General features: G+C 41.7%; 1 long non-coding RNA gene across 2 annotated transcripts; it reads left to right on the forward strand.

Annotated features, from left to right (window-relative positions):
• Nucleotides 1-2,275: 2,275 nt before the first annotated feature.
• On the forward strand, nucleotides 2,276-37,882 carry LOC132866183 (uncharacterized). Of its 2 annotated transcripts, XR_009650547.1 has the most exons (5): nucleotides 2,276-2,386; nucleotides 10,300-10,448; nucleotides 10,593-10,811; nucleotides 36,347-36,540; nucleotides 37,252-37,882. It is a non-coding gene; the product is annotated as an uncharacterized LOC132866183 (long non-coding RNA). The 2 variants fall into 2 exon arrangements; XR_009650548.1 differs by lacking the exons at nucleotides 36,347-36,540; nucleotides 37,252-37,882 and adding an exon at nucleotides 16,779-21,073.
• The last annotated feature ends 34,207 nt before the right edge of the window (nucleotides 37,883-72,089 follow it).

A 72,089-nucleotide genomic window follows, 5' to 3' on the forward strand; every position in this document is an offset into this window, starting at 1 on the left:
TATCATGGTAGCATCAAGGTGGCACCAGGGGCATCAGAAACATTTTTAATGTGGGGTGGACACACTGGCGGGGGGTCCTCCCCCAGAAAATTTGTAATTAATTAGATGCCATTTCCTGCATTCTGGTGTATTTTTAACAGGTTGTTATACATCTAATTTTACCTATAAAAGTCACTTAATTCAATGACTAGAGACTCAACAATAAGTCCTCATTCAACTAGTCCATATATTCATCAGCCTGTTTTTAAACCCACTGCTCTGCCTAAGATAATGAGATGAATGTGACACAATTTATCACCAACAATGACTTTATGGGTGCGTTTTATTTTTTATTTTGTGTTTCCTTTTTTATTTAGTTTTAGATGTAACACAACATGCCACTGTGCCAAGCAATAGTGACACTCAACTGTATGTTTAAAAATAAGAATATTCTTTTTTTTTTTAAATAAGAATATTCATAATTTCACACAATGAACAGGCATGACATGGCATCATGCAAACTTCATAACACAAAATCACACTGTGTCAAGCAACGGTGATACATAAATAACTTCACACAATGAACAGGTGCAATTTTGTTAACCACCAACAGTGACTTTAGTGGGTGCATTTTACTTTTTTTCCCATTTAGTGATACTCATAACAAAAATGACATGGCATCATGCAGTCTTATAATACAATAAGGTAGGCCTACTGGGTTTGAATTAAATGATAGCTAACATTAAGCTAGCTGATATGTCTCCTAACATTGACTAGCCAGCTAACTGGACTAACATTTCCATTGGGACAAAAAAACAAAACAAAACTGTCCTGTGGGGAAATTTTGACTTACTTTCCGCTTCTTTGTAAAGAATTTCCTTATGTCCATTGTGTCTGGGGAGGGAGCAAATACTGCAAACAATTCATCATCAACCAAGAATACCCCATTAGGCTAAGCTTATTTCACTGTTTAGTTGAACATTAATTTAACGTGGCCTAGGGTTAATTTTGAGGGCATATAACAAAAGAATAAGGTTTTAGCAAAAGCTAGACATTGTGAGGTGGCAGTGGGGCTGACGTCACCTCCTCCACTTTCGAGCAGCCTGCACCTTGCACCAAAATTTCTCTGCTTGCACTGAGATTCACTTCACTTGCATGCGGTGAGGTAACGCCCAGAAAACCCGGAGTGGATTTTCAGTGGTATGTGTACAGTATTCTCTTATCGATCAAGTGGAATGAATTATTTCACGAAGCAATAGAAACGGCGCTGGGTGAACTAATATTTTATGTTAAATGTGGGGGGTTCCAAACGAAGAATTATGAAATGTGAAGGGGACACGTCCCCTTCACATTCAATGGTGGCGACGCCCATGGATGGCACATACATTACCCATCAGCCCCTGCATGTCACATGTTATTGATCATCTACACCTGTGTGTCATTGTGCCTTATGATGCACTCTATTTAAGTTTTATGTTCATGATATGTTCCTTGGTTTCGCTTCTGTTGTGTTACCCATGTTCAGGTACATTACCTGTCTCGGTTCATGTTAAAAGTCTTGTTTTGTTTGTATGTGTGTTTTACTTTGTATTAAAAATGTCAGCACTTGTATATCCCCCTTCACCTATATTTCCTGATATCTAGATGAGAGGATGTCAGCCAGGGTGGCACAATGGTGTAGTGGTTAGCGCTGTTGCCTCACAGTAAGAAGGTCTGGGTTCGAGCCCCGTGGCCAGCGAGGGCCTTTCTGTGTGGAGTTTGCATGTGCTCCCCGTGTCTGCGTGGGTTTCCTCCGGGTGCTCCGCTTTCCCCCACAGTCCAAAGACATGCAGGTTAGGTTAACTGGTGACTCTAAATTGACCGTAGGTGTGAATGTGAGTGTGAATGGTTGTCTGTGTCTATGTGTCAGCCCTGTGATGACCTGGCGACTTGTCCAGGGTGTACTCCGCCTTTCGCCCGTAGTCAGCTGGGATAGGCTCCAGTTTGCCTGCGACCCTGTAGAACAGGATAAAGCGGTTAGAGATGATGAGATGAGGATGTCGGCCATGTTGGTGGATATACAAATGCGGGGTCAAGTGACATTCCATACAAAACATAGTCACGTGTGCACAACTCTTTGTTTTTCCACTGCTTTAAGCATTCTTTTAGCTATGCTATATCTTTGTGCTGTATATGGTTGTTGTTGCGTCAAAACAAGAATAAAATGAGACTCAAAAAAATTAAAAAAATAATGCGGAACCAAAATAGCGGAACTAAAGTTTCGCTAGTTCGTTTCTACTCGGACTGCTTATGACGACGCACCGCGGCCGAGACGAAGTGATAGAAGTTTTGACAACCAAGTAAATCACTCTGCTGGCAGACGGCGGAGGAAAGATCATCAGTGCGATCCACTCTGAAGATGCAACTGGTATGAATCGTGTATGGACGGACACTGAACATTTATATAATTTAAACAAAGTTTAATTTATGCATATAATCTGAATTCCGTTCTGAATAGTCCGTTTAATTGATTAAAAATTACTGTCTAAGTTGAATGCATGTGAAATAATATTATGAAGTCTATACTGTGTTTAGGTTATCAACCTATTAAGCTGAAGTGATCAGTCATCTTGTTTCAAAATAAAGAAAGATAAACGAGAACTGGAGGCAAAGAGTTGTTCCTTTGCACCATCATGGGTGGATCAGGCTGTTTTCAAGTTTGGGCAGGAGCTGATGGTTAAAGTGCATATTCTAATCTAGACCAATTTTGTTTTTTTTTTTATATGAAAGAATGTCCTTTTACACTCTCATCCAGAAGGGTAATTTTGCACAAGGCCATCTGTCTACAGCAGAAAAAAAATAAAATAACAAAACGCATCTGGAAAAATCCCAAGGGAGTCTGGAGCCAGATTCGTGACGTTACCTGCGGAAGCGCCAGCAGGCTGCGAGAACTTTGCGCAGTTTCAGTGCACAGCCTGTGTAGACCAAGTGCTCCCATTTCTCTCTCGTTGTCCGGTCTTTTGGAAAACGATGAGCACTAATCCCATCAAGATCGGTGTTGCTACACCCTCCTACGATACATCTGTTAACCATTTTAATAATTACGTGATAACGTTGAAGAAATTTGCAGAAAACCACCAGGTCGTTTTCTCATAAACAAACCAACGCTGACATAGGATTTAGAGGGAAGTGTCCCGCAGATGACGTCACGAAAATCAATGTTTCCCGGGAAATTCAAATGCAAAGTTTTTTCAGAGGCGGACCAATTCGCCTCAAATGGCTTGATTTCAACTGAATTTTTCTGGTATTGCACAAGGTAAAAAAATTGCCGAGAATGCAGAATGTTACAGATATTTGACCAAAGTTTAATATAAAATAGGAGAATTACATTGATCTTGCTCCTGAATTTATCCATGATATGCCCTTTAAAACAGAACTCAGAAGAACTTCACAGTTGATAACCAGAGGTAACCAGCGTAACAGTTAAGACAAGAGGATTAAGGGCCTGAAGTTAGGAAAGCTGTTGTCGCAGGTATCTCAATCCTTCTTAAAATGGCAGTGAAGCTCTTGGGGAAAACAGTGAAGCAGCTGAAGCATGAAAGGACTTTGGCTAAAAGTGCTTTCACCAAGCAAGCTAACTTCCTGAGCAGAGGAGCAGCAAAAATGATTCGGAGTGAACTACAAGAGGAGTTCAAAAAGCTCACAGCTGAATCAGGAATGTCGGTGATGCAAATGAAGAATACAGGGTTGGTCTACTGGCAGACATTGAAGCTGGTACAACTGACGGTGAAGAAGTTGAACTTGATAAGCAACAGCAGGCTGACCTGGAAAAAAAAATTCACGACTGTGAGACAAGAGTGGAGGAGGTCAGAGAAATAATCCAGGCTAACCTGTGGTCTAGGTATGGACAAGATGAGCTGGAAACGGAAATTCAGGAAGGAGAGAGAGTCTGTGATGGAGCTGCAGCGACACCGGTTTCTGCTGTGAACTGGGATGGGTTTGAGCTGCAGGTGACTGTTATGAAAAATCTGACTGAGGATGCAATCACAAACCTTGCAGCATGGGAGAAGTGGGTTTCAGCAGCATAGAAGGATAATCTGGAAGGCAGAGTAAAGGACCTCAAAATACTCAACAACAAGCTTGATGTGAGTAGAGCAGAATTTCTTACAGCACAAAAACTTGCAGATGGAATTAATGCTGAGAGGCTCCAGATATCCCCAGCTGCACAGCCAATTGTGAGGATAAAGCCAATGAGTTTGCCCAAATTCAGAGGTTGTAAAAGAGAATTTCATCGATGGAAGAAAGACTGGGAGAGTCTACAAAAGCAGGGAGAACCAACTGGCTCAGTAGAGGTGAAGAAGAGTCAACTCTTGGACAGCATAGATAAGAGAATCCTGAGAGACCTTCACCTGTCTACATACAACACAGCTGATGACATGTTCAGAGTTTTGGAGAACAGATATGGAAATAAATCCACAGTTACCTTGGAGATAATTGAAGAACTAGATAAGCTTCCTACATTAAAGGCAAACCAGCCAAGGAAAGTAATCGATTTAATACAGACTGTAGAAAAAAGCCCTTGATGACCTAACAGAGCTTGGCAACACAGGAGCCATCAAAAATCCACTCGTGATCAAGTCAGTAGAGAGTAAACTTCTTGACCTTGTGAAGAGAGACTGGCTTGTCTAGATGGTTAACCCCAGCAATGGTGTTGCACCTGATAATTACTTCGACAGCCTCCTTAAGTTCCTGAAGACTCAAGAGGAGATTCTAGAAACATTAGAGGAACTTGGGGTAAGTGAGAAGCCAGAGAGAAGATATGACAAAGTATACATCTACAAAGTCTACAAGGAAAGATGGAGGATGTGTTGTTTGTGGAGATGAAAGGCATAAAGACAATCTTCTGCAAACGGTTCAAGGAATTGACACCTGGTGAAAAGATGAGTGCTGTGGAAAAGTTGGGAGCATGCAAAAAGTGCTTGGGGTGTCATGGAGAGGATAATGACTGTAAAGACACTTGTGTAAAAACAGAAACTGTAAGAAGGGGAACTCCTCAGACCACCATTTCTTTCTTTGCCTAAAGGGAGACTTCAGAAGAGGTGAGGCAGAAAAGGGAGGAAAATGCAGGATGAAAGGGCACAAACTGACAGAGGAACAAGAGAAGTTTGTGTCCGAGCTCTCACCAGACATGGCAGAAAAGTTTAAGAAAGCTTTCACCAACACCAACATCACTGCAAAAGAAAACTATGTTGAGGAGAATGAGCCTAGAGTGATGGGATCAAGTGGACTGAAAGAGCTGTCAGTTATATTGATGCTGTTGGAGGTAACCACAAATGCAGGACAGAAAATTGGAACACTAATTGACTTGGCATCAGACACCAACTACATCACCCATAGAGCTGCCAAAAGTTTGAATCTGTGGAGTGAAAAGATTACCTTAGTTGTCCACAGAGTTGGGGGGATGGCTATGAAGGTCAAAACTAGAAGATATCATAAAGTGCGAGTGAAGACATCCAGAGGGACAGAGTGCATGAACTGATCTGTTACCGGTATGGCTTAAAAGAAATAGCCAAAGTAAACCAAGCCATTCAAACTTGAGCAACTCCAGAAATTCTTTTCTGAAGCTGAACTGGAAGAGCTAAGAAGACCAGAAAGCATTGAACTGCTTATCAGTCACAGAGAAGGAAGACTCACTTCACAAAGAGTAAAAGTTGTTGGAGATCTTGTCTTGTGGGAGAGCCCTCTTGGAAAGACTGTTGGTGGAGCACATCCAGATCTCTTTGAGGAAGTCGACATGGCAGCATATAGGTCTGAGGCACACTTTGCCAGATCCATGAGAGCCAGCGTGACAAAATATGAAGAGGTAACTGAATTCCAGGAGGCCAGAGCTAAAACTGGAAGGGCGGGTGCTGGCAAAGAGTTCCTTGACTGGTGGAAATGGGACCGCATTGGAGCAGCTTGTGAACCAAAGTGTGGGGGATGCCGGTGTGGAAATTGTCAGTCGGGAGGCAAGGAGATGTCACTGAGTGAAGAGAGCTTGAAATAACAAAGAAAGGTCTGACCTATGTAAAGGCAGATGCCCACAGTGATCAGCCACACTGGGACACAAAATACCCATGGATTGAAGATCCATCTTCTCTGCCCAATAACAGGAGTGGGGTTGAGGCCACCTTTTTGAGGATGGAAAAGCAACTCAGAAAGGAACCTGAATGGCAGGCAGCATACACTGCTCAAGTTCATGAGATGGTGGAAAGGAAAGCAGCCATAAAACTCAGCAAGGAGATTGTCAGCAACTGGAAAGGACCTGTATGGTATGTAAGCCACCTGGTGGCGCCAAACCCACTCTCTGTCACAACTCCTGTACGTCTTGTATGGAACAGCAGCCAGAAATTTAAGGGCCTCAGCACGAATGACATCCTGCTCAAGGGGCCTGATGTACTTAATCCAATCCGTGCAGTTCTGCTTAGATTCTGGAAAGGTGTGCATGCAGCCCTAGGTGATACCAAGAAAATGTACAATTCTTTGTGGTTAGAAGACCTGGAGATGTACCTCCACAGATTTCTCTGGAGAGACTCTCAGGACATGGAAATCGAGGAGCATGCTATCGCCAGGGTCAACATCAATGATCGATGAGCAGGATGCATTGCACAGCTGGCCATGAGGGAGATGGCAAAGCTGCCAATGTTCACACACCTGGAGGAGGAGCATAGAATCTTAGAAGAGGATACCTACATAGATGACCTCTTAATATCCCACAATGACCTAAAAAGGCTAGATGAGATCATTAGTGGAGTTGGGGAGATCCTAACAGCTGGCGGTTTCCTCCTCAAACCATGGGTCTGGCCAGGCCAAAGTGGGAGGCAGGAGGATGTGATAGGTGAAACAGGAGTGTTGACAGAGAGAGTCCTCATTCTCCCTAATCAAATGAAGGAAGGAGACAGTAAGGCCCTGGGAGTTGGTTACTTGAAGAGGACAAACTCTATCCAATGACTTCAATCAATTTCTCAAAAAGGAAAAAGAAAGTGAGAATGGGCCAAAACCTGCTTGAAGGAGAGGTGGAAGAAAAAACTCCTAACCCCCTGACTAGAAGAGAGCTACTGAGCCAAGTAGCTAGCCTTTATGACTCAATAGGTTTTGTCACACTTGCTAAACAAAAGGGTGCCATACTGGTCAGAAAAGCATTTCAGGAGACTGAGGACAGAAGCCTGACCCAAGAAACTTGGGATAAACCCCTCTCTGACAGACTCAGGAAGGAAGCCATCCAACTGTTTCAAGAATCTATTCACCTTAGCCAGCTCACCTTCCACAGAAGCCTCACACCAGTTGACTGGATTGGAAAACCTATGGGAATAACATTTTCTGATGGAAGTGACAAGAGCTATGGAGCTGTGGTGTACCTCAGGTGGGAGACAGAGCAGGGTGTTCAAGTCAGCCTAGTTGAGTCCAAGGCAAAACTAACACCACTGGATCAGAAAGGAGGACCAGTCAAAGCTGAAATCTGTGGTGCAGTCTTTGCGGTACGGCTGAGGAGATGCATTGAAAAACACAGTCGGATGGAGATTGAACGTTGGCTCCACCTGCTGGACAGCCAAACTGTATTAGGAGCTATCCAGCGGGACAGCTATGGATACCAGACCTTCTTTGCAAACAGAGTTGGTGAAATCCAGAAAGTTGGATCTGTTGAGGACTGGTTGTGGATACCAGGGCACCTGAACATTGCAGACATCATAACAAGAGGAGCAACTCCGGAGGACCTGAATGAAAATTCCATGTGGCAGAATGGACCAGATTTTTATGAATCAACCTGTGGAAGAGTGGCCAACAAAGTCAGCCAAAGAAGTTACTGCAAACGCCAAAGAGGGCATAGATAAAATTCAGAGAAAATCTTTCTCAGCAATTACTGACCCAAGCTCAGGTGAGAAGAGGCCTATGTGATGTCCCACAAAACATCCCTTGCAATAAAGAACCCATGATTCCAGTCAAAAGGTGACCAGCAGGTTCTGCAGTTGGAAAGCTGATTGACCAGAGGAAGTTCAGCAGTTTAACCAAGCTAGTAAGAGTAACTGCCTGGGTATGGAGAGCAATTACAAAGTGGAAGATGCTGGTTGCAAAGACCTCAAACGAACCAAAGTGGGAGGAGATTTCTTCACTAGAAAACAAAGTCCAAAGCAAAGAGAGCTATTCTCACTGCTGGAGGATGTGCTCAGAGATCTCTTCCTTGCTGCTCAAGATGGCATAACCTTTCCAGATACTACTGTCAGCAGACTTGCTGTTTATAGGGAAGGGGAAAATGGACTACTGGTATGTGTAGGAAGAATCCAACTTTTGAGGAGGAAAATGCTGCAGTACCCATCCTACCATATGATGCATGGATAGCCACCCTCCTTGCTCTAGAAGCCCACAACACAAACCATGCAAGTGCACTCTTACGGATGAGAAAGAAAGCCTGGGTGGTAAAAGGATGGAAACTGGCTAAAAAGGTTGTTGACAGCTGTATAACATGCAGAAAGGCCAGACCAATAAGGTGTCAGCAAATAATGGGTGACCTTCCACCAGAGTGGACAAATCCAGCCAGACCATTCCAGTTCACAACAGTGGATCTATTTGGACCATATGAGGTAAAGGATGAAGTAAGGAAGGAAGTAAAGCTCAAAGTGTGGGGAATTGTCTTCTGCTGCATGGCATCCAGAGCTGTACATGCAGACATTGTTAGTGACCAGTCAGCTGAAGAATTCCTACTGGCTTACAAAAGATTCACAGCATTTGAGAGGACATCCAACAAAGCTATGGTCAGATGCTGGGAAGAACTTTGTGGGAGCCAGACCTGCCCTCAAGGAGCTCTACCTTTTCTTGGACCAAGTGGAGAAGTCAGGCCTTGAGAATGAGGCGGCCAAACAAGGGACTGAATGGACCTGGAAAATACATCCAGCAGACTCGCCTCACAGGAATGGAGCTGCTGAAGCAGCTGTACGAACAGTGAAAAGAGCCTTGCATAACCTAGGATAAGATGGAGGTTTTACATGGGGAGAATTTCAAACCTTCCTGTACATGGCTGCTACTCTTGCCAACAAAAGGCCCATAGATGCCCGGACTCAGAGCCGAGAGGACTGCATTGATTATATCAGCCCAAATTCTCTGCTGCTGGGAAGGACCGGCCCTAAAGGTGACCCAGGAAGCTTTGAGTTTGAAAAATACCCTTACAAAAGGTTGAGCAATCCAAACAGAAGTAAACAAATTCTGGAGGAAATGGAGTCAGTTAGCTGGACCTAATGTCTTTGTAAGGAGTAAATGGCACACAAAACAGTGAAATGTAGCTGTTGGAGATGATGTGTGGGTGGCAGACCAAAATGCCTTAAGAGGTCAATATAGACTTGCCAGAGTTGTTGGTGTCAACATGGACAAGAAAGGCATTGTGAGAGATGTGGAAGTGAGGACTTTCCGAAGCAACCCTGTCTCATCTGTACAACCTCTTGGAAAGGATAAGACAAAGAGGTCCCAAACAAAAATTCCTGCCACAAGCCTACACAGAGATGTTAGACACCTGGTTGTTTTGCTGCGTGTGGAGGAGCAAGTCAACAGTAAAACAACAGCTGGAAATCAAGCAGAACAACCAGAGGCAAATCCAACTCTGCCTAACCAACCACGAATAGAAGACTGAGGTGACCTCCTTGGGTTAACAACCAGGAGCTCAAGTGGGAGGTGTTGCGTCAAAACAAGAATAAAATGAGAATAAAAAAAAAAAAGGTGGAACCAAAATAGTGGAACTAAAGTTTCGCTAGTTCGTTTCTACTCGGGCTACTTATGACGACGCACCGTGGCCGAGGCGAAGTGATAAAAGTTTTGACAACCGAGCAAATCACTACTGGCAGACGGCGGAGAAAAGACCATCAGTGCGATCCACACTGAAGATGCAACTGGTATGAATCGCGTATGGATGGACACTTAATTAACGATCTTTTTTTTTTTTATGAACATTTATATTCACATTTATATAATTTAAACAAAGTTTAATTTATGCATATAATCTGAATTCCATTCTGAAAAGTCCATTTAATTGATTAAAAATTACTATCTAGGTTGAATGCATGTGAAATAATATTATGAAGTCTATATTGTGTTTAGGTTATCAACCTATTAAACTGAAATGATCAGTCATCTTGTTTCAAAATAAAGAAAGATAAACAAGAACTGGAGGCAAAGAGTTGTTCCTTTGCACCATCATGGGTGGATCAGGCCATTTTCAAGTTTGGGGAGGAGCTGATGGTTAAAACAAAACTCAGAAGAACTTGACAGTTGTGGTCACAACAGTACTCATGACCGTGGCACGTTCTGATTTTTTAGAATTCTGTCCATGATTCGGAAAGAGGGTGAGGAAACTCTGAGGCTTAGTATGGAGAGGAGATGAGCACAGCTGAACAACATTGGCAGGGATGATCTAATAGAGGCTAAAACCAAAACAGCTCGTGTTTGCAGTAATTATTTTATCTCAGGTGAGATTCAAAAGCTTTCTCGATAATATCGTGGAAGAATTTTATTTCATGTTGGTAGAATTTTGCTATAAAATGAGTATTCTCTTGTTGTGGTTCACTCGGTCATTGTTAATTTTAACACGTGCATTACCATTTTACTTCTAGGAATGCCAGCAAAATTATACGATAGAAACAATCCAGACTGGGCACCCACTCAGAAAATGGGCTACGTTTCGTCCAAGGTCAGACTTGATTCTTCGGCAGCTGAACGACACCAAAGAGCTCAAAGGAGGAGGAAGACAGCCGAATTTGCGGAAGCTGCATGTGGTAGCTCACCTGTGGAGTTCCAAGACACCACGGTTGAAGCTGAGAAATTAATACCAGGTCAGCTAATTTTGACTGAAACAAAGTAATATTATTTCGAAACTTACATAAATTTAAGATTTCTGAACTGATCTGGGGACTCGATGGTCAGTTAAAGCGTCTTATCCTCAGAAAAATCCGACTTTTTAAAATAATATTCGTCAAAACCACACATCTATCTTCTCTTTGTATCGAGTCTTTGCTTGACCGTTCAAATTGTGGTAATACTGAGAAAATTTAGCATTGTTTACAGACACGCTTTCAGCGGCTGCCATCCTAGTTGCTTTGTATATCCACCATGATGGCGGACGCTCATGATGTAGCACATTTTGATCACGTGGTTGCAAGTCATCTATAGGTAACCCAAAAGAAACAGGCTGGGGTGTCTTATTTCAGAGTTTATGGGTTGGTAGGCACTCCAGATACCCAAGTGTTTGTTTACAAGCGTCAAAAAAGTGAGTTTTTCATAATACGTCCCCTTTACAAAACATCTCCATGTCAGCTATGGATTTTGTGGCCACTAAAGAAGTCCCTATGTGAGTTGTTACTGTAGAAACAAACATATTTGATGGAGCATATTAATAGAAACCTTGCAGGTGGAACTAATGCCATACAAAACTAATCGATACCTTCTGACCAAGGAGAATTCATCAACACTGTGGTATTAGTTGAATTAATTGAGGATGAAGAAAATTTCCGTCTGGATTAAAAGGATATATTAGTACCTGACTAAGCTTAAGCCTTATCCAGAGAACTGTCCCTGTAGGTGTGCAATCCTCTGATCATTTGCAGTCAGTCTAGGAATAGTCTATTTCTAAAAACAGTTCAATGCTTTGTGCAAGTTTTTATCTGAAGAAAAGAAAAAAAAACCCAAGTGAATTAGTAAGTACTCAGTAAAATCAAGCAGTATTGAATGCCATCCCATATCAAAATGATCTTTTTTCATATGTCGAGTATTGCTCTGGGTTTAAATCAACAATACAATCTTTTCTACACCATTGAGAGGTGTATAAATTCTCAGAGCCTGCTGTTTATTTAGAACAAGCCACGGATCTTCTCTGTTGAGTTACAGAGATCTTATAATGGCCTTGAACTGTTTTGGTTGAGTGCGACTGTCTACTCTCAACGCTCCACTGCCAACAGCTTGAAAGATTTTACTGCAGACTGCGCATACAGACGAGAGAAAACAACTCCCATTTGATGAGACAAAAAGGGAGAGATAGAGAGGAAAGAACTTATGCCATCATGCATATGTAACAAAAAAACCCATCACTGCATCATGCATATTTCAGCTTTGGCCAGGCTTTATATCATGTACAATAACATAAATGCATTTATATTCACTAATATTTTAATATCAGCGATCTACTAATATTTGTTGATATGTCTGAAAATGCATTTCCAAAACAAATCACAACACAACTGTCAGTCCTGTGCGCTGTGGCACGTGCACCTGAAGAACTCTTAGGCGCACCCCGGGCTGCGCACGTTGAGCAGACTCTTGCACGCACGCCGTTAACGACGCACACCTGAACATAGTTAAGGAGCTATATGTGGACCTATATAAAGACTGTTTAGATGCACTATCGGTGCGAAGTATTACGCTATGTCAGTATGCATTACTGAGCCTTGTTAACGGTGTTTAATTTCCTGGTTTCCTGATTCCTGTACCTGTTCCTTGTTTCTGTTTTCTCGTTGCCTGTGATATCCTGTTTGCGCCTCGCCTGACCCTTTGCTTGTTTTACATTTTGGATTTTGCCTGCCGATTTGGACTGTTTGCCTGCGTGTGTTTTTCACTGTAAATAAACATCACTTCTGCACATACATCCGCCAAATACCGTGCACTTAACAACAAAAGTAGGCATTCCTAAAAGACAACAAAAATCCATTCCCCAAGAACCAAACCAAACAAAAAGCCATTTACAAAACAAATGAAAAAAAAGTATTCCCAAAACAAACAAAACAAGGTGCTTGTAAAACAAAAAGGCATTCCCAAAACAAAACATGGCATTTGTTAAAAAAACACACTACAAAACAAAAGGCATTCCCAAAGTAGCAACAACATAAAAGGAAACTGTCCCCCCCCCAAAAAAAACCCCAAAAAACAAAAAATGCATTCTGCCTCAAAACAAAATAAAACAAAAAGGCATTCACAAAACAACAAAAGGAGTTCTCATGTTCAAATATGTAAACAAAAGAGCAAGATAATAAACAAAACAAAGATATTCACAAACCAAGACAAAAAAAGGGGTTCTCATGACTGCAAATTTGCATAAACATGAGATGAAATAGTACAGGATAGTTTGTAACAGAATACCACATGATTGACTGTACTGTACAAAAACAATCCATGCCAGGGTGGTGTGGACCAGACCAATCCCGACATGAAGCATATTTTTCATTTATTAATGCATGACGCATAAAAAAAAACAAAACAAGAAACTTACTTACCTCAAGCATCCTTCCATAGATGTAACATACAATACAGAAACCTTTACCACACTTTGTGCACCCCGAGTGGCTGTAGGGTATTTTACCTAATCTGCATGCCTTTGGAATCTGGGAAGAAACCAATACAGACACGGGTAGAACATGCAAACTCCACACAGAAAGGCCCCTGTCGGCCATGAAGATCAAACCCAGAACCTTCTTGCTGTGAGGCAGTACTGCTAACCACTGCACTACCATACCGCCCCAGTTGTAAGCACACCCTGTCTCTGGTAAAACAATTCTGCTTCTGCCTCGGGAGCAGCATTATTTTTATGGTCTGTTGTGTTATTCCTTATTTAATATCCACCTTCACATTTGAGAATTCAGCAATGCTATATTGTATAAACAAATTTTACATACTGTACAACTACACAGTACAATACTAAGATGATGTGCCTTTATATATAAGACACATAGAAAACATAGCATACTTAAGCAGTCTATATTAAAACGGTGTCTTGCAAAAGTATTCATCCCCCTTGGTGTTTGTCCTGTTTTGTTGCATTACAAGCTGGAATTAAAATGTATTTTTGGAGGGTTAGCACCAGTTGATTTACACAACATGCCTACCACTTGAATGGTGCAAATTTTTTTTAATTGTGACACAAACAATAATTAAAATGAAAAAACAGAAATCTCTAGTATGTATAGGTATTCACTCTCCAAAGTCAATACTTTGTAGAGCCACCTTATGCTGCAATTACAGCTGCAAGTCTCTTAGGGTATGTCTCTATTAGCTTAGCACATCTATCCACTGGGATTTGTGCCCATTCCTCAAGGCAAAACTGCTCCAACTCCAAGTTAGGTGGGTTGCGTTGGTGTACAGCAATCTTCAAGTTATGCCACAGATTCTCGATTAAATTGAGGTCTGGGCTATGATTAGGCCATACCAAGACATTTAAATGTTTCCCTTTAAACCTCTCCAGTGTAGCTTTAGCAGTATATTTAGGGTCATTGTCCTGCTGGAATGTGAACCTTCATTCCAGTTTCAAACCTCTGGCTGATTCAAACAGGTTTTCCTCCAGAATTGCCCTGTATTTAGTGCCATCCATCTTTCCTTCAGTCCTGACCAGCTTTCTTGTCCCTGCAGATGAAAAATATCCCCACAGCATGATGCTGCCACCACCATGCTTCACTGTAGGAATGGTGTTCTCAGGGTGTTGGGTTTGCGCCATACATGGCATTTCCCATGAAGGCCAAAAAGATCTCTTTTAGTCTCATTTGACCAGAGAATCTTCTTCCATGTGTTTGGGGAGTCTTCCACATGCTGTTGGGCAAACTCCAAATGTGTTTTTTTTTTTTTTTTTTTGTTCTTTAAGCAGTGACTTTTTTTTTTCTGGCACTCTTCCATAAAGCCCTGCTCTGTGGAGTGTATGGCTTAAAATAGTCCTATGGAGAGATACTCCCATCTCTGCTGTGGATCTTTGCAGCTCCTTCAGTGTTATCATTGGTGTCTTTGTTGCATCTCTGATTAATGCCCTCCTTGCCCGATCTGTGAGTTTTGGTGGGCGGCCTTCTCTTGTCAGGTTTGTCGTGGTGCCATATTCTTTTCATTTTGCTATAATGGATTTAATGGTGCTCCCTGGGATATTCAAAGTTTGGGATTTTTTTTTTTTTTTTATAACCCAACCCTGATCCATACTTCTCCACAACTTTGTCTCTGATCTGTTTGGAGTGCTGCTTGGTTTTCATGTTGCTTGGTTAGTAGTGTTGCAAAGTCAGGGTCCTTCTAGAACAGGTTGATTTATACAGAGATCATGTGACATTTTGATTGCACACAGGTGGATCTTAATCAACTAATTATGTAACTCAAGTGAATTGGTTGGACCAGCTCTTTTTAGGGGTTTCATATTAAAGGGGGTGAATACCTATGCACACTCCAGATTTCTGTTTTTTCCCCCTTCTTAATTATTTTTTGTGTTACAATTTAAAAACAAAATCACCTTTAAAGTGGGAGGCATGGTGTATAAATCAAATCGGGCTAACTCCCCAAAAATCCATTTTAATTCCAGCTTGTAATGTGACAAAACAGGACAAACACCAAGGGGAATGAATACTTTTGCAAGACATTGTATAATATAAATATATAAATCCTAAATGGGATGCACATCATGAATAAGAAGTGATAAATTATGCACGGTAACTCTTCCACTATCATCCACAATTAGGAATAATGTGTTTGCATGCATGCATTAACAACACCACTAACACAATTAATCACGATAATCATCTCTGTATTACTCAATGGTAATTGGATTATAAATTTGTAACAGCACTATGCCAATACTACAACATACCTGGAGTATGAAAATAAACTTTACCTACATTTCAACATACAAATTACACAAGGAATTGGAAACTGTGTAACCTAAACCCACTCAATAACTCTCTAGTTACATGTGTGATTGGGTTAATGCCAGTGATAAATAGTAAAAATAACACATTAATTATGTGCCTGTGGGGCGGCACAGTGGTGTAGTGGTTAGCACTGTCACCTCACAGCAAGAAGGTCCTGGGTTCGAGCCCAGCGGCCAATGAGGGCCTTTCTGTGTGGAGTTGGCATGCTCTCTGTGTCTGTGTGGGTTTCCACTGGGTGTTCCGGTTTCCCCCACAGTCCAAAGACATGCAGGTTAGGCTAATTGGTGGCTCTAAATTGACCGTAGGTGTGAGTGTGAATGGTTGTTTGTCTCTGTGTCAGCCCTGTGATGATCTGGTGACTTGTCCAGGCTGTACTCCGCCTCTTGCCCGTAGTCAGCTGGGATAGGCTCCAGCTTGCCTGAGACCTTGTAGAACAGGATAAGCGGCTACAGATAATGGATGGATGGATGGATATGTGCCTATGACGCAGCAGAGGAAATGTTTCAGGCTTGGTGAACTAATTCAAGCTATTCTTATCCTGTACAATTTAATTAGGAGGATTTTTAAAAAAATATTCTTGTTTGTGTATCCAGTTGGTACTTGTGTTATTTTATTTTTTAGCCATAGCAGAGGTTGTATTTTCAGTACATGTTAACTAAACTGAAATAAATCCATCCTTGGCAGTATAAACCCAAAACTCTGCCTCGCTTCGTTATCTGTTAACAGGCTTCCAACACCTTCAGAGCTTCTAAAAGGCATGTTCGATTGGTCAGAACATGGCACTTTGGAAAGGTCACTCTCCAAATCCAGAGATTTGTGTCACACATTGTCGTATGTTTTACTGGGTAATTTCTGATAGTATTTCTTTGGTAGCAAAAAAAAAACAAAAAAAACGTTTCCAATGCCAGAGACAGTATCGGTCTTTAAAATCACAGAGGTGTCTGGACAGGGGGGAAAAAAAAATTGCTTGTGCTGATTGGTAATGTTTTGCTGCTAACATCTACATCACATCATAAAAGTATGCATATACACCACATGGTCAAAAGTCTGTGAAAATCTGGCCATCACATGCCTATATGAGCCTTCTACAGACTCCACAAGTTCAAAGCACATTGTCTTTTCTTTTTTTCTGCATTACAGTTTCCCTTCACTGGCACTACGGGACCCAAACTTGTTCCAGCATAACAATACCCCAAGTGAGCGTCACAAAGCTATGGTTTGCCAAGGTTGGAGTAGAAGAACTCAAGTGTACTGCACAGAGCTGTGACCTCACCCCACTGAACACCTTTGAGATGAACTGGAACTCTGACTGCACCCCAGATCTCCTTGCCCAACATCAGTGTCTGACCTCACTAATACACTTGTAGCTGAATGAGCACAAATCCCCACAGCTATGCTACAAAACCTAATGGAAAGCCTTCCCAGAAGAAAGGAGGACATTATAACTGCAAAGTTGGATTAAATCTGGAATGGGATGTTGAAAAAGCACATATGGATGTGATGGTTAGGTGTCCACAAACATTTGGCCAAATAGTGCAATTCATTTTCTATTCATCAAAATGAGTGTATGGACTATGGCTTCTCTGAAGTGTTTTCCTTTTTGTCATGTTCACAACCTCACATAAGGTAGTTATTAGCAGGTCAAACTTGATTTTTCAGTGGGCCAAACTATGACTTTCCAGTAGGTGAGTTACTATAATTGTGGTGGCAGTGATTAATTAACCAACAAAATACAAGATGCTGTATTGACAAGAGTCTGAATTAATGGTAGCATCCTAAAAGTGGACAGGCTACCTTTCTATCAGGTTAAGAAATGAACAGCTATGCCTAAAGCCAACATTTGGCCACACTTATTGTTCCTTATTTTCATGTAAACCACAGGAGTGAAACAGATGTAAATGCAGGAAGAGAGTTTATTAAAAGCAGGCAGGCAAATGATTCCAAAAATGTGAGGCACAGAAGATAAACTAGACCAGGCAGGGGTCAGGCAATGAGCAAGCAGAGTAAATGTGGGAAGGCTATGGACGTAGTCAGAAAACAGAAACAAAGTCAAAACCGTAGGAACAATGCAAAATTCCAACAGCTTGATAATGACAGGTCTGTGACACTGAGGGTATACCTTGCCAAGTGTGTATGTGTTCAAGGCCCTTATATGTGCGAAGTGATTGTGCTCTGATCTGGAACAGGTGCTCGACATCAATTAGTTTTAATGAGCTTGAGCACAGCACAATGCTGTATGCCAGTTTGAGGTGAGCTGCTACACGCTCTGATCGAATGCACACAGATGTGACACTTATACCAAAAAGGTTCATACTTCGTAATATTTTATTGGTTGAATGAAGGTTTACTTTTATACTTATCAGTATGTCAGATTTGATGGTAAATAAAAAATGATAAATACCTAACTTGCATCTTTCAAATTTGAAATATTTTATATTGTGCAGAAGGACGGCATGGCAGTGTAGTGGTTAGCACTGTTGCCTCATTGCAAGAAGGTCCTGGGTTCGAGCCTAGTGGCTGGCGAGGGCCTTTTTGTGTGGAGTTTGCATGTTCTCCCCGTGTCTGCGTGGGTTTCCTCTGCATGCTCCGGTTTCCCCCAAAGTCATGCAGGTTAGATTAATTGGTGGCTCTCAGTTGACCGTAAGTGTGAGTGGTTGTTTCTCTGTGTCAGCCCTGCGATGATCTGGCGACTTGTCCAGGGTGTACCCCGTCTCTCACCCATAGTCAGCTGGGATAGGCTCCAGCTTGCCTGAGACCCTGTAGAACAGGATAAGCGGCAACAGATAATGGATGGATGGGTTGTTTCTGCATCGTTGTGCAAACTAGTCATCAGCAAAAACGTGACAATGACAATGAGAACACATTCTCCTTAATTGCACTCTTAGTAATCCAAGTTATTTCAGTAAATTATACCAGAATTTCATTTTCTACTAAAATGAAACAACAATGAATACAATTATTGGAATGAGTTCCACTAGATGGTACTGTAGCACCCACAACAGCTTACTTCCCATCTAGTAGACAAGGTTAGTTTAAATTATACATGTTTCATGCAGATGATTTAAATGAACACGTTTTAGTCACAGGTGGCTTGTCATACCTTCCAGTCTTTCAGCATATTTCCAAAATGACCCAACAGACCCAGAGGAATGGGTTAAGAGAGTTTCTAATTGGATGTAAAGCAGGTGAAATTTGATTTGTGTGGTGTACATTTAAGTGTATTTCAAAGAGGAAAAGACGATATGTATAAATATCCAGTGTGATAAACCTGAAAATCAGCCAGATATCCTGGTTTTCCCCCCTTATCCTCTGTGAGATACAAGGACCTTATTTGCTTCACTCAAATGAAATTCCCTCATATCCAAGCAACTGTGAAATTACCAGTAAAAGGACCTCGATAAAAAGAGTATTGGAGTGAGTTGTAGAATTTCAAAGAGGCATGCATAAGACCAGTGAATGAAGAAGCTTGGCTCAGCAAAACTGCTCGAGGGTCAAACATGGCTTGGGTTTTTCATGGATGTTGTTTGACCTAAAAAGATATCTGATAGTTCAGAAAGTTATTGTATGTATACAGTATTGTGCAAAAATCTTAGCACCCTATTTTTTCATACAAACTTGGTTATAGATTTCTATTTTATGGCTTCTACATTATCGAGTCAGTACAAAAACATTTTAGAGTTCCAAATGTTCATTTTCCAGCACAAAATTAAATGCTACAGGAAAAAAATGTTTCTATCTGAGCAGCATATGACATAAAAGAGAGCACTTTTCAGATTAAAAAAGAAAACATAATGAAGGCTACTGGGTTTTGCTGCAAAATGAAGAAGTGAGTGTGACAAAGTGTCCAGAAGAACTGTGGCTGGTTCTGTCAGATGCTCAGTAAAACCTACAGCTCATTTCCTTATCAAACTGCACTCACTGTACCCGAGGTTTTTTTTAACAAAAGGTCGTCTCACATCAAATATTGACTTTGTTTCATTTATTATGGCTTACTGCTGTTTATAGTATTTTTATTAATTTTGAAACATTTAAATTCATTATTTTTTTTGGCCATTTTTGGTCGACAGCATTTCTTTACATGTGCCCAAGACTTTGCACAGCAGTGTGTGTGTGTGTGTGTGTGTGTGTGTGTATATATATATAAAATAAATACATTTTTTATATATGTGTGTGTTTCCACACCCCTGCTAAAATGAAACCAAGATAAACCCTGTCTGGAAGTTATTCCATCTTCACTGCAAAATTGCAATCCACACAAAGAAGGTGAAAACAAATCAGAAACACTTTAGGTAAAAAAAAAAAAAAAAATGAAAGTACAAACCATACAAAAACCTGCCTGCATAATTGTGCACACCCTTAAAAAGTTACAGCTTTATGTCTGTCTGTTACAAAGCACTGTGAGGTTTTCTTGTTCAGAACTACATTTTGTCTCAAGTCATGACTGGAAATAGTCTGTGCAGTCAAATTTAAAACATATAGGGTACAGGTACAAATTTAACGCAGAGAATTCCAATCTTTGCACCAAGTTGATAAATATTGTCATTTTTCAAACACAGATGATCAGACCACAATGAATAAAATATGTGAGAAGTAACATCCACTGCAATTGTATAATAAAGGCAGAGACATCATAGAGATTCGGTTCTTAGACCATAACGTTCTGTTGCCATGGCATTTTATGAAACCTATTAATAATGAACCTGTCCTGTTGGGTGCTATTTGTTTTTGAAGTTTGTTCAGTGACTGTAGGCTTGTATGTATGGTGCACATTTGCATACATTAATAGGGCGGCAGTTAGAGCAGCAATGTTATTATTGTTATTATTATTATAATACATTTTTTTTAACATACAGTTGTGGTCAGAAGTTTACATACGGTGACATGAATGTCATCTTGGATATGAATGTCATGACAATATTTGGGCTTTCAGTAATTTCGTTGAACTGTTCTTTTTCTGTGGCTGAATGTACAACATACATCTTGAATAAAAAAAAACACTAGAATTTGGTGCACAAATTTTAATTAGGGCCCGAGCACCGTTCGGTGCAAGACCCTATTGTTTTTCGAAGGATTATTATTATTATTATGCCATGTTTGGCCTTATTTGAGGTATTTCCCATGCACGAAAACTCATGAAATAACACACATCAGTCATTGTCCTTGCTACTCAGCCACAGACTTTTGGCCCCGGGCATGGCCCAGGAACTTCATAGCGCCCCTTTTTCCATTTCCCATTGAAATGAATGGGTAGAACTTTGGAATGATGATGACATAAGGCCATGTGGAGTGAAATTACACATGGTCATTTTTAACGTACTCCTCCTAGACGGTTCATCAAATTCATGTCAAACTTGGCAAACATGATGCCAAGATATTGCTGAAGTTGAATTGCTAAGGGATATTTAATATCTCATCTCATCTCATTATCTCTAGCCGCTTTATCCTTCTACAGGGTCACAGGCAAGCTGGAGCCTATCCCAGCTGACTACGGGCGAAAGGCAGGGTACACCCTGGACAAGTCGCCAGGTCATCACAGGGCTGACACATAGACACAGACAACCATTCACACCTACGGTCAATTTAGAGTCACCAGTTAGCCTAACCTGCATGTCTTTGGGGGAAACCAGAGCACCCAGAGGCAACCCACGCGGACACGGGGAGAACATACAAACTCCACACAGAAGGGCCCTCGCCGGCCCCGGGGCTCGAACCCAGGACCTTCTTGCTGTGAGGCGACAGCGCTAACCACTACACCACCGTGCCGCCCGATATTTAATATGTTGAAATAATATATAATATGCCAAGATATTGCTGAATGTTGAACTTGATATCTTGTAATATGATTCTGATTCTGATGCATTGGTTCGTTTGCATGTGTGAACACGGACCACATGCAGTCTGTATGCTACAATGTAACAATTTTACTGCCTGGTGCGGACCAAATAATCGAACACACACACACATACACACACACAATAATAGTGACCTTCTATCATTGTGCATTTTGTTGCAGACAAAATGCACAATGATTTTTGATATATGGTAATATGTTGAAATATTATAACATAGAATATGCCAAGATATTACTGAATGTTGAATTTGATATCTGTAGGATATTGCTGAATGTTAAACTCGATATCGTGTACAACCCCGATTCCAAAAAAGTTGGGACAAAGTACAAATTCTACATAAAAACGGAATGCAATGATGTGGAAGTTTCAAAATTCCATATTTTATTCAGAATAGAACATAGATGACATATCAAATGTTTAAACTGAGAAAATTTATCATTTAAAGAGAAAAATTAGGTGATTTTAAATTTCATGACGACAACACATCTCAAAAAAGTTGGGACAAGGCCATGTTTACCACTGTGAGACATCCCCTTTTCTCTTTACAACAGTCTGTAAACGTCTGGGGACTGAGGAGACAAGTTGCTCAAGTTTAGGGAAAGGAATGTTAACCCATTCTTGTCTAATGTAGGATTCTAGTTGCTCAACTGTCTTAGGTATTTTTTGTCGTATCTTCCATTTTATGATGCACCAAATGTTTTCTATGGGTGAAAGATCTGGACTGCAGGCTGACCAGTTCAGTACCTGGACCCAGCGCTCGAAACTAACGGTGTCCCGATGTCCCGGGGACCATAAAAAATGTCATCGGGACACAAAATTATCATATCTGGGACAATCCCGGGACAATGGAAAAAAATAGATCTAGAGACGACAATTCCCCCGGGGGAAATCGTGAGAGTGATGCAGTGCGCGTAGCAGTCACAGTTGCCGGAGCTGAGCTGGACTGTATTTTTGTCTCTCTCTGCTCAGCGTGCGGGTGGGGGAGGGGCACACAAAAAGGGCAGCTTTCCGTCAGAGCGCTCCCTCCAAACAACGGGGGTTTACACGAAAACGGAAGGAGATATTCACAAACTTATTTCACATTGAGTGCCACAAGGGTCTCCTGAACACACTGATGTACTTTTTTTGTCTGTAGTGTAAAAATTGAGGACACTAGAGCGAGTTAAAAACGAGTGGCTTTTCTGATTTAACAGTCAAAGCGCAGCCACGTTTATAATGTGAGTCTATGGGGCTGCGCGGCTGCCTTCTCCTGACTTTCAGGCTTCTCATTCAAAAACTGCAAGTCCTATCGTGTAGGTAGACACATTGTGTGAATCAGGACAAGTGTGACTACTACTTTTGAGAAAATTGTGTGTGTAGAGTGAAAATTGGGGCTGAAAACACAGTTTAAATGAGAAAGTTTGAGCTATTTTTCCAAGCTCTCTACACTCTAACTTAACGAGCTCCACTGGTGTGTAACGCAATAGACACCCATTATAAAGCCGGAATTTCTCCAGGAACCCACATGGTGTTTGAGCTGGGACTGATCCAAAAGTATAGAACCTAGCAAAAAGTTGAATGCCAGATCCACAGAGGAGAAGTTTCTCTACGTTTTAAAGTTTGAATCATGTCTCTAGGTGAAAGCATGCCAGAGCAGCGGATGTTTGAAAATGTGTGTAGTTTTTCAAATAATTCCATAGAAATGAATGGGAAATTTATCTAGGTCAAAGAAAATGAAATTAAGCACTGTAAATAATGTAAATGATTTCTATGACTAAAGGTTACAATAAAAAAACCTTGGATTACATTGCTTTGTTTGCACTTATATGATATGACACTTTTATCCAAAGTGACTTTACGGTTTTTTACAGTGTTACAGTCCCTGTAGCAATGTTGGGGTAGATGCCTTGCTCAAGGGCATTGCATCTATTGATGGTATGGCTGATGGCTTTCAAAACATCTCTGAATGGGGCAACAGGTATATTACATAAAAATGGATAACGGTAATGGTGAAAATGATAAGTTGGGCTTATAAATGCCAACAGATATTCAAGGTATAAGTAGATGAAATGAACATAATAGGGGTCTTATTTTCAACTAAAGTGTACTGCAGATGTAGGGAGTTGAAACATTTTCTGAATGAGCTAGTTGGCCCCTTTAAATAAATGGGTATCTATTCATACAGTGAGATCGCCAAAGTTTAATAAACTGAAAATGCAATAACTGTAATTTTGAAGTAGATGATGCATAGGACATGTGTCACTTGTGTTTTGTGACTTATTGTAAAAATGATATAAAGGGTTCAAAATCGCATAGTTACAAATATAATAGTAACTTCATATGATAATATTAACCACTGGTTATTTCAGAGAGGAAAAAAATGGGGACACTATTGCTTCCATTCGGGACAATACAACACAGAATTCGGGACCACTGGGGGACACAAAGAAAAAAAGTTAATTTCGAGCCCTGCCTGGACCCTTCTTCTACGCAGCCATGATGCTGTAACTGATGCAGTATGTGGTTTGGCATTGTCATGTTGGAAAATGCAAAGTCTTCCCTGAAAGAGACGCCATCTGGATGGGAGCATATGTTGCTCTAGAACCTGGATATACCTTTCAGCATTGATGGTGTCTTTCCAGATGTGTAAGCTGCCCATGCCGCACGCACTAATGCAACCCCATACCATCAGAGATGCAGGCTTCTGAACTGAGCGCTGATAACAACTTGGGTTGTCCTTCCCCTCTTTAGTCTGAATGACACGGCGTCCCTGATTTCCATAAAGAACTTCAAATTTTGATTCGTCTGACCACAGAACAGTTTTCCACTTTGCCACAGTCCATTTTAAATGAGCCTTGGCCCAGAGAAGACGTCTGCGCTTCTGGATCATGTTTAGATACGGCTTCTTCTTTGAACTATAGAGTTTTAGCTGGCAACGGCGGATGGCATGGTGAATTGTGTTCACAGATAATGTTCTCTGGAAATATTCCTGAGCCCATTTTGTGATTTCCAATACAGAAGCATGCCTGTATGTGATGCAGTGCCTTCTAAGGGCCCGAAGATCAGGGGCACCCAGTATGGTTTTCCGGCCTTGACCCTTACGCACAGAGATTCTTCCAGATTCTCTGAATCTTTTGATGATATTATGCACTGTAGATGATGATATGTTCAAACTCTTTGCAATTTTACACTGTCGAACTCCTTTCTGATATTGCTCCACTATTTGTTGGCGCAGAATTAGGGGGATTGGTGATCCTCTTCCCATCTTTACTTCTGAGAGCCGCTGCCACTCCAAGATGCTCTTTTTATACCCAGTCATGTTAATGACCTATTGCCAATTGACCTAATGAGTTGCAATTTGGTCCTCCAGCTGTTCCTTTTTTGTACCTTTAACTTTTCCAGCCTCTTATTGCCCCTGTCCCAACTTTTTTGAGATGTGTTGCTGTCATGAAATTTCAAATGAGCCAATATTTGGCATGAAATTTCAAAATGTCTCACTTTTGACATTTGATATGTTGTCTATGTTCTATTGTGAATACAATATCAGTTTTTGAGATTTGTAAATTATTGCATTCCGTTTTAATTTACAATTTGTACTTTGTCCCAACTTTTTTGGAATCGGGGTTGTAATCTGACTCTGATTCTGATACTCTTTAGCCGTTATGGGATACTCTTTAGCCGTTATGGGCCTGTCTGACGAACATTTGATGAATATATGACATGTGACTGTTTTGTTGGGTGGCGGGGATGTCCTGGGTTGCGGAACCACACGTGCGAGGGCCCGTCAAGGCCGCTAGTGGCTTTAATTCCTCTTCTTCTTATTATTATTCTGCTGCGTTTGGCCTTATTTGAGGCATTTCCCATGCACGAAAACTCATGAAATTTGATACACACATCAGTCATTGTCATCACTACTCAGCCACAGACTTTTGGCCCCGGGCATGGCCCAGGGACTTCATAGCGCCCCTTTTTCCATTTCCCATTGAAATGAATGGGTAGAACTTTGGAATGATGATGTCATAAGGCCATTTGGAGTGAAATTACACATGGTCATTTTTAACGTGCTCCTCCTGGACGGTTCATCAAATTCATGTCAAACTTGGCAAACATGATGCCAAGATATTGCTGAAGTTGAATTGCTAAGGGATTTTTGATATGTTGTAATATGTTGAAATATTATAACATATAATATGCCAAGATATTGCTGAATGTTGAACTTGATATCTTGTAATATGATTCTGATTCTGATACTCTTTAGCCGTTATGGGCCTGTCTGGTATAGCACCACCAACTGGACAAGGAAAGAATAGGGTTTTTAATATGTGTGTTTTGACACATGATGAATTTTAACATGCTCCTCCTAGACGGTTCATGAGATTCATGTGAAATTTGTCATACGTGATGCCAAGATGTCGCTGATATTAAATTGCGAAGGGATTTTTGATATCTTGTAATATGTTGAAATGGCCTTATGATTTTAATATCTTGCCATATAAACAGGAAATGTGTCAGAAACCCACAGTGCATTGACTGTATGGTCGGACACTTCTTACTTCAATAGATATTATGATTATTATGATAGCCTGACGCCCAATGGGCCTGCCTGTTATAGCACCACCACCTGGCCAAGCAGGAAATGTGCCAGAAATTTGCAATGCCTTAAGTGATTGATCTGACGCTTTACAAAATATTGTGTATTATGATTGTGATAATATTCACGTGTAATTCAGATGCCTAGCACAGCGCCACCATCTAGCCAAGCAGGAAATGGGGAAAAATGTTCAATTCATTGATGGATTGATCTGAAACTTTACAAAATATTGGATATCATGAGTCTAATGACATATACAATTCTGTGCACACTCATACACACACAGTCATATATACATATTTATGCATACACACATACACTCTCTCACAAGTATGCACTCACATGCACACGCAACATCTATGAGCACACTCTCTTTCACACACACACTTTCTCTCTCTCTCCCTCTGACAAACAGACACACACACACGCACACACAATAATAACGGAGCTCCAGCGGAGCACCATACCTAAGAAAAAATGGTAAACCCATCGAGTCGATTTTTTGTGGTTTGTCTGTGTACGTGTACCACCAGTCATACACACCGCCTAGTGGTCAGTGTTAGTAATTACCAGTCATACACACCGCCTAGTGGCCAGTGTTAGTAATTACCAGTCATACACACTGCTTAGTGGCCAGTGTTAGTAATTACCAGTCATGCACACCGCCTAGGGCTGGCACGGTGGTGTAGTGGTTAGCGCTGTCGCCTCACAGCAAGAAGGTCCAGGTTCGAGCCCCGTGGCCGGCAAGGGCCTTTCTGTGTGGAGTTTGCATGTTCTCCCCATGTCCACGTGGGTTTCCTCCGGGTGCTCCGGTTTCCCCCACAGTCCAAAGACATGCAGGTTAAGTTAACTGGTGACTCTAAATTGACCGTAGGTGTGAATGTGAGTGTGAATGTTGTCTGTGTCTATGTGTCAGCCCTGTGATGACCTGGCGACTTGTCCAGGGTGTACCCCGCCTTTCGCCCGTAGTCAGCTGGGATAGGCTCCAGCTTGCCTGCGACCCTGTAGAACAGGATAAAGCGGCTACAGATAATGAGATGAGATGAGATGAGACATGGCGGCACGGTGGTGTAGTGGTTAGCGCTGTCGCCTCACAGCAAGAAGGTCTGGGTTCGAGCCCCGAGGCCGGCGAGGGCCTTTCTGTGCGGAGTTTGCATGTTCTCCCCGTGTCCGCGTGGGTTTCCTCCGGGTGCTCTGGTTTCCCCCACAGTCCAAAGACATGCAGGTTAGGTTAACTGGTGACTCTAAATTGACCATAGGTGTGAATGTCAGTGTGAATGGTTGTCTGTGTCTATGGCAGCTGGGCCATAGAAGGTTCACGCTGCACGCTGCATGCTGCACGCTGCACGCTACACGCTACACGCGTGTAAAGAAAAGTGGACAAACGTAGCATGACTTGCTCTGGGCCATAGAACAGCGTTCACGTTGCACGCTGCACGCTGCACACTTCACGCGTGAAGCGAGAAATGAACATGCACACTTTTTTCTAGGCGTGAAGATGGAAATTCCAGTCAATGCATGCGGTCACCGCCGCGCCAGCCAATCAGAACGGGTCTAGGGAGATAACGCTATGCTTTCAGGGGAAAACTTCAGAAAAAATATAATTGAATGGTATAATTGAAAAATAGTTCTTCATCGGGATTGTCAAGCAGATTATAGAATGTTCGGTGAAATTCACCACGGGTTTCTCTCAGAAGGAAGTGTTCTCGGCTCCAAATTCTGTTCCTTTTTCTCTTCCTCTGTCTCAGTAAAAGCAGAATGAGGCAATCGTCGTCATCCGAAGAGTCCATATTGTTGGTTACTCGGTCAAAGTAGAACAGACGCAACACGTGAACATCCAAGCATGAAGTTTAATGGCCCAGGGTCCGGTTCTTCACGTGAACGTGTAGCGTGTAGCGTGCAGCATGCAGCGTGCAGCGTGAACCTTCTATGGCCCAGCTGCCTATGTGTCAGCCCTGTGATGACCTGGCGACTTGTCCAGGGTGTACCCCGCCTTTCGCCCATAGTCAGCTGGGATAGGCTCCAGCTTGCCTGCGACCCTGTAGAAGGATAAAGCGGCTAGAGATAATGAGATGAGATGAGATAATGAGATGAATGAGATGAGATGAGACACACCGCCTAGTGGCCAGTGCTAGTAATTACCAGTCATACACACCGCCTAGTGGCCAGTGTTAGTAATTACCAGTCATACACACCACCTAGTGGCCAGTGTTAGTAATTAGTTTTTTTTTCTTTTTTATCAGACATCTAGTTTTTAGGTTTGTTTACCTATAGTTAGTTTAAAAAAACTAACTATATTTAATATAAGACATAATGAACGTAATCGAAAGAGTGTTAGTAATTACCAGTCATACACACCACCTATTGGCCAGTGCTAGTAATTACCAGTCATACACACTGCCTAGTGGCCAGTGTTGGTAATTACCAGTCATACACACCGCCTAGTGGCCAGTGTTGGTAATTACCAGTCATACACACCACCTAGTGGCCAGTGTTGGTAATTACCAGTCATACACACCGCCTAGTGGCCAGTGTTGGTAATTACCAGTCATACACACCGCCTAGTGGTCAGTGCTAGTAATTACCAGTCATACACACCGCCTAGTGGCCAGTGCTAGCCAGTAAAGAAATAAAACAAAAGAGACTGGCTAGGATATAAGAAAATTCTACAATCCAGAAACAGATGGGAGCTCCACTTTTAGGCAGTGCCTAAATCTATATATTAGTGACCTGCCATCATTGTGCATTTTGTTGCAGACATATGAAAACTCTGCATATACACACACACACACACACACACACACTGCAGACACAGGAAAGCTAAGATGATTTAAGATTACAGCGTGAGATAGAGATAAGGAGGAGACACATGTATAGTTTTGTACATATATAAATGTACATTTTCACACCACAGAAACACACACACACAGTCTTTGTCTGTCTGTCTCTCATCCGTCAAGCAGTCATGTCATTTGCAACATGCACATCACCTTTGAACATTTGATGAATATATGACATGTGACTGTTTTGTTGGGTGGCGGGATGTCCTGGGTTGCAGAACCACACGTGCAAGGGCCCGTCAAGGCTGCTAGCGGCTTTAATTTTCTTTGGGTTTTCTGATATATATATATATATATATATATTTAATTTATATTTATATATATATATATATATATATATATATATATATATATATTTAATTTATATTTATATATATATATATATATATATATATATATATATATATTTAATTTATATTTATATAATATAAATATAATATATTTTTGACCTTGTATGTATACAGGGTCAAAAATATACAGACAGCACACCTAATATTTGTGTAAAACGTCTCTTTGCAAAATTCACCTTGACCAAACATTTTTGTTTACCATGAACAAGCTTCTGGCAGAATTCTGGTTGGATATTTCACAACTCTTCATGGTAGAATTGGTAGAGTTCAATTAACCCCTTCAATGCCCTTGGACGAGTCACGTACGTCATAAAATCTTTTACCGCTGTGCCTTATGACGTACGCTACTCATCATAAACACCTCCTTTTATGTACCTTACATGGAACATTACTTTTACTTCACAGCAGCACATTATTGCGAGTTTGCCTAATGGTTAGCGTGTTCGCCTCTCAATCAGGAGATTGAGAGTTCTAGTCATGGTTGGGTCATGCCAAAGACCATCATAAAAAATGATACCCAGTTACTTGGAGTACATGGACCCTTGGTGTACATTGTGTTTTCAAGTATGAGTAATTCATGTTTATGGACAGGTTCTCATTGACGACCCGTTGTCTTGCTTTTTTTTTTTTGGATGTTTTTGAAGTTGTTTTTGATTATTACTAAAGTTATTTTTACTTGACAACAGTGTTTTCTGTGATTTTTCTATACAAATATTAAAAATATAAAGTTCTGAACAAGTTAGAGAAACATTATCAAAATATCCCAATTTTGACCTATTTTTGTCCTATATGCCTGGCACATTGCAATTAATTATGGGTGGCAGCCAAGGGATTAAATTTTTTTTTTTCCTTGGCATGAACTCCACTTATAAGCACGGTCCATGTATTTTCAATAGGGTTGAAGTTGACTTGTTTTAAGCTTAATGTTAGCCTGCTTTATCCTCCACAACCAGCTTTGATGTGTGTTTGGGTTCATTGTCCTGTTGTAAGTCCCAAGTCGTGCTCAAGTTTCTGATGGTTTATGCTGAAGAATTCTGAGGTAGTCCTCCTTCATTATTCCATCCACTTTGTGCAATGAACCAGTTCCACTGGCAGCAAAACAGCCCCAGAGCATGATGATCCTACCACCACCACCAGCTGGTACAGTGTTGCTCTGTACATGGTGGTCATTGTGGCCAAACAACTCAATCTTTGTCTCGTCTGACCATACAGATATCCTCCAGAACACTTTTTTTCTTTGTCTGCATGGTCAGCTTCAAACTTTAGTTAAGCTTGAAGGTGTCAATTTTGGAGCAGGGAGTTATTTCTTGGATAGCAGCCTCTTAGTCCATGGTGATCTGAACTGCAGACAGTGATCCATTAGCTTCCAGTTCATGGCAGGGTTATGCCATGGTGGTTCCCAGGTTGTTCCTGACCATCCAAACCAAGTTCCTTTCAGCTGAGGGTGACAGTTTGGGTTTTCTTGAAGCAAAGTGGCTTGGTAAAGTGACTGCACATCACAATAACTTGAATACAATTGTTTGAACTGATCTTAGAATTTTCAGTTGTTTACAAATAGCTCCAAGAGACATTCCGGAGTTGTATATATGTGTGATCCTTTTTCTCAGATTTGCACTGAGCTCCTTGGACTTTCCCATTTTACTGTGTGTTGGTCAATCCAGTGAGTGCTGTAAACAAACCCTTTTTATGAAGGCACAGAGAAGCTACCAGCTGTAGTCAATCATGATCACTAACAGGAAGTTAAGAGACCTCGGCCTTGGCAAGATACGAGATGTTTTGGAAGTTTCAGCAGCTCTGAATTAATAATCTAAGTGAGTGTATGTAAATTTTTGACCCTGTATGTATAATTTTGACCCTGTGTTGATTTCAGAAAACCCAAAGAAAATTAAAACTTGTGCACCAAATTCTAGTGTTTTTTTGTAAATTAAAGATGTATGCTGTACAATCATTCTGCCAAAGAAAAAGAACAGTTGAAAGAAATTACTGAAAGCCCAAATATTGCCATGTGTAATGTGGCTGTAACAAACCAGATGCTTGCGGATTGTGAATGAACTCAAAGTTTTAATGAGCATAATGGAAAAAAAACAATGTACAAAAGCCAGGCCAGGTCAATACCAAGAGATCCAAAACAGTTATGAGGGTGAGACAAATCATGGTCAGGAAACAGGCAAGAATCCAAGAACCAGGAATCAGTAAACATGGGCAATCTAAACACAAGGGCTGGGTAAATCGTAATTGGGAAACAGGCGAGGATCAAAAAACTGGGAAGCAAGAGAAACAGGCAAACAAACACAAGGGCTAGGCGGAACGGGGAAAAACTGGAAGGCAAAAAGGGTCATACACAGGTAATCAATCAGAATAATAATGCTCAGTAGGCTCATGAAATGTAGAGGCAATACTGTGTGACGAACAAAACAAAGGGATATAAATACAAATGGAAACAAAAGGTACAGGTGATGGTGATTAGAACTTGGGGGAACCACTCCTAGGAAGTGGTTCCGGGTTGGCTGACTGATGCCCCTTTTCCACCAAAGCAGTTCCAGGGCTGGTTCGGGGCCAGTGCTTAGTTTGGAACCGGGTTTTCTGTTTCCACTGACAAAGAACTGGCTCTGGGGCCAGAAAAACCGGTTCCAGGCTAGCACCAACTCTCTGCTGGGCCAGAGGAAAGAACCGCTTACATCAGCGGGGGGGCGGAGTTGTTAAGACCAACAACAATAACAAGACCGCGAAAGATCGCCATTTTTAAGCGACGAGAAGCAGCAGCTGTACAAAGGCGAAGTCATCCATTATTATTATTGTTGTTGTTGCTGCTGCTGCTTCTTCCGTGTTGTTTTTGCTTCGATATTCGCGCCAAGGTTTTTGCAAACGTAGCGACATAACTGACGTATATAGCGACGTAATGACGTATACAACGACGTAACTGACGCATACAGTGATGTAATGACGTGGCTTCTCTTAGCACCGTGAGCTATGGAAAAGCAAACTGGTTCTCAGCTGGCTCGCAAGTTGAATGAGTTGTGAACCAGCACCAGCACTGGCCCCGAACCAGCCCTGGAACTGATTTGGTGGAAAAGGGGTAAGAGTGCACGTGGTAGTGACTGGTGTGTGAGGGGGACTGTGGGAAGTGGAGTCCTGAGTGTTGGATAAGCCCGGGAGCGTGACACCATGACATTCATATCCAAGATGACATTCATGTCACTGTATGTAAACTTCTGACCACAACTGTACATACAGCTACTGGTACTTTAATATCTAGCCTAGACTTTCATCCTTCAGACTACCAGAGGGCACCCTCCCCAGAATTCTAACACACTTCTTCGTTTGCTCTCACTACGTGCTCTTAAACCACTATAAAAAAAGGACATGAACTTGAACCACATTGTGAAGTCTTACAGTTTTCCTTGAAAACCCACATGAGTTCTCAGCCGTGTGTTTTTGGATAGCTTCAAGGGTGGCACCAGAGATTGATTATTTATTTATTTATTTATTGCTGGTGCTTTTGGTTTGCTTGACTTTTCAGTGAAGGTGCTCTGAAATATAGGATTTCCCAATGATGTGCCTGTTGCCACAGTTTAATTACCTCCACTAAGGAGATTATGCTTTCGGTTTGTTTGTTTGTTTGTTTGCCTGATTGTAAGCAGGATTATGAAGAAACTACCAGCCTAATTTTCATGAAATTTGGTGAAATTGTGGACCACAGGCTCAGGAAGAAGCCATTCAAGCTGACTTAAAGGATTGAATTTAGTTTCACTTTTGCTAAAGTTGTGGCATTTGGCCTTGGCAGAGGTCTGCAATCAACAAGTGCCCTTCTAATTTCTACTGCAACACATACACAGTCCTTGCTCCATGAAAATTGCAATGCCTTTCTGTGTTAAACACAGAGTGAGATACTCAGATCACAGGATATAGATGTAAGGCTCACAAGCCAGCCTACACAAACACACCTCTGAATATAAAATTTCACAAATTATGCCATGGCCATGGCTTGCACACAAGCATCAAGCACCAGACACAGAGGTTTGTGCAAATTTCAGGCTCAGATTCTGAGATCACAAACTCATGCTGTCAGTAACTAACGCCTCGACTAATGAATCAACAGTATTCTTTTCTTTAGACCTCATGTTATATGAATGAGCATTATATCGAGAGATCTATGAGGAGTCAGAATTTGTACGCCAACCTTCAAAATGCATTAAATTTATAATTGGCAACAGAGGGAAAATAATCATGCACTCCACTGAATATTTTCATAACAAAACAATGCGTCTGTTTATTGGTTCTCCACACGTGAACATTTATTAAGTTAAAAAAAAAAGATTCATTGTGATATTGCGATTGCCAAGTTACAAAAAAATGCAGTCTGCAGGAAGTGAAAGGTCAAAAGTTCAATGCGTGATGCACTCATTGGCTGAATCTGATCATCTGTCCCCAGCAAATTCTCTGATACAGCCCCTGCCTGATTTCACTCTGATAAATCCCATGCACATGATTTCTTATTCTGTGTGTCTGAACCCTTCATTGCAGGTATAAACATACAAATAGATAAACATGATACAATGATAAGAACATAACAAAATGTAAAAAAAAATCATGACACCTCATATATGAATGCATTAACCTCGCCAAACTGCTTGTTTCCACTTCACCTCATGTAAAATTCTCTAGATCCAGTTCAGCTGCTGAACGAGATGGAGTGTATGCACATGTGTGTTTGAACTCTGAAAAACGGGAACAAATGTGTGTCACATTCATGAAACATTCATCCAATTTCTTGAGAGGCTTTTGCATTTCTTGCCTTTCATTGTTTCTCAGACAGTGCAGACGTGGAAACAGGAATAGTCCCCCCCCCCATCTTCTTCTTTCTGCACCTTTCCTGGGATAAATGGGAAGCCAGAGTTTCTGAGTCTTTATTCAATATAAAAGATATAGCATTCAATCTAATGCCTGTTTTTCTATCGTGCTATACAGGAATAAAAATTGCACAATTTAGAAGTTGGGTTACATTGAACAGTTGAGTCTGCTGTATTCAGCTATAAATTTAGCAATAAGAAGTGCATTAACCTTAGACTTGTATTGGTACAGCCAAGCATTAAATAGAGTGCAGTCTGGTAGTAATTACATTGTATTTTGTCTCTGTACTACAGCCCATTTTTAGGTCCTGGAACTGAAATGAGGCATTAAAAACAGTCACACTTACAATACTATTCCTTATACCATAGTCTCATCTCATCTCATCTCATTATCTCTAGCCTCTTTATCCTTCTACAGGGTCGCAGGCAAGCTGGAGCCTATCCCAGCTGACTACGGGCGAAAGGCGGGGTACACCCTCACAAGTTGCCAGGTCATCACAGGGCTGACACATAGACACAGACAACCATTCACACTCACATTCACACCTGCAGTCAATTTAGAGTCACCAGTTAGCCTAACCTGCATGTCTTTGGACTGTGGGGGAAACCAGAACACCCGGAGGAAACCCACGTGGACATGGGGAGAACATGCAAACTCCACACAGAAAGGCCCTTGCCGGCCACGGGGCTCGAACCCGGACCTTCTTGCTGTGAGGTGACAGCGCTAACCACTACACCACCATGCTGCCCTTATACCATAGTGCCATTGAATTTTCAAAGGTCTTTGTTCATTTTCTAGAACAGCAGCTCTGACGCTAGTGATGACTGAAAGGCAAAGCAAAAGTTACTATTAATGCGCTGGTTATTAGGCATGTAACGATTCACCAATTCATGATTCGATTCAATTCACGATATTGGGATCACGATTCAGTTTTCTGACAATATAAAAAAAAAAATAATAATAATAAATGAGGAACATTTTATTACCATAAAAATGCAACCTTTATTTTCCAACTTTACCAACTTCAATATTTCTTTCGTTAAAAAAAAAACCCTGTTGTTTCATTTTCTTAATAACCAACAATAATTACTTACTGACATTTGTAAAGGTTGGATTAAAATATAATAGCCCATTAACTAAAGTAGTCCTTTTATTAAAAATCCATTATCCATAATTGCTTATCCTGTGCAGGGTTGCGGGCAAGCTGAAGCCTATCCCAGCTTACTATGGGCGAGAGGTGGGGTACACTCTGGACAAGTCGCCAGGTCATCACAGGGCTGACACGTACCGTAGAGACAACCAACCATTCACACTCACAGTCAATTTCGAGCCACCAATTAGCCTAACTTGCATGTCTTTGGACTGTAGGGGAAAGCATAGCACCCAGAGGAAACCCACACAGATATGGAGAGAACATACAAACTCCATCCAGAAAAGCCCCCATTGGCCACTGGGCTCAAACCCAGAACCTTCTTGCTGTGAGGCAACAGTGCTAACCACTACACCACCGTGCCACCCCTTTTTTTTAAATGAAAAAGTTAATAACAAATAGGCCTTTTCTTATTAAACTTTTCTGAACATTTTACTACCTTCATTTGCTTCTCTTTTCTTTAGGTTTTGGCAGTCTGTACAAAGATATCTCTGATTTCTTGTTGAATCTATTTGTACGGTCAATCACACAATAGCTCTTTTCCATTTTAGGTCTGTTTTTTTGTGGCATTAGAGCTTTACATAGGTACATTGAAATTTCTGTTAATAAATACATCCTCATATGGGTTCACTGAGACACGGAGTAAGAGTACTATGAGTCTAAAAACCCTGTTGGGGAGGTAGCAAAGCATGAAAGACAAAGCAAGACACAGCAACTAAAGACATACTTCATTAAGAAGCAGGTTTTTAGTCATAGTTTGAAGACACACAGTGACTCAGCTGTTCAGACATTTAGGGAAGTTCATTCCACCACACCGGCACCAGAACAGAGAACATCCTTGATGCATGCCTTCCTTGTACCCTGAGAGACGGGTGGGCCAACTGAGCAGTACTTTAGAGTTAGACAGAGTGTGGTGCAGTACAAGGTGTCATGTGCTTTAAGCAAATGTGTGCTGCTCCATTTCTGGCTTGGTAAGTGTGGCAGCGGGGGCGTGGTCAAGCATCGGTCTGTGACCGGAGGGCAGAGTCAGGGAAGGTAAGTGGCAGAATCACTGCACCTGATGTTGGTTAATCTGTGTTTGTGTGTCTTTCCCAGGGACCGCGCCCTATATAAGGAGAGAGAGAGCAGAGGAAGAGAGCTCTCTCCCCTACCAGGCAACTGATGTGTGTGTGCGTGTCTGTGTGACTGGGAGTATTATTGGAAGCTGAAAAGCTGAATAAAGAGCTTTTGCAAAATCAGTTCTGGCCTGCTGTACTTCTGTGCTCCACCCACCCGCTCAACATACTACAGTAAGCAAGCATCAGTTCTTTCAATCTGATGCAGACAGGTACAGGAAACCAGTGGAGGGAGTGTAGCAATGGGTAGTGTATGAGAACTTGGGAAGGTTGTAAATAAGTGCTTGTTGAACATCTCATTCAGTATTTATTCCCCTTTTGCGATTATAATAACCTCCACTCTTTTGGGAAGTCATTCCAATCAATTTTGCAGCATAGCTGTGGGGATTTGTCCATTTAGCCACAAGAACATTAGTGAGGTCAGACACTGATGTTGGGCGAGAAGGACGAGCACACAGTCCAGTGTTCTAATTCATCCCAAAAGTGATCACTGGGCATGAGGTGTGCAGATCTCTCAAGTTCTTCCACTCCAGTCTTGGCAAACCATGGCTTTATGTCCCTTATTTTGTACACAAGGGTATTGTCATGCTAGAACAGGTTTGGGTCCCGTAGTTCCAGTGAAGGGAAATTTTAATGCTACAGTATACAAAAAGATCCTATGCAATTCTGTGCTTCCTTTGAGGCAACAGTTTATGAAAGGCCCACATATGGGTATGAAGGTCAGGTATCCACTTTTGGCCATAAAGATTAGCTGTTATATTTTTCTTAAAGTCAAGTCAAGTTTATTTGTATAGCGCTTTTAACAATAGACATTGTTGTAAAGCAGCATTACAGAAAATTAAAGGCTTTAAACATGAGTTAATTTTATCCCTAATTTATCCCCAGTGAGCAAGCCTGTGACGATGGTGGCAAAAAACCTCCCTCAGACGATATGAGAAAGAAACCTCGTGAGGAACCAGACTCAAAAGGGAACCCATCCTCATTTGGGTGATAACAGATAGTGTGATTATAAGTAACTTGCTTCTATAACTGTCCTATAGAGTCACAAAGTACAATGTGAAAACAGGAAAATCATTATAGTTTTAACATGAAGTCTGTTTTGTTAAAGTTATAAACTGTTCATTGATGGAAACTTGAGTGCAAAACTGTTCATGACAACTGCAGTCCAAAAGTTAGCAAGTCAACTGTAGTCCTCAGCCATAAATATATTACTGTAAGCATCCAGAGCCATCTTCCAAGTGCGACTTTCGACTGTCCATATGGGGCCGTCCTCCACAGGAACAATGTGATGAGACTCCAGCCAGACACAGGGCATCAGGATGGATCAGGCAGGTCTGAGGAGCAGAAGAGGTCAGCATCTTACTGGTGTTTCAGGAGCAACACTGGGGGGACACAGGTTGTTAGGTATGCCCAATGTCACCTAATGAGAATCAACTATAACAGCTCATCCTGTTGTTGTTTTTTTTCTTTCTTACATAACACTGGAAAAACAGGATATGAATAAAACATAATAGGAATGAACGAACAGTTCCCTATACTGCTCAATTACTCAGAAAGTATGGCTGGTGTTCATTATGAACTAAGCAATAATTACTGAGTCTAATATTTGTTTGGCAGTACTACGTATTTTATAATAACTACTGATTAATTCACAAATTTTGAGTCATACATTCCTCCTGGACATCTACTGGTTGACTTATTCAACTGATTTTTTCAACCAATTTAGCAGGCATCAAATTCAGAGGCAATTATCTGCCCATGTTTCTGACTAATTTATTCTGACTGATCCCAATTCCCTTTATTGCCTCTATATCGACTTTACTGACACTCATATTCAGTTCTTGTACTGAAAGACAACAGCAATAGCATCTGGTGCTTTTACTGTAATTTGTGAAGTGCAGTAGCAGATTCACAAATTATTCCTTCAAATACCTAAAAATTAAACCACAAAAAATGAATAAAAATGAAAACCTATAGCATCACAACACAATTATAATTGCTAAATGATAATTGTGCTGTGATGGGGCAGCATGGTGGTGTACTGGTTAGCACTGTCATCTTATAGCAAGAAGGTTCTGGGTTCGAGCCTGGTGGCTGACGGGGGCCTTTCTGTGTGGAGTTTGCATATTGTCCCCGTGTCTGTGTGGTTTTCCTCCGGGTGCTCTGGGTTTCCCCCACAGTCCAAAGACATGCAGGTTAGGTTAACATGAGGCAGCCATGGCCTGAAGGTTGGGCTGAAGTGCCCTTGAGCAAGGCACCTAACCCCCAACTGCGCTGGAGCATAACTGCCCACTGCTCTGGGTATGTGTGTGCTCATTGCTCACTTGTGTGTGCATGTGTGTGTGTTCACTGCTTCAGATGGGTTAAATGCAGAGGAGGAATTTCACTGTGCTAAATAAAGGCTTCTTGTTGTTTGCTCTTGTAAATGAGCATTACATAGAAAAATCTCTCAATCAGTTAATATCTTTAGGATGTTTTTGGGAAACTAAGCCCAATTCATTATAATGAACATATGTAGTACTGTTTGTGGAAAGTTTTATATTCTTGAAAGCAAACACTGCGCCAGCTTATTTACAGTGCCCATGCTTTTAACGTCATGCTTGAGTTTACATAATGTTGTCAGTGTGATTTTGGCACTTGTATCAAGTCAAGCAAAAGCATAACCATATTCATGTTTTGACAGACTGGATAAAAGCTGCACTAGCCTGGACTTCTCAAAAGCAGTTACAAAAACAAAAAGTTCCTTGTCCAAATGCCATTTAGTGGTTGTAAGCAAAATGTTTGCACCATATTTGTGATCATCTTTCAAATTAAATTCAATCCATAAAGGTTATCCATAAACACTTGCAACTTTGAAAAGAAGAAGAAGTTTTTCAACTGAGATTGGATTAGATTTGATTGGCAGTAAAACCATGGATTATTCTATACCTTAAACTTTCTTGGATATAAATTTCCAAACTGGAAGTACAAAATTCGAAGTTAGAATAACACATACTCTAAATTTACTTGATATGTGCAAGATCATGTTCCATTAGCCCATGTTTGGTTGGTGACTCCTACTTTCTCTCCCACTTAGGTCGGCCTCATTTAATTCTTCATGCCCTATAATGACAGTGTAATTACATTATAATTTAAGATCCAGCCACTCATGGGACCCAACAATTACTGGGTACTATGCATAGTCATTACAGCCACTTTGTTGCCATTAACTGGACCCAGTGAACTTATAATCGCAGCGGCCACATAGACAAAAAAAAAAAAAAAGGTCACAGAATAATTGCATTATTAAATAACAGCAGCATATTACTGATTATCTGGATGAAAGAGCAAACAGGGACTTGTTCAGTCGCATGGTAATCACTTTTTTACTTAACTTTCACAGCATAAGAAAGCTTTCATGAATCTGATTCATGGGTAATGTGGTATATTTCCATTCTGTAGAAATTACTACTTGCATAGTCCGTTATATTTATTCCATCCATTATCCGTAACCGCTTATCCGTTTATGCAGGGTCATGGGCAAGCTGGAGCCTATCCCAGCTGACTATGGGTGAGAGGCGGGGTACACCCTGGACAAGTCACCAAATCATCGCAGGGCTGACACATAGGCTACGTTTACATTACGTCGAATCAGCGGATCATCAGATTAACGTTCTTAAAACGATTCGCGTTTACACTAAAACCGTTAGCCGTGCACACAGCAACACCAATACACGGATACGCTCGGCTCCGCAGGCATCCTGCGCTCCAAATCACTCCGCCCTGAACAGCGAGTGCCCTCTGGAGGGTGCGCACTCCGGCCCTGCGCAGCTCACACAGCGCGCGAGTGAAGTGCACAAGCCACGATTCGGGACTGAGCCGCTGTGTGTGTGATCCCAGCGCAGATCACTCACCACTTGCAAGTGGAAGGATGGCAAGCCTAAAGACAATCATAACTACACAATGGGCAGTATTTGCATCAGTATTTGCAGTATTTTCATACTTTTATACTCTTTAATGAAAGGTGATACAAGGCGGAAGTCCGTGCCGTTTTTCAGCAGTCGCGTCACATGACCAACGCCAGCGAATCAGGAAGGTGGATGTCACAGTGACATTGTCCAATGAGGACGCCAGCTAGAGCTCAGCAGAGCGTATTCGCGTATCTCAATGTTTACACAGCACCGGACCAGATACGATCTAGATTGAATACGTGGACACTGGCGGATTCCCGTTTCCCGGCTTTTCCAGGTGGTTTAATGTAAACGGACAGTGCATCCGCGAAGAAAACGAGACAGATACGGTCTAATGTAAACGTAGCCATAGAGACAAACAACCATTCACACTCACATTCACACCTACGGTCAATTTAGAGCCACCAATTAGCCTAACCTGCATGTCTTTGGACTGTGGGGTAAACCAGAGCACCCGGAGGGAACTCACACAGACACAGGGAGAACATGCAAACTCCACACATAAAGGCCCTCGTCAGCTTGAACCCAGGACCTTCTTGCTGTGAGGCGGCAGGGCTAACCACTACACCACTGTGCCACCTGTTATATTTATTGAAAATTAATATTCACATGACTTGCATGAAACAACTTGTACATACAGTTCGGGTTAAGCTGTTCAGGCTTCCATCTTATGAAATCCAATGAAATAATATTTCTATGACTTGAATTCCTATGAGGTTTAAATAATAAACTCAGTAGCTACAGCTTGACAGTTTTCCAATAGTTGTGTCTTTTAAGGTATGAATTTAAAATATCAATAGTTTATCAAGCTGGCATGGTGGTGTAGTGGGTAAGGCTGTTGCCTCGCAGCTCCAGGATCCCTTAATCAATATATACATATAATCAACAAAATGGACTAAATGTAATCAGGTATAATGAATATTATGAATACCGCAGTTAATAAAAGTTCACACAACTTAAATTATGAATGATAAAGCTTTGGATAAGCAGTGGGGTTACAGTCATAGTCGTAGCTTTGTCTGTCCTATAACTGTAATAAAAAGAAATCCTTTTGATTATATGATTTTAATTATGAGATTCCTGTGAATTGTGTATTAAAGGTGGGTGGAGTATAGTACTATTCAGAGGAGATAAGGTTTCCAGACATGCAGTTGTGGGCGGTACGGTGGTGTAGTGGTTAGCACTGTCGCCTCACAGCAAGAAGGTCCTGGGTTCGAGGCCAGCGGCCGATGAGGGCCTTTCAGTGCGGAGTTTGCATGTTCTCCCCATGTCTGTGTGGGTTTCCTCCGGGTGCTCCAGTTTCCCCCACAGTCCAAAGACATGCAGGTTAGGCTAATTGATGGCTCTAAATTGACCGTAGGTGTGAATGTGAGTGTGAATGGTTGTTTGTCTCTGTATGTCAGCCCTGCGATAACTTGGCGACTTCTCCAGGGTATACCCTGCCTCTCGCCCATAGTCAGCTGGGATAGGCTCCAGCTTGCCTGCGACCCGGTACAGGATAAGTGGCAATGGATAATGGATGGCTGGATGGACATGCAGTTGCAGTCAGAAGTTTACATACACTCATTATAGCCATGACTGTCATGGCAATATTGGGTTTTTCATGATTTCTTTGAACTGTTCTTTTTCTGGGAAAGAATGATTCTGTAAGGCCACACCAATTTAATTAGTTGGTTCTCGGATTTTTTCAGGAAAAATATGAAGCGAGCAGGCGAAATAAAAATAAAATAAAAAAAAATGCTCTGATGGTAAAATTAGCAGTGGAAATAGACCAAACAATACAGGCAAACCAATAAACAGAATTTCAACACACCTGTCAAAGATTTTACGCTTCTGTTCGCTGAATATCCTAACAATCACAAACACAGGCTTTGCAGGACTCCCCTCCACAGGCATGTTTCTTCCACAAGTCTTTATCGAAAGTGAAAGGGGTGATTTGATTGGTTTTCGACGTCACGTGACCTCACGTCACGTGACCTTTTCTGTTGGCGGGAGTTTGATTTCAATTTTTTTTTCATTTTGTATTTTCTTCAAGCAGCGATTCCGAGAACCAACTAATTGAATTGGTGTGGCCTAACATACACATTGAATAATAATAAAAATAATTTGGTGCACAAGTTCTAATTTATTTTGGGTTTTCTAAAATCAACACAGGGTCAAAATTATACCTACAGGATCAAAACCTTACATACACCACTTACAATTGTTACAATTGCTGTTACAAAAAACATCGCTTGACGAATCAGAATCAAAAATCCAACAGCATAACTTAATCTGTTCATTAAATATCTTTAAATGTACTTGACATAAATCACACTTAAGTACAAGAGTTTTTCTTTCACCTGATACACCACTTAGATGATTAATTCAGTCATGCTGAAAGTTCCAAAATGTGTTTTAACTTGCCAAAATCAAGGAGTCTTAACTTCCTGTTAATGATCTTGATTGACTAGAGCTGGTAGCTTGTCGGTGCCAATGTACAAAAGGGTCTCTTTGACAAGTATTGGGAGGTGTAGGCACCACGGGCGATTGCTCTAAGACAACGAGGGAGGCTCAGCCTCCTCTAAAAATGCCCTTATAACTTTAATGTGTGCGTGAGTTTCTCCCCCTCGTGACAGCGCGATGCAGCGCAGCCTCAGTGGGCTTCAATGGCATTTGGGAGCTCTGCGCTTTTCAATCTCAAAATGCAAGACGATTATTGGACAAATACTGCGAAAATGCCTGCCTACGGACTCCCACGGACTCCCAGCCTCAGTGGACTTCAACGGCATTTGGGAGCTCTGCGCTTTTCAATCTCAAAATGCAAGACGATTATTGGACAAATACTGCGAAAATGCCCGCCTACGGACTCCCAGCCTCACATGGGAGGGACATGGCAGTTTCCGCGAGGAGACTGGTGATTGGTGAAAGCGGCCTGATATTTTCTTTGATTGACAGCTCGTTTCAACTATAGACAGGCAGCGGTGAATTTCAGTTCAGTCCCATGCAGATTCGCAAGTGCTGTGGTGTATTGTAAGAGATCAGCTTACATTTTGATTTCGTTCATTACATACGGTTTCTACCAGCTTTTTTAGTTTGTATATATTTTCATTGTAAATAAAGTGTAAATATAGTGTTGTCAAGTTTGCTATCTTAGTTCCAGAAATTTCGTTTATTTGAGTGACTGAACTTGAACTTGAGGGGGCTAGTCAGCTAGCAAGAAAGCTGCGCACGGATGCCAAGCATTGCTGATTTAATTTTGGCGAAGCCATTTGCCAGTCTTCCTTTCAAGGAAAAAATTAAAGAGGAGGGTAGACCAACGCCTCAAATTGACTTGGTGAAAAAGATAGGGAATAATACTCGTTCCTTTTAGCTCTCCTGGTACGAGAAAGTGAATTGGCTAACAGCAAGTGACCCACATATCTCATCTCATCTCATCTCATCTCATCTCATCTCATCTCATCTCATCTCATTATCTCTAGCCGCTTTATCCTTCTACAGGGTCGCAGGCAAGCTGGAGCCTATCCCAGCTGACTATGGGCGAAAGGCGGGGTACACCCTGGACAAGTCGCCAGGTCATCACAGGGCTGACACATATGCCGCTTTTCCACTACAAACGCGGCTGAGTCGGGCTGAGCCGTGCCGTGCTGAGTCGGGCTGACTCGAGCTGAGCGGGGCTGTTGGAGTTGCATTTCGACTACAACCGCGCTGAACCGTGCTGGCTGGAAGTGGGTGGACACACTGGGTGGAGTTAGCGAAAGTGGGTGGACGTCAGGTGATGTCGTTAAGCAGCGCAAACAGTGACATCAGTGATCTTTTAAGCGGTAGTCTCACAACCCGAATAGTAAACAATAAACATGGAGGACATGGAGTCGTTAGTGTTGCTGGTCTTGGTGCTGTGGCTTGTTGTCACCGACAACGCCAACAGATACTGGCAAGAGCGTATAGATGAGGCGAGGCGGCGCATAAGGCTTCAGAAATTCTCGTAATTCGTAATTCTTCTTCTTCCGGGTTTGCGGTGTTTACAGATCCCAGCGCGCTCGCGGGGCGTGTGTGGACACTCCTCCTCACCAATCAGTGCACAGGGGAGTGTCTGCTCACGCCCCCAGCCTCAGTCGGCTCGCTTTGGCTCGCTTCAGCCCCACTCCAAAACGGTGCGAGTTTTAGGGGCTAAGCAGGGCTGAAGCGAGCTGAGTCGTGCTGGTTTTTGGTAGTTGAAACGCGAGCCGTGTCGGGCTGAAGTGAGCTGAAAAAGGGTAGTGGAAAAGGACCAATAGACACAGACAACCATTCACGGTCAATTTAGAGTCACCAGTTAACCTAACCTGCATGTCTTTGGACTGTGGGGGAAACCGGAGCACCCAGAGGAAACCCACGCGGACAACATGCAAACTCCGTATAGAAAGGCCCTCGCCGGCCACGGGGCTCGAACCCAGGACCTTCTTGCTGTGAGGCGACAGCGCTAACCACTACACCACCGTGCCGCCGTGATCCACATCAACAACAGTAAATAGGCTACTTTAGTAATATGTCATGGATGGACCAAAAATATAGAATCTATTTAAAATGTTTATGCTGAGTATATTATATTGGAATATATATTTTTCTGGATATGAATTAAACACAGCTACAATTTGGAAAACATTTTTAAACAAAAACACAGCCGAAAACATTTCACACTACAGACCTGGATTAAAAGTGAAGGGTTATCAAAATTGTCAATAAAACATTTCTCAGTCAAAATAAGTAAAATATAGGGAAAGTGTCATTGAATGAAATGTGTGGCACCCAGCTCTACTGCTGAGGTTCCTGACAAAGAGCTGCTTTCAATAATGATCAATTTTTAAACATGCCACAATTTTAAAATATAAAATGTTAAAATATACCCCCCCAACACCACCATCATGTATATTAGACAGTAGGCTAATGGGCCAAAAGAACCTGTTATTTCACAGTTTGTGACCCTGCCAACAATCAGCCAGATCAGAGGCAAGAGTATGGGCAAAATTGATGTTTTTTCTTTTAAAATCTGGAAATATCGTAACTGATCAGCCTCCCCTGTTTGAAAGACTACCAGCCGCCACTGGTAGGCACTTTACTAAGGTTTGGACGAAGACTCAACCTGTCACCCTCAGCTGATTGGAATTCAATTCATATGGTCAGGAGCAACCCAAGAACCACCAAGCCACAGACCTGCCATGAAGTGGAAGCTTCTCAAACATGCGTCACTGTCTACAGTCAAGTGAGTTTTACATCTTCATGGACTGAGAGGCTGCTGTCCAAGAAAGAAAACCCTGCTCCAAAATTGACACTTTCAAGCTTGACTAAAGTTTGCAGCTCACCACATGGATGAAGAAAATGCCTAGTGGAGGAAAGTTTTATGGTCAGACATGGTCCCCTTCACAATTATTGGCACCCCTTGTAAAGATTAGTCAAAATGGCTAGAAAAAAAAATCCACTTTTGGTGAAGTAGCTTCATCTCACACTGAAAAAATGAGAAAAAATTATTCAGAGAAAAACAAATCTGTCAGTAAGGGCGAAGTATTCTGTCAGTAAGTGAGTTGAGTTGAGTAGAGTCAGATGTAAGTGCAGAAGAGTTTATTATAAAAGCAATGATCAGGCATATAGTTCAATACAGCAAACAGAAATTATAATCAGTAAATGGGCAATGGATCAAGTGAGGAACAAACAGACTATCCAAGGCACAGACAAAAGCAGAATCCAAAAAACAAGGAACAAGAATCAGGAAACCAGGAAAATAATAAGGCTTGGTAATGTGTCACTTTGCAAAGTGAATGAGTCTTCAGCGTCCTTATATGAGCATGCTGATTGCGCCTTAATCCGAGGCAGGTGTGCGTCATTAGCGGGGCGCACTGTTCAGAGCACGCGTCAGAGTCAGTTCATTGCATGCACTGTCCAGAGCACGTGTGAGAGAAAGTCTGTGACAAAATGACTCATCAGGAAATAATTATTTTCAACAAAAACATATGTGCAGCAATTATTAATTATTTAAGTACTTCAAGAGGTGCCAAGAATTGTGGAGGGCACTCTAAGACAAAGATTGAGTTGTTTGGCCACAACAGCCAGAGGCATGTTTGGAGGAGTGAAGGTGAGGCATTCAAGCCCAAGAACACTGTACCAAATGTTAAGCACCTGTTAAGCATGGTTAAACAAAGGGAATTAAATTATGAAAAAGGAGGACTATATCAGAATTCTTCAGCAAAATCTCAAACCATCAGCTGGATGGTTGAAACTGAAGACACAACTGGATGTCACAACAGGACAATGACCCCCTACTCATCAAAGTTGGTTGCGGAATGGATAAAGCAGGTTAACATAAAGCCTTTGGATTGACCTTTCCAAAGTGCTGACTTTAACCCTATCAAAAATACGTGGACTGTGCTTAAAAGTCAGGCCCATGCCAGGAAAACAACAAATTTAATTGAACTCTGCTACTTTTGCCAAGAAGAGTGGTGAAATATACAACCCAAATTCTGCCAGAATTTTGAATTTTAGCTATTATTAAAAGCACTTGATGTAAGGTTTGCGACTGTGCAAGTTGCACTTGATCATTAGTCAAGTCAAGTCAAATTTATTGATAAAGCACATTTAAAACACATTTTCAAACAGTGCTGTACAAAAGGTATAAAATGAGCATGATACCAACAATGGTGCAAAAACAAAATATTACTATATATAAAACTTCTATTACCACCACCCTTCACACAATTACACACAATAAAAATGAGGTCATTATTAGGTCACATGACCAAAACATGCATCTAGGATATACCTGTTCTAGGAAAACAATAACTTAAAGTCTCCAGAAAAGTTGCTTCTCTGACAAGTCCAGAATTTTTTCATCAACATCTTAATTTAGTTCATTTATGGCATTGTTGTACCAGATTTGTGTATGTATAGTGCGTAAAAAGTACTGACATGATGGATTCAGATGAAAATCCCAGAGATACTACAGATCTAATTACATTCCCACATCTCCCCATGTAAAACAATACGAATATCAAAACAATAGTCCAATACAAAGAGGACTTATTGATGGTCTGATGACAGCATTATTTAGGAATACTAAAGCTTTAGCGGGTGTGCCTGTTAAGGATGCACACTTAGTGTTCTCAATCAGAAAGGGTTCAATATTCAAAGAATTGAACAATAAACAAGAACCCATTTTAAATGTGTGTACAAGTGCCAACATCATACTAAGCGTGAGTTTAAAACTAAGCTAACATGATCAGAGCAAAACTGGGCTCAGATTTGTTATCAGCTTTCCTCGGAGTAACTGTTTTCCGCCATAGTGAGTTGAGTTCAGGCATACGTATGATGAGATGTTGCTCCCATGTATAATTCAATAATATTTCAACCTCTGTCTTTCATATTCAGACCTAAGAGCCAGGCAGGCTTTAAGCACAGTGGCAGATGAGACACTCAGATTTGCTGGAGGCAAGAAGGAAGCGGTGATTAAAGACTGCGGAGTCCCTTTAAACTGTAATCACAGTGAAAAAGGTTATCAGAAGCAGAACACCCCATTGACATGTACTCACTTCGATGTAAAGTACAACCACATGCACAAATCTTTGATCTCTGCAATATTTTGATCTAAATCAAAAACGTGACAGGGATTATGAATTATTTCTCCATAACATGCTGCTTGAATACCATTTTGTCTTTCTCCTGTTTGCCATATTAAGCCACTATTAAGCCATGATCTAACATCGTTCAAAATGGAGGATGTGAATATCATAAGCAGTATCCAAGCCACACAATTCAATAACCACACTTCCTTATCACTAAAAACTGTGACATTAACTGAATAACTTTAAACAAAAGTGATATCATTTCCAAATTAATAAAAAGCATGTTATTGTGGGCTCTGCGATGACCTGGCGACTTGTCCAGGATGTACCCTGCCTCTCGCCCATAGTCAGCTGGGATAGGCTCCAGCTTGTCTGCGACCCTGCACAGGATAAGCAGCTACAGATAATAGATGGATGGATGGATGGATGTTATCGTGGATAATGACACGGGAAGTGACTAGTGTTACACGCTCAGAAAATAAAGTACATTTTTGTACCTTTAGGGATACTGTACAACAGCTTGTCACTGGGGCAGTACCCTCTAAAGTACTTATTTGTACCCTTTAAATACTACTCGGGAACATATACTGTATGTATCCTTTTGGGCCGAAAAAGATATAGTTACCTTGAGGTCCAATAATGAGCCCTAGGGGGTACATTAGTGTAGATACCTTGGGGGACAGAAATGGACTCCTACTGTACCCTTATTTCTGAGAGTGTACTGTAAAGGTTAAAGGTATATTCAATGGGGAAAATTACACTGTGGCATGAAATTTAAACAAGAGCAAGACAGATTTGAAGTGATGCATGGTCAAAATTGTCATGTGAATGATTTCATTGACTCACAGTGGATAAGCAAAGCAGTGATATCAGGGCGCTCTATTTGCATCCTTCCTGCCTATGCGGGATCAGGAGTAATTATTCTAATCTGGGATCTCTAATGTTGATTATCTTTGTAATATACTATTTAAGCTTTAAGACATCAAAACTATGAAATAACATGGAATTATGTGGGAAACAAAAAGAGTTTAAAAAAAAACACTGTTTCATATTTTAGATTCTTCAAAGTAGCCAGCGTTTACCTTCATGACGCTTTGTACAGTATTGGCATTATCATAACCAGCTTCATGAGGTAGTCACCTGGAATGTTTTTCAGTTAACAGGTATGCCTTGTCAGAAGTTAATTAGTGCAATTTCTTGCCTTCTTAATGCATTTTAGATCAAACAATAATTTTTTATAATAATAATAATACAGCAAATAGCCCTATTCCACAACTGTAGTAATCTAGATTATGTCAAGAACCGCTCAACTAAGTAAAGAGAAACAACATCCATCGTTAGTTTACGACATGAAGTGTCTTTTAGTTAATAAAAATAAAGAAAAAGCATTGAATTAGAAGGTGTGTCCAAACTTTTGACTGGTACTGTATGTGAATAAGCGGCACGGTGGTGTAGTGGTTAGCACTGTTGCCTCACAGTAAGAAGGTCCTGGGTTCGAGCCCAGCGGCCAGTGAGGTCCTTTCTGTGTGGAGTTTGCATGTTCTCCCTGTGCCTGCGTGGGTTTCCTCCGGGTGCTCCAGTTTCCCCCACAGTCCAAAGACATGTAGGTTAGGCTAATTGGTGGCTCTCAATTGACTGTAGGTGTGAATGTGAGTGTGAATGGTTGTTTGTCTCTGTGTCAGCCCTGCGATAACCTGGTGACTTGTTCAGGGTGTACCCTGCCTCTCGCCCACAGTCAGCTGGGATAGGCTCCAGCTTGCCTGCGACCCTGTAGAGCAGGATTAGCAGCTACAGATAATGGATGGATGTGAATAGCTGGTGAACACTTATAGGAGAGCTCTACCAACCCCAGATCATATCCATAAGCTAGCATTCACCTACGGTATTATGAGATAGGAACGCCATGGACTCATGGACATCCAGTTATGACTGACTAAAAATAAGGAACAAACACTTAGACTTTTAAGCCAGATCCCCCTGTGAGTACTAAGAAAGTTTCTCTTAAGTTTATACACTGAAAATATTCTCAATGCTGCAGTTTTCTGAAATCTGCTATGTCGTAATCTTTAAAAATAAAAACCAATGTCTCCACAGTGTGATAGTGACAACCCGTATTTTTAAACTATTTTGTTATTAGTATTTCTGCTCCAGAAATTGCTTAATGCACCCTGGCATGCATACAAGCCTGGGGAAAAAAAAAAAAGTGTTATTATGTGCTGATTATACAAAGTGGGATTTGGCAGCCTTTGTGCTGACGTAGGCAGAACAACAGATATAAGAGCACTTCTGTCTCAATGGGAAGCTCAGCTGACTCTCAGCATGCAGCTCCCACTGGCCCACTGCAGTAAAGACTTGGACAAAGTGAAAAACACCTTGAACGTCGGGTTCAGAGACTGCACTTGAGTCAAACATTAATTGGTCTCTTTGCAGAGTGCACCTAGTAAAGGATATGCTTACACTAGGCTTTTTGAGGGGTTAATCAACTCTGTGTATGAGTGAATCCAGCTGCAGGAGAATCTACATAGCTTACTGGTAATAATAGAAAATAGACAGATTTGCAAAAGGAGTGCAAAAGTCCTGAGTGTAGGACAACGTGACTACAGACTGTGTGGACTTGTTATAGTACTCCTGTACATGATTCACTGTAGCAGTACTTTTTCAGTATAATTAAATTATAATATTTTTACTTGAGGTTTTTTTTCATCATCTCATCTCATTATCTCTAGCTGCTTTATCCTGTTCTACAGGGTCGCAGGCAAGCTGGAGCCTATCCCAGCTGACTACGGGCGAAAGGCAGGGTTCACCCTGGACAAGTCGGCAGGTCATCACAGGGCTGACACATAGACACAGACAACCATTCACTCTCACATTCACACCTACGGTCAATTTAGGCCAAGTTTACATTAGACCGTATCTGTCTCGTTTTCTTCGCGGATGCACTGTCCGTTTACATTAAACCGCCTGGAAACGCCGGGAAACGGGAATCCGCCAGGGTCCACGTATTCAATCCAGATCGTGTCAGCTCCGGTGCTGTGTAAACATTGAGAATACGCGGATACGCTGTGCTGAGCTCTAGCTGGCGTCGTCATTGGACAACGTCACTGTGACATCCACCTTCCTGATTCGCTGGCGTTGGTCATGTGACGCGACTGCTGAAAAACGGCGCGGACTTCCGCCTTGTATCACCTTTCATTAAAGAGTATAAAAGTATGAAAATACTGCAAATACTGATGCAAATACTGCCCATTGTGTAGTTATGATTGTCTTTAAGCTTGCCATCCTTCCACTTGCAAGTGGTAAGTGATATGCGCTGGGATCACACACACAGCGGCTCAGTCCCGAATTACTGCTTGTTCACTTCACTCGCGCGCTCTGTGAGCTGCGCAGGGCCGGAGTGCGCACCCTCCAGAGGGCACTCGCTGTTCAGGGCGGAGTGATTTGGAGCGCAGGATGCCTGCGGAGCCGAGCGTATCCGTGTATTGGTGTTGCTGTGTGCACGCAAATCGTGTATTGGTGTTGCTGTGCACACGCTAATCGTTTTAAAAACGTTAATCTGATGATCCGCTGATACGGTCTAATGTAAACCCCACCTTAGAGTCACCAGTTAACCTAACCTGCATGTCTTTGGACTGTGGGGGAAACCGGAGCACTCGGAGGAAACCCACGCGGACACGGGGAGAACATGCAAACTCCACACAGAAAGGCCCTCGCCGGCCCCGGGGCTCGAACCCAGGACCTTCTTGCTGTGAGGCGACAGCGCTAACCACTACACCACCATGCCGCCCTGAGGTGTTTTTTTTTTTTTATCACATCACACATCACATTATCTCTAGCCGCTTTATCCTTCTACAGGGTCGCAGGCAAGCTGGAGCCTATCCCAGCTGACTACGGGCGAAAGGCGGGGTACACCCTGGACAAGTCGCCAGGTCATCACAGGGCTGACACATAGACACAGACAACCATTCACACTCACACTCACACCTACGGTCAATTTAGAGTCACCAGTTAACCTAACCTGCATGTCTTTGGACTGTGGGGGAAACCGGAGCACCCGGAGGAAACCCACGCGGACACGGGGAGAACATGCAAACTCCGCACAGAAAGGCCCTCGCCGGCCCCGGGGCTCGAACCCAGGACCTTCTTGCTGTGAGGCGACAGCGCTAACCACTGCACCACCGTGCCGCCTTTTTTTTTATAAAATATTCAATTTTGTTACATTTATTTTTTTATTTTTGAAAATAACCAAGTAAAAAATTATAATTAATTTAAATCTAGAACACTGTCAGCCAGTAGTGAAACATTACTATTAGAGCTGGGACTTAAGCTCAGCCAAAACTTACCCACACACCAAAAAAGCAACAGGGCAAAGGATTTTGCAAGGCATTAGTGGAAGATGCCAGGTAGCTCTGTTGTGTGTAGTTGTCGATGTTGATTTTAAAAGCAACTAAGTTAATTACATAAGAAAATTAATACTTAAGTCTGAGAGAAAAATACTGTGGCGAGCGAGCGTGCGTGGAAGAAGAGTCTGGAGACAGAATTAGTTTTTCGGTCGTTAGTCTGTGCTACTTGCTCTTGATAGCACTGGCTTGACTGCTTAATTAGCATTCGCTAACACTACTGATGAACGCTACACCGGCTGTAAGGTGACTTCACTGCTGCGCTTATGGTGCTGACTCGTGGTTAAGCTAGCGTTGGCCTTCAAGAAGGCTGAGGGCGATAAATTTTTGGTCCCTCCCACGATAAATCAAAATCTGATTGGTTAATTGATTGGTTAATTGATCTGTCATATAAACATACACTGCCATGGCCTTCTGTCCCGGCAATGAAGTCCTAACCAATGAGTGAGCCAGCTCTAAACTCTTCACAGCCTAGAGACAACAAACACAAAAATCTCATCGGGTAACTCTATTTTAATGTTTTCACGAAAGTAACCCTTTTATTTCTGAAGCAAATTTGATAGAAAATGAGGTCAAATTAGAATTAGAAGAGAATAATTCTAATGAAATTATGAAAGCAATTAAAGAATGAAAGAAATTAAATATAACATTTGAAATGCTGATATGTTTGGGCCTTCTCTGAAGATGTACAAGGCCCTGATAGTTCCCCTCTGCTGTCAGCCAATTAAAACAGTATGTGCAGATTTTACATAATGCAATTTCGATGCCCAATCAATATGAAGCATTTTCCTGCTAAAAGTCTATTTCTCAAATGCCAAAAGCTTAGTCAGCAGCAACATCTGAGACAGTGGAGACAGATGAGCATCGCTGTCCCAATTTATCAGGTATCTTCAGGTTTAAGGGCCTCAAAGGAAAAGTGAGATAATGATCTGCAAATTATATGAGCCAAAACCGGTACCGATAGTCATGTCTAAGAGTGAGCTAAACTCGCTAACCAAATCTGTTGATGTTTTACGGTATGAAAACTTTGTATTAACCATTTAATTTTAATGTTTTGTAGTGATTACCTGCTTTGTTAAGTACACCGTATAGCCAAAAGTTTGTGGACACCGAACCATTTCTTTATATGCTTTTTAAACATTTCATTCCGGGTTTAATCTCCCTCTTTTACTGTTATAATAACCTCCACTGGGCGGCACGGTGGTGTAGTGGTTAGCGCTGTCGCCTCACAGCAAGAAGGTCCTGGGTTCGAGCCCCGGGGCCGGCGAGGGCCTTTCTGTGTGGAGTTTGCATGTTCTCCCCGTGTCCGCGTGGGTTTCCTCCGGGTGCTCCGGTTTCCCCCACAGTCCAAAGACATGCAGGTTAGGTTAACTGGTGACTCTAAATTGAGCGTAGGTGTGAATGTGAGTGTGAATGGTTGTCTGTGTCTATGTGTCAGCCCTGTGATGACCTGGCGACTTGTCCAGGGTGTACCCTGCCTTTCGCCCGTAGTCAGCTGGGATAGGCTCCAGCTTGCCTGCGACCCTGTAGAAGGATAAAGCGGCTAGAGATAATGAGATGAGATGAGATAACCTCCACTCTTCCAGGAAGACTTCTCACTAGATTTTGGGGTGTGGCTGTGAGGGTTTGTCCATTCAGCCATAAGAGCATTAGTGAGGTCAGGCACTGATGTTAGGTGAGGAGACCTTGGGTGCAATCAGCGTTCCAGTTCATCCCAAAGGTGTTCAGTGGAATTGAGGTCAGGACTCTGAGCAGGAGACTCGAGTTCTTCCACTCCAACCTTGGCAATCCATGTCTTCATGGACCTTGTTTTGTGAACTGTCATGCTGGAACAGGTTTAAGCTCCAGTGAAGGCAAATTATAATGCTGTAGCAGACAAAGACATCCTATATATTTGTGTACTTCCACCTTTATGGCAACAGTTTGGAGAAGGGTGTGTTGGTCAGGTGTCCACATACTTTTGGCTACATAGTGTATATCAAACTGCTGCTACAGCCTAATGATGACATTCATGATAATGTGTAAGGGGACTCTTTGCTAGATAGCTAAATGTGTCCTAGAAACATGTGTGAAGAAGCATGAGGTACGTAGATAGCTGATAATGAACTCAGCAAGCTAATGAAACCCGAACAGCAAAAAAAAAGTAATTTGTAAAATAATTACTCAATGAGGCGGCACGGTGGTGTAGAGGCACGCTGTCGCCTCACAGCAAGAAGGTCCGGGTTCGAGCCCCGTGGCCGGCGAGGGCCTTTCTGTGCAGAGTTTGTGTGTTCTACACGTGTCCGCGTCGGTTTCCTCCGGGTGCTCTGGTTTCCCCCACAGTTCAAAGACATGCAGGTTAGGTTAACTGGTGACTCTAAATTGAGCGTAGGTGTGAATGTGAGTGTGAATGGTTGTCTGTGTCTATGTGTCAGCCCTGTGATGACCTGGCGACTTATCCAGGGTGTACCCTGCCTTTCGCCCGTAGTCAGCTGGGATAGGCTCCAGCTTGCCTGCGACCCTGTAGAACAGGATGAAGCGGCTAGAGATAATGAGATGAGAATTACTCAGTGACATCTGTTAAATAACAGGTAAGTTATTGACTCTTATCTGAATAATTTTCTTGATCGCTACATTTACTTTAATGACTACAGTAGCACTACTCAAGTCAGTGTGTTTTGCTCTTTCCACCTCATTAAACCACGGGTATAATCGGGTCTCATTATAGGCATAAATATCTTACATATCAGAGCACATTTTTTGAAAGACAGACAGACAATACTTTTTGTGATTGGCATTTTTTTAAACTTCAGCTGTTTGTAGTCTGCAGTGATGCAATGTGTCTTACAAATAGCGAGCACACACAGTAAACAGAAAAGCCATTCGTCAGCTCTTTTGTTCAAACCAGACTTGAAAACTTATGGCTCTGCTGTTTGTCGCTTTGTGTAATTTGTACATTGATTTGCCAATGTTTGCCAAATTATATTGATTTCTCTTTAACCTCAAAAGACATTTTTAAAAATATCAGTGGTTGAAAAAGTACCGACTTCATTCATGTTTATGATACCACCATTGTGTTTCACCTTCTTAATCAATCACTACTAATGCCTTCGTGGACATATCAGTGAAGTAGTCTTAAATAAATTAGAGCTAGTGCATACAAATTTCACTTGATAGAACTATCACTGATAGACAAGAATCTACAGTCTGGGCAAGAAAGAAATCAGCCCCAGCCTCTGATTGATTGATTGATTGATTGATTGATTGATTGAGTTTTAACTTATAACCATTGGTGGTCCTATTGCTCTTACTTCCACAAATGTAAAAAAAAACCCACCTCAAATTCCTTTCTCATATATATACAGTATTGTGTAAAAGTCTTAGTCCCCCTATTTTTTTCATACAAACTTTGTTATAGATTTCTATTTTATGACATCTACATTATCAAGTCAGTACAAAAACATTTTAGAGTCCAAACGTTTGTTTTCCAGCACAAAATTAAATGCTACAGAAAAAAAAAATGTTTGTATCTGAGCAGCATATTACATAAGGGAGCACTTTTCAGATTAAAAAAGAAAACATAATGAAGGCTGCTGGGTTTTGGTGCAAATTTAAGAAGCAAGTGTGACAGCCAAAGTGTCCAGAAGAAGAACTGTGGCGGGTTCTGCAAGATGCTCAGTAAAACCTACAGCTCATTTCCTTATAAAACTGCACTCATTGTTCCTGAGACTTTTTTTTTTTTGAAGCAAAGGGTTGTCTCACACCAAATATTGACTTTGTTTCATTTATTATGGCTTACTGCTGTTTTATAGTTTTTTTTTTTGTTTTTTTAATGTTGAAACATTTCATTTCATTATTTTTTAAGCCATTTTTGGTCTACAGCATTTCTTTACACGTGCCTAACACACACACACACACACACACACACACATTAATTTTACTTTGAAAAGCCTGTCCAAAAAAATTAACAAAAAATGTCAGTGTATGTGTAACATACCAGTATGGACCCTTTTCACGTGACGTCACGACAAACGCGGCCACCATTTTGGACATGTACTACCAGTAGTTTACCACAGCCAGCATTGAGGAACGGCAGCAAAGAAAGTGTTTATTTTCAGCAAGACTTCCATCATGCCACTATATTGTTGTGCACCTGGATGTAGTAACCATCAACAAACAAGGCAAGGTTTATCATTTTATCGGATCCCGACGGAGAAGACGGATAGCGGCCATAAACAGGAAAGATTGGCAGCCCTCGGCATACCAGCGCTTGTGTAGTGGCCACTTTGTTGGAGGTAAGACGAATAAAATTAGCCAGAAAAGGCATTACATTGCTGTTAACATTCTGTGGCGGCGAGTGTGTAACCAAATAGGCTAAAATAACCCATTGTAACCTCTTTGTTCTTCTGTAGTAGCTATTCGCTAACGACATTAGCTAGCGTTGTGTTCCTTTGCTGTTGGTAGACTGTAGGACAGATCAGAGGCAGTGTCCTACAAACAGCGCTTAATTTGAGGGGGAGCAAGCCGGAGCGCGCGCCGGAACCTCGGGCGTTGGCTCCGGCAGTTATTTACACTGGATCCGGTGATCCGACACCTCTTTTGACTATGTAACAAAAAACAAACAAATAATTAAATAAATAAATGCAAGTTTATTTAGTGTTAATATCTGATATTTTTATCTGTCTTGTTGGTGATTTCTCTCATGAAACGACATCCACAAAATATCTGCAGATGAACTTAATTTGCAGTGTTATTACAAAACATGCCCAGAAGCGCAGCGCCGCGCCCCCCTCCCCCCTCTTTTTTTCCCCCGCACCGGAGCCGCTCATCCTCTGCGCTCCGGGACCTCCCACTTTACAAATTAAGCACTGCCTACAAATAAGTGTTCAAAACAAGAGGAGCATGTATTTGTCTCTTAAATCCAGGCCGTTCCCTGTAATCTGTAACAACGGTTGGAGAAAGTAATGGCAAATAGTGAGTGCACAAACCATAGAAGGTAAACTGTACACAGCGCCAGGGCAGTGTGATGGTATGTCTACTTTTAGATTGTGTTATCTCAATGAACACACTCGTCACTCGACGAGTTTCACGTCTTTACGACGGATACTTAAATGTGTGTTAGGTATTATTGTTGCAGTCTAAGCAGTCATTGTAGCAGCTAGATGAGCGAGAACCGAAAGGGTCTGTGCCATAAACCGTTATTTCTGTACGGCGTTACTGTTGTTATTTCTCCCTCTGCTCGCCCTGTAAATGCCCTACGTCGCTGGATAGCGAAGGTGTTTTCTGTATCTCGCTCCTTTTTCTTGTATGTTCTCCATTTGTCGCCTTCCTCGCATTCAAACCAATTCAAGCCGAAGTCCGCTACATGTCCAAAATGGTGGTCGCGTTTACGAAGGTCATGTGACTGAAAAGGGTCTATACACAGGACGTTTCTCCTCCAGACTACCAGAGGGTGCCCTCCCCCAAACTCTTCTACTACTGTCTTGCTCTTTTCCTGTTTGCAATACACATAAAGCATATGGGACCATCATCACAAGTCATTACAATTTTTCTTCATTCTTGTGCATTCTGAGCTGCCTTGAGTTTAGTTAGAACCTTGGCTTGACCTTGGCCAGGGCTCTCAAGTTTTGAAGTTTGCTCGGAGTGAGACTTTTTTTTGTTTGTTTTTTGGTGGGGTGGGGGGGTCCCTCCTAGTGTCCCATCAACCCTCTCTCCCTCCCAGTGTCCCATCAACCCAGCTACTTAAAAAAAGAACAAATTCGATTAGATCAATTACACTGTTTGTTTATTCTATAACAAATAATAATACAGTAAAATATGTTTTGTTCTTTATTGTGCATAAACATTTGCATTTTAAATTAAATAAAGGCAAAAACCACAAATATAGCCCCAAAGGGCCCCACTGAACAGTGGTGGATATTGTGTGTGTGTGTGTGTCTGTGTGTGTGTTTATGAGTGATGCTGTGTGTTGTAAGTGTTTGTGGCAGATTTAGATGCCTTAATTACTGACACTGGGGGCTCCCATTTAAAGCAATGAGGCTCAATGCCAGCCATTTTCACTGTCATGATTGCTGAGAGGGTTCCGTCCAGGGCCAAGGCGTTTCTTGTTTTGGTCTTGTTCAAGCCCACCATGGAAAAAAACCCTCTCAGCATCTGCATTGGAGTGGGGGAGAATTAAAACTAATTTGGCAATTGCAGACAGCCTGGGAAATCTGCTCACTCCAGTCACCTTTGGGGGGAAAAAAACAAGGAAGCCTAATTACACCCCTACATATTTTACACTTATTAAATTGCTCATGTCAATGTGTGTGCGCTGGATATTTATTACCCTATTCTTAAGTGAACTCATGCCTTCCCAGAAAGCCTCAACGTCAAATTCTGTTTGGTGTTCGGGCATTGGGACCTCCATTAACTGGTAGTCCTGAAACTCCTCTGCAAGTTGGTCTTGGTCTTGGTGTTCATGATATGGAAGCAGTTTGGTGAATCTAAAGAATACAATGTGTACTTAATCAGGAGAAACAAAGGGCTAGTTTTTCAGCAAATGTGATCAAACTTTGCAATAGATTTGAAATGTTAAACCCTTACCGATCCACAAAGTATGCAGCATCATTGACTTCACAGTCTGCCCTCTGCTGCACATCCACAAACCTGGCGTGTTTCAGGAGACTCTCTTTAAGGGGCAGTTTTGCCATGGCATATTCAACTGCCCCTGTCAAAAATGCCAAGACAGCCTGGTGGAATCTCTCCACCTGCTGTGGAGTGACATCTCCAGCCTCTAGGAGCCGGTTGAGGGTTGCCCTGGTTGTAAAACCCACATTCAGCTTTTGTCCTATTAGAGTTATGAACAGAATAGAATAGGGTAGAATAGAATAGGATAGAATAGAAAGCCTTTATTGACATTATACAGAGTATAAAAACGTTTAAAGCTACTCCATAAAGTGCACACATAAATATACTGTTCAATAAAACTACTAATTACTGTACATAGACTGCAAACATATACAGTAAACATCAGACACTTAAACCACAAAGGCAAACACCTCCCACAGTTTTAACAGAATCTTCACAGACAAAGTACGTATCATAAAGTATCTCTGCTTTCACATTGGTGACATCCTCACTGTCAAAACTGAATAAGTCATTTGTGGTCAGTAAACAGAGAGTTTATGTATTTGCATATAGGGAGAAACTTGGGGAGCATTACCAGACAGTTGGTTGGATGGATCTGTGTAATTGATGTCCTCCACCGCTCTGCTCTGCAGTGCCTGAACTTGCAGGAATCTTCCGCACAACTTGCGAATGAACTTGGTCATCTACAAAGTTGCAATTCATTACATTACATTGAAGAGACGGTTTTATCCCAAGCGAGTACACAAGCATAACAAGGCTAGTGAAGATGAGTAGGGTTAGTAGTTATGAAGGAAAAATTCACTGAAGATGTTAGTGACAGCAGATGAAAACCCAATGGCATAAACAGAGCTGAACTCTCATATATTTTACCTCTTCATAGAGAAGGAAGACAGATGATTTCTCTCTCTGAAGGAGGAGGTTAAGGGAGGAGAAGGCTGGCAACGTTGCCTGATAGAAAAGCAGGTAGACTTCTGTTATTGGGTTGGAGAAGGCATGCGCAAGCCGTGTGGTTGTTTCTCATCTGAAAAGGAAAGAAAACACAATTCACATGGCAATCTCTTAAAGAACCTCAAATTCATGTTAGTAAAATATGCAACTTACTTGCTGACTTGAAATAGCTGGAGAGTGGCTTGTATTGCTGCAGAATCCGATTCAAGCAGCGTTCCAGGCTCAGCCAACGGATGGAGATATGTGAAAGTATCTCCATATACTCCGACTCGTGCAAGTCACAGAATTCTGCAATGTGAATATTACATTTCAGTGTCATGAAAGTTTTTGCATTGCATTCACACACTATAGTACTGCTGAAAATCACAAACCTGTTAGGTAACCTTTACGGTTCATACTGCCTCTGAACCAGTGCCCAACATCTACTGCCAGATCTTCGGGGTCAAATCCAGTCACCTACAAATTAGATTATGTTACAATTTGGTCACAAATTCATTACACCACAGCACAACAAGCTATCTAAAGGTTACTGAAAGAATACAAACTTACTTCCAAAAAACCCTGCCCAGCATGTTTTGCTGTGTTATGCAGAATATGGCATGGGCACCCATGGACGTACACGCTGGGATTCTCTGCCAGTATCCTAGAGGCAATCGAGTTTCTTGCCCCCGTATTGACTGGGGCATTGTCAATAGACAAAGCAACACAGTTACTCCAAGGTATGTTGTGTTTTTCGAGGACATCATTGATCTTCTGGAAAATGGCTTTGGCAGTGCCACAGCATTGCCCGCTTGTTGTGCACATGTCCAGAAATCGGTGAACAACCTTGCCGTCAAACACCCCGACAGTTAGGGGGTTCATTTTCTCACGTCCTGCAAGGTAAAGGTTTAAGCATCACATTAGAAACATTACACACATAGCCTAAACCACTGACATGGGTAAAAAATGTGTACTGGAAAATGAGGATGTCTTAATTGGTTGTCAGTACAACACCTGTATCATTTGAGCCATCTGTTATGAGAGTGAAGGGACTGGTCTTCATTTTGGTGACCAGCTCCTCTCTGAAATGCGGTGCCACAGCTTCATTTATTATGCAAGTTGTTTTTGTGCTTGCACACTTATATTGCTGTGCTGTGGGGGAGTCGCTAAAGCAATTCCTTAACAAAGGACTAAAATGTTCTGCCATGGCAAATGGCATATTGTGCTGCACCATGGCCACAGCCACTTTCACCTCAGCTCTCCTTGTCTTAAACAGAAAAGAATGATAACCATGTTATCAGCAGAAAGGACATTCAAGACAAATTTATTTGTAGAGGTAATTTTTGGTAAACACAGACACAACTCAATCAGCTACCGGGTAATTGTTCATAATTATTTAAAATATATGGTATTTTTTTTTTTATATTCGGAAATGATGAAAAACAAGATTTCATGCAAGAATCTGAGCTTCATGTAGTCCTTTTGACCAGGACAATACCTTGGATTCTTGTGCAGTCATGCCACCAACAGTCACTGGGGGATAAAACTGTCCAATCCTACTTGTGGACTGAAGTGCCTGCTCTTTAGACTGGTGTGCTTTACTCTTAATGTGTCGCTGCACATCTGCGACACCTTGATGGCCACAGGTATTTTCCTGCCTACATACTGAGCACCAGTAGTAGGAGTTGGTGGTGCCTACAGTTATAAATAGCCATTTTGCAGTCCATTCACTTTTGAATGTGGATCGGTAGGTGGCAGGTCCAGTTAAGGCCTTTTTTTTTCACCACTACCCTGACCTCTGCACTGTCTTCCTCGGTCACCCTGCCTTCTTCCGTCACCCTGTCCTCTTCTGGCACTCCACCTTCTACATTCACCTCCATTCTTTCTTCGTCTTCCACTGTCTCTTTGTCCACCTCACCTGTCTCCTCTTCTGTCACTTCCTGCACATTCACTATCTCACCTGATGTCATAGTCTCCCTCTCAGTCTCTGGCGTATCAACTGACCTCCCTGCCTTTGTTTTCTGAGCCTTGGCTTCCCAGAAGGAAAGGAGGCTCTTCTGTTTCTTCCCTGACATGCTAAAATAAATGACACAAACGATTAAAAAAATGAAAAACGCCTCTCTGTTCATGACAGCTCCTAGGCGACTTAACCAAAGTTATTCATTCTATAATCCCCAGAAAAACAGTCTTTGACTAAACGAACATTTAAATCGTCGTCAACACAGTATGCTATTTTAGCTGGTTTACATCTAGCTTGCTAGTTAGACAGTTATCTACGATAGCTTGAAATGGACAGGTTTTCGATACTGAACAAGGTGTAGACCAGAAATATTGGTCTATAGAGTAAAACTACAAAGTAACTAAGTAAATATTGATATAAATTAAGTTATTACCTGATGGTCCTGAGTCCCGACAGTTCTCCAGTTCTTTCAATTCTCTCGTTTGCTCCAGGTCGTTCTCTAGTTCACTCACAATTTTGCAAGTGCAGCGTGCGCTTGTAGCTGAAACTCACATCTCTCCGACAACAGAACAATCTATTTTCTGATTGGCTGATGCTGCTCCGAGCACAGGGGCGAGTTCAAGACACATGAAACTTTTCAACACGGTTGCAGAATGGTGCACGTTTCGGCCAATCAATAAGGAACAATTAGAAAAATGTAGCAAACCGTTGCAGCAGTTGAACTCGCCCCAGGAGCGCTGTGACCTATGGCTGTGGTGTTTGTAGATAGCTTGAAGGAATTTCTGTGCGATTATTGGAGAAGTGGGCTGCACGGTGGTGTAGTAGTTAGCGCTGTCGCCTTACAGCAAGAAGGTCCGGGTTCGAGCCCCGTGGCCAGCGAGGGCCTTTCTGTGTGGAGTTTGCATGTTCTCCCCGTGTCCGCGTGGGTTTCCTCCGGGTGCTCCGGTTTCCCCCACAGCCCAAAGACATGCAGGTTAGGTTAACTGGTGACTCTAAGGCCATGTACACACGTAGCCGGGTATTTTTAAAACCGAACATTTTCCCCCCCTCCGTTTATAAAAATGTTTTATCCACACCATCTCGTCTTCGAAAAAGATCCCTTCCACACATAACCGAACATCTGCGTTTTCAATCAAATTCATAAGCATTCTAAACCTGTAGATGGCATTATTTCCCCAAATCCTACCCCCTAATCACATCAGAATAGCCCTCTGTTGGCGTCACTTCTGCCTAAACATAAAACATGGCACCAAGCTCGTTCGTCTGGACAGACTCGGAGACAGAATTGTTTCTAAACACAATTTTGGAGTATAGACTTCAAAAGACGCAAGAAAACGTTGATTGGGAATCTTATCAGTAGTTGGGCTTCTAAAATTAAATATGTAAATAGCACCTGCACAATAATTAACGCTTTCAAGGCACTACTCCGATCCATTACTCTTTGTCCATGCTTAATCTGGCTTCTGCAGTAAACAAAGGTCGCATGTTTGACGTCAGGGCAGATTTGTTGTCATTTTTTTGGCGCAGATTGTGACGTTCTAAAATGCAAAACTCCGGTTATCTCTGTCTACACAAAAAGGCATACACGGAGTTTTCAAAAATCTTCACTTTGCCCGGAGTTTTTTAAAATATTCGCTTTTGATGTGTTTTCATGTGGATGACAGGCCAAAACGTAGAAAAATATCTTCGATTTAGCAGATACCTGGCTATGTGTGGACGGGGTCTAACTTGACCGTAGGTGTGAATGTGAGTGTGAATGGTTGTCTGTGTCTATGTGTCAGCCCTGTGATGACCTGGCGACTTGTCCAGGGTGTACCCCGCCTTTCGCCCGTAGTCAGCTGGGATAGGCTCTAGCTTGCCTGCGACCCTGTAGAACAGGATAAAGCGGCTAGAGATAATGAGATGAGATGAGATTGGAGAAGCTCAGAGTGAGAAATGCCATGTGTGGCGTGTGAGCTCGTTGAAATGCGTGTGTCTCACTCTCAATGCGTGAGGCTTGAGAGCCTCAAGGTCCTTGGCTAATCTAGCCCTTTGGATTTGTTCGTACTTCAGTATTTTTATCCTCCCTTGACTCTTGACTGTGTTTTAGATTGTGTATTGGACATGTTAGATATCTGAGGAATTTCTGTATTTGACCCTGACCTTTTTGATGCTGATTTATCTGCCAACAAGCTTTTGTATATGAATGCATAGATGCCGCCAATATCCCTTGTGTTAGGCTGCTGGGCCATAGAAGGTTCACGCTGCACGCTGCATGCTGCACGCTACACGCTACACGTTCACGTGAAGAACCGGACCCTGGGCCATTAAACTTCATGCTTGGATGTTCACGTGTTGCGTCTGTTCTACTTTGACCGAGTAATACAACAATAACCAACAATATGGACTCTTCGGATGACGACGATTGCCTCATTCTGCTTTTACTGAGACAGAGGAAGAGAAAAAGGAACAGAATTTGGAGCCGAGAACACTTCCTTCTGAGAGAAACCCGTGGTGAATTTCACCGAACATTCTATAATCTGCTTGACAATCCCGATGAAGAACTATTTTTCAATTATACCATTCAATTATATTTTTTCTGAAGTTTTCCCCTGAAAGCATAGAGTTATCTCCCTAGACCCGTTCTGATTGGCTGGCGCGGCGGTGACCGCATGCATTGACTGGAATTTCCATCTTCACGCCTAGAAAAAAGTGTGCATGTTCATTTCATGCTTCACGCGTGAAGTGTGCAGCGTGCAGCGTGCAACGTGAACGCCGTTCTATGGCCCAGAGCAAGTCATGCTACGTTTGTCCACTTTTCTTTACACGCGTGTAGCGTGTAGTGTGCAGCATGCAGCGTGCAGCGTGAACCTTCTATGGCCCAGCAGCCTTAGACTATGTTAAGATACTAATAATGAAAATATTTAAAAACCACTCTTTCCATTTATAACTGCCTCCAAGCTTTTTTGTATTCTTTGAACAACTTTTGGATGCAATATAAATGTTTGTCCAGATATCCTGCTGACTGATGCTCTTGGGTATGTTCATCATCATAATTCTGTTCCATCTTATATGCAGTTGTACATAGGGCCTTTTCTGAACTCTAAGCAAATTACTAGGGGCTTCCACCTATTTTATTTACAAGTATTTTATTACAAGTATTTTATATACAAGGATGAGTAGAATTAATTATTCACTATCTTGGATGAGGGTAAACCATTAAACAATAAAACAACTGAACAAGATTTATATACACAAGTCATAAGTTGACTTTGGTTTTAAAATGTTTCTGCACCATTTGTACAAGTTTATAGAAGTTGGACACATCAGTTGCATCTAACACTGACAGCAACCCACAATATTTCCATATCAAAGCTTTGCACCATTACGTGACCCCCTAGCAACAGTAACTATGCCGCCATGACAGGAGGCACTCTTGTAGTGCTTCATTCAGATGAGTTAGTTGATATTGATTGGTATGATAAGGTTTTGCTGCATTTTTGGATGTCAAGTTAAGTTTATTTGTATAGCTCTTTTAACAATAAACATTGTTGCAAAGCAGCTTTACAGAATTTGAATGATGTGCAAATCATTCTGAATGAAACAAAGACATCAGATTTTTTTAATTTACCAAAAGGAATTCATCATCCAGCAGAAAAAAATAGTGAGATTTCGAAATGTAGAAGGGTAAAATGGCTCGCAAACATTTGGCAGGACTCTGGAGAGGTCAAAAACCCTATGGTATGCTCACTTTCTTTCCATGAAGGTAAGATTAAAAAAAAAATCAGAACTGCAGCAAGGTGCTAATTCTTATACAGTGTAGTGAACATGAGCCTCAACACAGTGGCTTAGCACAGCCTAACCTTCACCAAGACTTTAAAGTGCATTTACATTCGAGGATCCTTCAGTGTGCATGTGCTTGAGACCCAGTCATTATGGGAAACACCTGATGCTGATTTGAGCACAATCAGCAGACGCATATAAGCACACTGTTTTCACAGAGACTTTGTGAAGTATTCTGTCAGATATGTGGTGGTAGATGGATCTAAGTGCATGAAGAGTGTTTAATAATTAGCAGGAGGTGTGATATCTACAAAAACAAAACACAAACAAAAATGAAAGCAGAGTCATAAACATGGCTAGAAACAAAAGTGACAGTGATAATGATAATACTTTGCAAAGCCTCTGTGTCCTTACATGCACATGCTGATTGCTCTCAAATCAATATCAGGTGTTTCCTATAATGACTGGGTCCTTTGAGTGAGCGTGGCTGCTCAAGCGCACAAAGGTGTGACAGTCAAGTGTTCGCCTGCTGTGTGCCCACAACTTTTAGCTCGCCTGTATATCGCCATGCATCGTCACCAAAACACCTCATTATCATTCATAACCCATCGCAAAGCATTGCAAAATGTAATGTGGCCAGAACTTTATGTTCAGGTTTGCTTTACTGTATAAGAATGAGCACCTTGCTGCCCTGTATGTTTGTGAGCCATTTCCCCCTTCTACATTTAGAAATCTCTCTATTTTCTTCCCCCGATGATGACTTACTTTTGGTAAATTTAAAAAAATCTGATGTCTGTTTCCTACAGAACAATTTGCACATCCAAAAACACAGCAAAACCTTCCCATACTGATCAACATCAACTAACTCATGTGAATGAAGCACTACAAGTGTGCCCCCATTATGGCGGCGTAGTTACCGTTCCTATTGGGGGTCACATGATGGTGCAAAGCCTCTATAGCACCTGAAATATAATCATTAGACCATTAGGTTTCTTAGCATGATGAAAGGTTACATTAGAAATGAAGTTGCTCAAGCTCTGAGGAGAGGAAAAAAACCCTGTATGTGATTGACATTTTGTCCACCTGAGCAGTGATGATCTTTAAAGTCAGCAGGCTACTGTTGTTATAGCTCATAGTAACAAGCTAGCAACTTAAAATGTAACAAGCTAGCAACTTAAAATGTTTGCCTAACGCATTATCCTCTAGGTGGGTGGCATGGTGGTGTAGTGGTTAACACTGTCACCTCACAGCAAGAAGGTTCTGGGTTCAAGCCCAGTGGCCAATGGGGGCTTTTCTTTGTGGAGTTTGCATGTTCTCCCCGTGTCTGCGTGGGTTTGCTCCGGTTTGCCCCACAGTCCAAAAACATGCAGGTTAGGCTAATTGGTGGCTCTACAGTAAATTGACCGTGAGTGTGAATGGCTATTTGTCTCTATGTGTCAGCCCTGCGATGACCTGGTGACTTGTCCATCCTACTTCTCACCCATAGTCAGCTGGGATAGGCTCCAGGTTGCCCGCGACCCTGCACAGAATAAGCGGTTATGGATAATGGATGAATGGACTTTCCTCTAGGTGCTAATTAGCTCCTACCTTTTTCCATTTCAGTTACATCAACAAGAAAGTGGACATCCCAACTAATTAATCCCTACTTAATCATATCTATTTTTGAATGCCTAACTAATTAGCATTCATTTCTTAACATGTTTTGGGTCTATTTCTCCTTTTCTGCTTTTTTCATCATTGTTTCATCTTTCTGTCCCTTGCCATTTCTTTGTGATGATCTGCCATTCATTATGTTAGTTTACAAATTTACTTACATAAACTGCAGTTTCTATTCTTTTCACACAATCAGCTCCTCATCCTGCAACGGCCTGATACATAAGCCTTTTTGCAAATTATAGTTAAATGTATTTATTTGATCCTGTTTATAGCAAGATATTGCACTGGCTTTACAGGTTCATGTATATACAAATATGTCCCTGCTTTTATGGATGAATACACTCTATTTTTATTGACTCTTTATGAACTCTTATTGCATTGTGTTCACACAGTTGCTGGTGTAGCTTACTGTTTAGATGATTACAGTCAATATGCCATGCAATTTTCTCCTGAGGGATAAGTATTTGATTTTTTTTTTTCACATCTACTCAGCATGGTGGTGTATGAAACACAGTGCTGGGTTTGCAACTTGCCTTCCAACTTTGATCCTATGAATGGTGTCATGAATGGGACTTGTAAGAATTTCCATGAAGCAATTTGCACGAAAGGCTACAGATAGTTAAGGTTAAAGGGTGATGCTAGCAGTCAGTTTTTAACATGACTTTATTTGTACAAAACATCAATTTGTAACAATCTCAGAGGACACCGCAAAGCCAGGGTAAGATCACATGCAAATTTTATTTATTGATAATTGTGCCACTTGGCATAGTCAGTGGACAGTAATGTTAAATTTAAACAAGCAAAAGTGAAGCTTTCTAGTTTGCTTGCTGCTTATCCTTTGCTCAGCTCACCACACACATGCTTACTTTGTTTTATCACCATGTTTTACTATGTTTTATTGCTCGCTGCTCAGAGCGATAAAACATAAACAGGGCATCAAATGTAAAGTATAAATATGCCACATCAACTATCATGCTCCTCCTAAATCACGCCCATACCTGCTTTTAAATGAAATCATTCTTGCTTATTATTTGAATAGATGTTTTAATTAGTGATTTGTTTCACCTCCATTCATGAAACTTCAAATCTTTGCACAGATGTGGACAACAGAACAATAAGCTTTTTGCTTATTTCGCATATGTATAGAAGACAAAGCTCCTTCTCTCGTGTGTCCTTTCCACATTAGCTTTTGTGTTTCGGTTATCTTGAGCGAAAACATTAGATGCATGTATATGTGTATGTCAGGGAATGGATGTGATTTTGCTTTTGTAATAAGACAACAATTATCAATTCTCCTTGCTGTTTATTGTTGCTGGGATCATTTGCACTTTGCTATCTGATGAAATCCTATTTAAGGATCGTTGGAGCAAAAAAACATGACCCCGTCTCGGATAATAGACTGTTACCGAATGTGATTACACTCTGAATGATAAGCTTGAGCTGTAATAGAAATTTCAGCTGTGTAGAGAACACCAGAATATTCAGGGAGGGTCTTGTGTCATCCTTAACAAGCTTATTTAATTACTTTATTTTTCTGTGGCCTGTAAAGCTGTTCAGAGAGGTTACTATCAGTGCTCTTTCATAAAGCTCCAACACAGTCATCTTCCACTTTAGGAGTATTTGTTTGTGATTTGTCAGAGTGTTTTAAAGCTGTTTATTCACACTATCTGCCTTAGTTGCTGAGCTGTATCACAAGCATTAAAAGTGTTGCTACCATTAAAAAAATGTAGATGGCTAATAAATTGGGCAAATAAATGAAGTCAAAGTTCATGGGATGTCTAATCCTTAATCCTGTTGTAAATGCTGTGTGTTGCTGTGGGTATATTTAAAGGGCATGTAGCAGAGCATGTTGCTTTATTTTTCCTCCATCTTAAAACTTGCTGTACAAGCTTTATGCATCAGCACTCATGAATAAAGAACTATACATCAGCAGAAATATCACTTGTCATTTGGGGTAAATAAATGTGATTTTTTTTCCACCCAGTCTTAAATTTGATAAGTTGCCGCCTGCCATTTTGTCATAGTATCGAATACTAGTGTACTATTCACCTGGGGGCAGCCATGGCTTGAAGGTTAGAGAAGCAGCCTTGGGCCCAAAGGGTCACTGGTTTGATTCCTGAGGCTACGTTTACATTACGTCGAATCAGCGGATCATCAGATTAACGTTCTTAAAACGATTCGCGTTTACACTAAAACTGTTAGCCGTGCACACAGCAACGCCAATACGCGGATACGCTAATCACATGACTTTAGACGGCGCGTAACTTGATCCCAGTGCATTTCAGACGGCGCGTAACATGATCCCAGTGCATTTAGGGCATGCGCAAGGCTCACCACTTGCAAGTAGAAGGATGGCAAGCCGCGCAAGGCTCACCACTTGCAAGTAGAAGGATGGCAAGCCTAATACATGGATACGCTCGGCTCCGCAGGCATCCTGCGCTCCAAATCACTCCGCCCTGAACAGCGAGTGCCCTCTGGAGGGTGCGCACTCCGGCCCTGCGCAGCTCACACAGCGCGCGAGTGAAGTGAACAAGCCACGATTCGGGACTGAGCCGCTGTGTGTGTGATCCCAGCGCATATCACTTACTACTTGCAAGTGGAAGGATGGCAAGCCTAAAGACAATCATAACTACACAATGGGCAGTATTTGCATCATTATTTGCAGTATTTTCATACTTTTATACTCTTTAATGAAAGGTGATACAAGGCGGAAGTCCACGCCGTTTTTCAGCAGTCGCGTCACATGACCAACGCCAGCGAATCAGGAAGGTGGATGTCACAGTGACGTTGTCCAATGAGACGCCAGCTAGAGCTCAGCACAGCGTATTCGCGTATTCTGAATGTTTACACAGCACCGGAGCTGACACGATCTGGATTGAATACGTGGACGCTGGCGGATTCCCGTTTCCTGGCGTTTCCAGGGGGTTTAATGTAAACGGACAGTGCATCCGTGAAGAAAACGAGACAGATACGGTCTAATGTAAACATAGCCTGAGACTGGCAGGAAAAACATGAGGGGATATAAGCAGTACTTTCTCTTCCCTCTGTATCATGGCTGAAGTGTCGTTGAGCAAGGCACCTAACCCCAAACTGCTCCCCAAATGTGTGTGTTCACTGCCCCAGATGGGTTAAATGCAGAAGAGGACTATCACTGTGCTTGAGTGTACATGTGATCAATTCTGTATGTACTTTGTTTATATAATTAAGATATTTAATAACTGAAGAGAAAAAGCTGAAGTATTTTCAACTTGTATCCTTTTAATGCCACATTTGCATTAATAAGCAACAAAATCACAGACAGCTATTTCCTATATTTTTATATCCATTTGCAATCCTGGCAGTGACAGGGTAACATGCAACATTTGAATTTTTAATTGAATACCCAATCGTGATAACTTTAATTTCTAGCTGTGTCTGAACTTTAGTTCCCATTCAACCATGTTTGAGGAAGTTAAAGCCAGTTATTATTATTATTATTATTATTATTATTATCTCATTATCTCTAGCCGCTTTATCCTGTTCTACAGGGTCGCAGGCAAGCTGGAGCCTATCCCAGCTGACTACAGGCGAAAGGACAAGTCACCAGGTCATCACAGGGCTGACACATAGACACAGACAACCATTCACACTCACATTCACACCTACGGTCAATTTAGAGTCACCAGTTACCCTAACCTGCATGTCTTTGGACTGTGGGGGAAACCGGAGCACCCGGAGGAAACCCACACGGACACGGGGAGAACATGCAAATTCCGCACTGAAAGGCCCTCGTTGGCCACGGGGCTCGAACCCGGACCTTCTTGCTGTGAGGCGACAGCGCTAACCACTACACCACCGTGCCGCTTATTATTATTATTAATTTTTTCAATCACTGTATTGATGCCTTGTCCACACAAGCACACTATCCCTTTCAGTCCTTTTCCTATTCACATTGAAACTATAAAAATGGCATGCTCAGTAGGTTATACGTACTGAGTGTCTGAGTCACAGGCTTTGCATCATTTTGGCCATTTTTATTTGTCTGAACGACATGAACATTAAAAAAAACAAAACAAACAAACAAACAAACAAAAAAAACCCTTTCTTGCACGCCCAGTGTCACTCATCTATATAATAAGCGGCAAAGTTTGTTTGTTTGTCTTGAGCTAACGTCACCATTCATTTCTTGACAGATTTTCACCGAATTTGGCAAGTAGGTCCGGGGATGACCCGGAATTTTGAAGATATAAGCAAAATTCATGTACAGGCCCCAGGGAGGTCCCTGGGGGGCACAACATCCACCCATCCCTTCCCTCAATGCCTTTCACATTACATTTATCAACACAAACTCTCGACAGAGCTTCACTAAACTTGACACGTAGGTACAGGAAACACCTGACTCTAATTTCATCTTCAAATTAGCTGCTAATCCTAAAGGTTCACAGACTTTTGCTACTCACAGATATGTAATATTGGATCATTTTCCTCAATAAATAAATGACCAAGTATAATATTTTTGTCTCATTTGTTGAACTTGGTTCTGTTTATCTACTTTTAGGACTTGTGTGAAAATCTGATGATGTTTTAGGTCATATTGATGTAGAAATATAGAAAATTCTAAAGGGTTTGCAAACTTTCAAGCACCACTGTAAATATGATACTGTTTATTAATACACAGGATATTGACTCCAGCTTCCTTCATGACCCTGATGGATATGTGGTATGGATGGATGGATGGATTAATTCCAATTAATATAAATATAGTGGGCGGCACGGTGGTGTAGTGGTTAGCGCTGTCGCCTCATAGCAAGAAGGTCCTGGGTTCGAGCCCCGGGGCTGGCGAGGGCCTTTCTGTGCGGAGTTTGCATGTTCTCCCCGTGTCCGCGTGGGTTTCCTCCGGGTGCTCCGGTTT

The sequence above is a fragment of the Neoarius graeffei genome, chromosome 18, assembly GCF_027579695.1.
Source record: "Neoarius graeffei isolate fNeoGra1 chromosome 18, fNeoGra1.pri, whole genome shotgun sequence".
In the NCBI taxonomy this organism is placed as follows: Eukaryota; Metazoa; Chordata; class Actinopteri; order Siluriformes; family Ariidae; genus Neoarius; species Neoarius graeffei.